The following is a 72089-nucleotide window of genomic DNA, read 5'->3' on the forward strand; positions in this document are numbered from 1 at the left end:
CATGTTTAAATTCTTCTTCAGAAGTTTCTCTTTCTTTTCTGACTTCCTCAGTTCTTCCATCTGTGTTCTCTTGGGCGGGGCTTGTTATTTCTTTAATTAATCTCTTTATATCTTGCCTCACTTGGATCAGGATTACAGCTTTAAATTCATATATGAGGTCATTAAGGTATTTTTTAATTTTGGCTGATGCTGTGTCAAGCAATGGATGGTTACTGTGCTTGTTCTCTTCAGTGTTTACTTCTCCTGGGCTTATTTGCTCATGTTGGGCAGCTGGAGATTTTTTTTTTATCTCTTGTCATGTTTCTGGTTTCTTTCAGACTGGAGTGTCCTGGGGGTCTCTGGTCCTCTCTGAATTACTTAGGGCCTTTCAGAAGTGTGCTGACTTGAGTTTTTGCTGTCCTCCCCAATTTGCTGTTATCTGGGGTAGGCTGGGATGCAGGGGCGGTACAGGCTAGTCTCCAGCCTCTGTGCCAGTCAATCCATAAATTAGGCTGTACTTTCTGGATGTCACTGAGTTGTGACTATTTTGTATCTTCTTATTGGGCCCCAAGCAGAGGCTTGGTTTAGCCCCAGTAGCTCCTGCCAGTTCTCTTTGTACCAGAAGCAGCTGACTAATGTCCCTATGGCACAGGGTTCTGCCCAAATCCCAGCTGTTCTCTTCCAGACCTCTCTGTGACAGGAGTACCAGAACAGCGGATCTGCCCAAATCCAAGATGTCTCCCACTAGTTCTCTGTATGACGCTGAAGCCAGCACATACTCAGGCTCTGCCAATTTCAAGATGTCTTCCACCATACCTCCCTACAGGGGGACTCAGTGATGTCACCAAGCAGTAGGTTCTGCCCAACTCTAAGATGTCTGCCTCCAGACTCTCTGTGTTATTGATGTCCCCGTGGTGGCGGGCACTGCCCAGTTCGAAGATTTTCTCTGGCCAACCCCAGAAGCCGCGGGGTCCCCAGTACTCACCAGGGTTCGGCGCAGGTCCCGGGTCCACCGCACACCATGCTGCCCACCTTTCCCATGCTCCCGGCACAGCGCGGAATGGTCAGAAATCTGCACAGTGTTCCACTTCGGAGCTCCAGAGCCTTTCTCCTCTGGTGCAGCGGGGAAGTCCTGGCTGCTTCTCGGGGTCCCAGGTCTCAGTTTCCAGCAGTCACCAAAAGCCAACACAGCTTTTCCTGTTGGGTCCACAGGTCAGTTTGTTGATTTAAAGGTACAGGATTTGCAGCCTCCCATTATCAGCCTTCACAGTCTCAGCATAACTTTAAATCCTCCAGCTGCACTGTCTTGGTTAATAAGAATTGTTATCTATTTGTCTGGCCCTCCCCATGTTGTCATATTCTAGCTTCTAATATGATTTCTCTGGAGAGACTCTCTGCCTGATCCCCTAGCAAGCCACCATTTTTTTTCACCATGATGTGTCTAAATAATGTCATTGTTTATCAGTATTAACCTTTTTTTAAATATATAAATAAATACTTACAAAATCTACCTGTTCTTTTTTAAAAATAATTTTATTGCCACAGTTGGATCATAATGGTCACATTCACCATAGGGAATTTGTACCTGTACATAATATAACTTATTTCTTCTCCTTTTCCCTATTTCTTTCCCCTCCCTTCAACTCTTCTGCCCCTCTTCATTTATAAAAGCTTTGTTTCCATTTTTCCTTCTATTTTTTCTTTTTCCCTTTATTTCTTTCCTCCTCCCCTTTCTTGGTGTCCTTTCCCATTAAAAGTAATGCACTCTTGTTTAATCTTCATATCTGTATACTATTCCATGAATCTATCTTCCTAGAAATTATATTGTGAAAGATTCGACTTCCAGGAGAACATGGCGGACAGATAACAGCTACTACAGAGGCTCTCTGAAAGGCTAGGCTCAGAAGTCAGGAGTAAGGAGTAAGAAGTAAGGAGACATAAGCAGGTGGAGATATGCTCTGCTGACTCAGGAATGAACTGGGCTGAGAGAAACCAACTTGGAATGCAGTCCTGGTGCTAAAACAGGAACAGAAAAGCCTTAGTGTGGAGGCTGGAGCCCGAGCCATTGGAAGCCGCGATTTGGGTTTCCCGCCATGCGGCAGCTGGCTGCCTCTACATTGGCTCGGCAAGGAGAGAGATGCACGGAAGCTCTGAGAATGGGAATCGGCAAATGGAGTTGAAAACAGGACGGGCAGGGAGGCGTGCACTAACTTGTAGTGAGGTGAGTGAGAGAAACTGACACTCTACCACAGTTTGACTCCAGCGGAGGACACTCTGGGCTCGGGCAGTCCTGCGGGAGCAGGGCGCCGTGGCGACTCCAGCCACACATCCCCCTCTCAGGTGGGATTGGTGAAAAGTGCCTAGCCTATGTGACGCTGCAGGTGGACCCAGTAGGCTAGCCCAACCCAGATCCCAGAGCCTGACGGTGGTCGGGAGGGGCAGGCCCCGCGTAGGCTGCCTGGTCCGTAACTCCCTGGTGCGCTGCGGTGGGCAGGAACACCTAACCGGTGCAATTTGATCGGGCTGTGCCTGACAGGGAGAGAAGCTGGGTCTCCTATATAAGCTTACATATATAAGGAACAGAGAATATGGGAAGAGGCAACAATAAGAAAGACTCCTCGGCCCCCAATTCTGAGAAACAGGCAATAGCGGACACCACACCAATAGATACAAAGCGCCATATAGAGAGCCTCATAGATCAGTTCAGGAATGAAGTTATCAATGACCTGAAACTAAAAGTATGCAGAATAGTTAGGAAATGCTAAGCACCACCCAAGAAAAAACAGATGGTGGAATGGAAGAACAGAAAAAGAGGGGAGAATTGTTTGATGGAGAAAACAGAGAAAGCATAGAATACGTGAAGCAGGTTCAAAGGGACTACCAAGAAACTAAGAAGTCTATCAAAGACTGGCATAACCGCTTGAAAGAAACTAAGGACAGACTATCTGAACTGGAGGGCAGATTTGTAATATGGGAGAATGAAATGAAAAACTTCATAAAAATAACAAAGAAACAAACAGCAATAATACAAAGACAAGAAGATGATAAGAGGATCCATAACTGAAGGATTAAGAACATAAAGGAAGAAGTAGGGACACAAACAAATGAACTACAAAAGCTACTCACAGAAATAATCCAGGAGAATTTTCCTAATTTAGCAAAAGGTAAAGATACTCAGATGTATGAGGCATACAGGACCCCAGCTACCTACAATCCAAACAGAGCAACACCCAGGCATATAATAATCAAAATTCCAGAAATTCAATACAAGAACAGAATATTAAAAGCTGTCAGAGACAAGAAACAGACCACTTACAAGGGAACACCCATCAGAATTACAGCAGATTTCTCTGCACAAACCATCAAATCACGAAGAGCGTGGGGGGAAATAATTCAAGCTTTGAAAGATAATAATCTCCAGCCAAGATTGAGATATCCTGCACAACTATCCCTGGAAATTGATGGAAAAACAAGGTGCTTCCAGGATAAAGAGGAACTGGGGGAATTTGCAACCACCAATTCAACTCTACAGAGAGTATTGCAGGATATTCTAAAAAAAGAAAAATACAAAGAATCCAGAAATAGTGGCGGGGAGGCCACAATGAATGGAGCAGAGAACAAAATGAAGAAGACAAACTGACAGCTACTGACAGAAAAAGAGCTCAACAGAAATGAGACAGAGAAGATTGGATGATAGGAACAGCTATTTTGGAGAAAATGACATCTTAATAGGTAATACTGATTTAGTATCATCTTGTTTTGAAGTCTCATCAAACTTTTGTTCTTCTGTCTCCATTGGTCTAAATAGGTTGTATCTTATTGGATTTTATTATGTATGATAGTATAAGCAAAAACCTTTTAAAGACAAGGAGATTATACAGAAACCATTGTTCATGTTCTGTTAGTCGATTCTAAATACTCTGTGATGCTGTCATTCTCTTAAATGGTTTTACATTGTTTTGATATATTTAATGCTACAGTATACGAAGTTGTACTCAAGGATTTCAAGGAAAGAGACAATATGATAACTACTTTTAGGTCAGGATTATCTGGTGGTGAAGCACTATTCTGCTTAAATGATTATGTTTTGATCTGCACTGTTTCACTGTTATGCCCTCTTTTATCTCAATCTCCACTCCATTATTTACTTTTTTATTTTTATCCTTTTAATTAAAGGAAAAATAAATAAAAATAGCAGGATATATTATAGTAACCCACTTTGACTTTCTATTATCTCGATTTAAAGCCCTGTATTACTCTCACCATCTTGTTTTTGACTGATGTTCCCCTATTCTGTTTTGCTGGATAGTATCAGGTTCAAAAGTTTAGGCATCAGCTGTGAAGATAATGAGATTCATTATAACGCCCATTCTCATTGGCTTTTATCTACTTTTGAAGACCTACAATGTCTCCAATGTTTTGGTTTTGTTGGTTTTGTTCTTTACTGTTTTGTTCAATTTTATTATAACTGATGATATAGGCAATTCTATTAAAGATAACGGGAGGCATTATGGTAACTATTGTTGATCACCTTGTATTATGTTTTTACATTATCTATTATGTCCACCCTTTTGATTTGACCAATTCTGTTCTGTTATGTCACATTTGGTTTTACTCTCTTCCAAAAATGTAATAAGAACTGTGGGAGCAATGAAACCCAAAATGTGTAATAGTCATTGTACAAAAGAGAGGAAAAGAAAGTGCTCTAAACTATATAACTGCATGTATATTTAAGTGTATAAGATAGAAAACGATATCACAGAGTTTTATTGGATCATTGAACAGAACTGTTTGCAGTCTCATTGTTGGAATGTCCACTTTACAAGCTTTAATTTTGTGACTTGAACAATTATTTCTAAGATGACAATATGTAATCCATTAACTAGTGATTTCCTACTGTTTATTTTTTTCTGTAAATCTGTATAACTTGTACCCTTTCTCTCCTTTTTTTTTCTCCTTAAATAAAATTTTAAAAAAAGTAAAAAGAAAGACATGAATAAATTAGTTTTTATGTGGAAAGACATTTGCTGTTTGCATTTTTATAGAGGAAATCCCATATTCTTCATTTTACATATAATAATAACATTTGAAAATATAGTATTTATTCTTGTCATCAAGGTGAATCTTTTCAATACAGTTAATACAAATTTGTGAGAAAAATTATAAATATTTAGCAAGCTTGTTCAGTATATTACAGTTGGAATGGAAGGTGAGTGAAAAGCATTTGGAGGATTTTTTAAGGGTTTTTTTTGTTTGTTTGTTTGTTTGCTTTGTTTTTTTGCTATCAAGATTCAAACTCAGGACCTTGAGTTTGCCAGGTAGGCACTTATGCCATTGGACTATATCCATGGCCTTGCATGATTTTTGTATAGAAAAAGTAAATAATCAAAATTTGTATTAAAATGTAATGGTTCTCAACATGTAATTCAGAACCTTTTTGTGATCCATCCTGTGTTTTGACTGTCTCTGCTTTGTTTTGTCACGTTTGGCTTTATTCTCTTCCAAAAAAAAGTAATAAGAACTGTGGGAGTAATAAAACCCAAAATGTGTAATTGTTATTGTAAAAAAGAGAGGAAAATAAAGTGCTCTAAATGACACAACTGCAAGTGTGTTTAGGTGTGTAAGACAAATGACCATATTCTAAAGTTTTGTTGGATCATTGAACACAACTGTTTGCAGTCTCACTGTTCGAATGTCCACTTTGTATGCTTTAATTTTGTAACTTTAACAACTATTTCTAAGATGACAATATGAAATCTATTAACTAGTGACTTCTTACTGTTTATTTTTTTTTGAAATTCTGTATTACTTGTACCCTTTTACTGTTTTTTTTTCTTTAAATAAATTTTTTTTAAAAAAAGAATGTTTCAAGGAAGCTAGGTCAAAAGTATTTTCATAGCATCATTAAAAAAGTATTCATTCTTTTATCTTTATTTTCTTAATTAGTAAGTGAAGTTTTGAAGATAGCATGGTATGTAATATCACAGCAGATCAATGAAGGAAGAGAATACATAATCTGTTTTGTATGAAGACAAACAGTATTGTAGAATATTGTATATTGACACTCTTCAAGGTTTTTTAGGACTGAGGATTGAACCCAGGAAATACATACACATCCCAGCCTTTTGATTTTTATTTTGAGACAAAGTCTTGCCAAGTTGTATATGCCAGGTTCAAATCCATGACTCTGTGCTTCAGCCTCTCAAAGTACTAGGAGTATAGGCCTGTGATACCAACTCTGGATAGTGCTACTTTTTTTTAACATAAAGCCATTTCCTGACAAGAATTATTTATGACAATATTATTTATGTTGCCATATTCAAAATTCATTTATTGCTGCTATTTTAAATTAATTTTTGAAGGATATATTTTAGATTCAATTTCTAAATGGTAAATATTAATGGCCATGACTGACATAAAGAAAAGCTATGTGTTGTCCTTGATAATTTATAATATTCTAAGAGGTCCTGAAATCAAACACTTGAAAACAAATATTATAGATAAATCATACTCTTGAAAAAATAACTATGTCTTTTTCCAGCTGGTCTAAATTAATCATAGTTTGGATAAAGGCTTCGGGTAATCCTTGACTCGTTACAAGTTTTCTTTGTATTGATCTTATTTTATTTGTATACTATGTGTGAGTTTTAGAAGTCAATAGCAATTTAATTTTGAAAATAACCTCTGCAAAATTGGCAGTGTAACACACAGGCTCTTGACAGTAGTCCACACACATCCCTGGAATTTCTGTATTGCTTTGTTCACATTTTGAGCTTTCATTCTTCAGGTTTTTCACATCGTATTTCACTCACTGCTTATTTCTACATATTTGTTTAGGAGTTGTCTTTATCATTCTGTATATATATTTCAGTTTCATTTGGTTTCTTTCCCTAAGAGTGGGATGTGTTTGTGTGTGTGCACTTTTTGTAATTATTTCTATTTCTATATTTTATTCATCTTTGATTATATTTTATTAAGACTTTATTCAATAAATGCCTGGTGTCTGGTCCCTAATATCATTATGTTTTTACATGTTAGCTGACTATATATGAAAATGAAATCTACATTTTATTTTTATATTTGTTGAATAGACTTTATAAAAATTTCTTTTAAAAATATATGAAATCCATAATATGTCTTTTTTGAAAGGCAAAAAATGCAAAAAATAACTGATATATACAATAACTCATACCTGATACATACAAACATAGTAAACAATGAAAACATAAAAAGCATAGTAAACATTGAAAACATAGTAACATTGAAAACAAACATTTAGATTTTAAAAATGAGCAGAAAATATAAAGGAGCACAGAAGAGTATTGATATTGGTATTATCACTTAATATATACTAAACAACGACCAGAAACAAGTTGATATAAACTTAATACAAACATTTCTGATCATCCAAATGTGTCATAAATAATGCATAAAGTAATTAGAAGTAAAGAAAAAGCACTCAGAATATCCAAAAAGGTGTGTTACAATTTCATAGTTAAAAGAATATTTTAGAAGAATACACTAGTGCCACTCAGTGTCTGTGTGAAGAGTGACTGACCATCCATTATATTCTGTCCAAAACTCTGCATGGAACCATATCGTTTAATAACATTGTGCTGCACTAAAATTTGATTCTTTTTATGATATTGTTATGCATTGTGTAGTGGAGATAAATTTGTGAAATATATATTTAAGTTAAATGTTTTTCACTGACAAGTATATTTTAAATTTGATATGTTCACAAAATTCACCCCTTCAAATTTATAATCAAAATATGAATAAAATCTTCTCTCTTCTAATCTCTAAAGGTAACATAGTTTTAGGATCCATGCAATACATGATTTGACATTTTACTAAAAGAACATGTGTTCTCTTTAAATTTCCCTTGCTGTAGTGTCCAAACTGTGTCATATTTTCTATTATACAAAAGGTGAAGGGAGAATTCCAGTGAACTTTTGAAATAACAGTTTATTATGCCCTCATTCAGAATCCATAGCCTTTCTTCCAGAGAAGCAATGCATTTATAATTCACATGCCACAGGGTTGAATATAAAGTGGAATAGAATGAAGTAACAGTGACTCATGAGTTACACCTTTCCTGAAGATATATGGGGAATATCATAGAAATCTGCGTGGTTGAGTGTCATCTTCCACATTAGGTTCCAGCTCTCGTCTCATGACATGGGACAGCGTTCTTTGGGTTAGCGTGGAAACTCATGAACTATTATTTTGGGAGAAAGAACATTAGGAGATTAATGAATCAACACCAATATGGTGGCGCAACAATGTAATCTGAATTCTAGGAGGGTCACAAATTTGCGACAAATTTGAGTAATTTATTGAGAATTTGTCTCAAAATAAAAGTTTAAAAAAGGTCTGGAGAAGAACATCAGTGTAACTTTTCTGGCTTAAATCTCAAGTTCCATAAGAAAGAAACAAAAAAATGAATAAACAAATAAATCAAGTACAGCAGTGACTATTTGCTAAAGCAAGTGAAAAAGGAATGAGCAACTTGAGAATTAGAAAAAGAAGCTGAGCTCTCACTGTGTAGACTGAATCAAAAGAACCGCTGAAACAGGAAACCTTTACCTTTCATGATGACCATCCCTGGGAGTGACTTTCTAGAGAGGTAATTTATAATGTAGTTTTTTGGAACATGATGTTCTGTTCAGCTATTTCCTCATCACATTGAAATTTATATATTCATTTTTGTGTTTCTTCAATAAGATTCCTGTATTAACTATATTCAGTGATTCCATAATTATTGTCAGGAACTGCATAGCATTCAGATATTGTATTCTGATTTATTCACTTTACATTCCCTGGTAACCTTTTACTAGTGTTTTTAAAACTGTTTTTAATGATTTGTAATGACTGTGCTTTTTTGGATAGCTGCTCTTTCTCCATTAAATTACTTGGGAATATTTTGTGACTTTTCTTTTTTGTCTTTTTCCTTTTTTTATCGGTACCGGGGATCGAACTCATGACTGACTGCTTGCAAGGCAGGCACTTATGCCGCTGAGCTAAATCCCCAGGCCCTATTTTGTGACTTTTAACTATTACCCATTTGCAATTAGAACAGCCAATGATACACTATATAGTTTCACAACTCAATGCAAATATATTAGTTTCATCACAGTTAAATTAAATGCCAATATTTTTATGCTTTAATAGCTGTACAATTATATTTTAATCTTGCATTATTTTCAACGTCCTTAATTATTTCAAAGTGAGACCAAATTGTTAAACAATAGTACAATTTTTTTCTACTGTGAATTGTCTTTGGTTTTTTGGGTGTTTAGGGGATATTTATTTACATCAGTTCTTTACTTTGCATAGGTATTGAGATTTTGGTTTTGTACATATTTTCCAAAACTGGTTTTCTTTACCGTTTATACTTACTAAAACTTGAATAAATTTGTAATAGCTAAATCTTGGAAACAACTTAATATCCACCAAGTGTGTAATGGATAAAAAATGTGTCTTTTTGCAATGGAGCACTACTCAATCATAAAGAAAGATAAACTTTAGACATTTCTGGGTCAAGGGATGCAACATGAGACTGTACTCATTAGTGAAATAAATCAGATTTGCATATGTAAACACTGAATTGTTTCCCTGGTGAGAGAAACACAAAGAGTGAATAAAGTTCAAAATGTGCAAAAGAAATTGTAAAATGGGAAGGAATTCTTCAAAAAGAAAAAGGAACTAAGATGGGGAAAATGGGAAAGGAAGGAAGGGAAAAGGAAAAATAATATGAGACAGTTATAATACTAGTTTCTCTTAGTTCATTGAAAAAAAAGGTTTGTGCTAACATTGTTTAAAAAAATTTTACACCCATATTACAACTTTGACTAACTACTTTAAAGATAACTATATGCAATGTACTAACTATTGTTATTCTCATATTATTGTGTTATGAAATTTTCTTTTACTTTTTTTCCATAAAAAACCAGGATAAATGTTTTGGTGGTAAAGTACATCAGTATTCCCTTTGAGATTGTATAATCAAAAAATTTTTTTACTTAGAATTACTTAGAATAAAAAAAATTTTTACTTAGAATTGAAATTTATAATTGACCCCAGAGCAGGAAATGAATTCATGTAAAAAAAATCTAAATCCTTTTCATGCAACTAGAATTAGAATTCTTTATTACGATGGCTTTGAGGAATTACATAGCAATCTTGAAAAATGTTTTTAAAAAAAGTATTGCATTTTGAATTACCATTTTTGAAAACTGAGTAAAATACTATGCTCTGCCTACCATGGGCTGTTTGAAAGTTGACATTTCTTTATTGTGAGCATCTGTGAACAGCAGATGGGGAATGGAACATGTGAGCTTTGGAGGCCTGAGCAGGAGCACCACTGTTGAGACCCACTGCGCCCTACAGTTAGGTCCATTACAGCTGCCAGAATGAAATTCTCAGACGTTTTAATAAGGGCCAGCTCCTAAGACCACAGTGGTCTCTCCACAGTGGAGATCAGACTGTCAATAGCCAGAGAGCTTTGGATGTTAGCGCCTAGTAATGTGTTTACCAAAGAACTTTTGCAGATAATTTTGCCTGTCTTTAGTTTCAGGTTTATGCTCATGAAATAATAGATTCTCATCAACAGGAAATGACATTTTCTCTCATTCTTAATGTTTTAAACAAGTTGTAAATATATTAAAAAGTAAAGTGGTCATGTGTTCTAAGTCTTCTCATGCATGTCTACTTGTTACTCTAAATAAATATAATTTGTTTGGTCAGATGAAGTTAGAGTTAGAAAGAGGAATAGCAATTGGAATCTAATGTAGTAACCAAAGTGAGAGCTCAACAAAATGCACCAGGAGTAAAAGGCAACACATCTAAATGCTTCTGTAAACAGCATAAAACATTCCTTAGTGTAATTCCATTCTTCCCTCTGAAACTAACATACTTGAATTTACTTCAACATTTTACACATTTTTTATTAAAGTATTTTTAATTTGACATAATAAGAAGACAGAATAAAATGAAATGATTTGACCAATTTATGTTTGATGTTTTAAGTATGTGAAAACCAATTTTCTCTCTGGCAACAAAAGGGGAGTTATGGCACTAGCAGTGAAACTTGTTGCAAGCTTGGAGTAACATTGCTAAGGCTTAGGGTAGAAGAGAAGTTATGCTCCCATTATATCTAACCCTATTCAGCATTCTTCTCTCTGAAATTTGATGAAAATTATCTTAACTTCACTTCTGTGATTCACCTTATGTTCATTATCAATATTTTGAAAGATGCATTCTTTGGCTTGAAAAGAAGATATATTAAGAAGAATATGCGTGAAAATTCCCAAACAGCTAAACACACTTAGTATACAGATGATTAGGCTGTCATTGTTGACAATGAGTTGTTACCACTTTCTGTAGGTTGTTGTGTGTTATTTTAAGTTTTAGTTTATTAATGTTTGTGTGGGGTATCTAATGTTCCCAATCTTTGTGAGAGGTTGATACATGTACATAATACATTTTAATTGTTTTTTGTCACCCTCTTTCTCTTCAGTCTTCTACCCATCACTAAAAAACTTCCTTCTCTATATTTTTGCACATATTTGCAGTAAATGTTTACATCCTGTGTATCTTCAGTTCCAGGATTTTGATGTCTCTTGTTTTCTTCTTCATACCTAGAGTTAGTTTTGCTCCTCTGGTTCCACATAAATTTTAGTATTTTTCTACCATTCTGGGATGAATTCTCTTGGAAATTTGATTGAATTTATGTCAAATCTGTACATCAACTTATGAATATGGCCACACTGATGAGCTTGGTGTGTTCTATTCACAAACAGGGCATGAATTTCCATTATTGATGTCCTTTTCCATGTTCTTTTTCAGAGGACTGCAGTTTTTCTTTTTAATAGAGATCTTGTACTTCCTTAGACTAAATTCTATGGGTGTAAATTTTTTTGGTGCAATTGTGAAGTTTTTCCCTATTTTTTTTAGTGGGCTCGGTGATTTTGTATAAGAACACTACTGATTTTTGTGTGTTGCTTTTGTATCCTGGTAGATTATTTAATTTGGTTATTAATTCTAAGAGTTTTTGCTGCCAGGTGGGTGTTCTAGTAAAAAGTCATGCCCGCAGCAAATAATGAGTTTGACCTTTTCCTTTCCTAAACATCTTTTATTTCTTTTTCTTTTCTAATTGCTTTTCCTAATATTTTGAGTACTATGTTGAACAGGAGTGGTACTTGTCTTCTTTCTGATATTAGAAGGAAAGCCTTCAGTTTTTCCTCACTTTATATTTTGTTGACAGAAGATTTTTTTAAAAATTGCTTTTATCAAGTTGAGGTAAGAACCTTCTGTAACTATTCTCTTCAGTATTTTTATTATGAAAAGATGTCAAGGCTTTTTCTGCATCTCCTGAGATCATGCAAGTTTTGTCCTTTTTTTGTTTATGTCATGTATTACACTTGATAATTTGTTGCATTTTGTTGTCAGTATCTTGTTGAGGATTTTTTTCAATTATATTCATTAAAGGGATTGGTGTACAGTTCTTCTTTTTGGTAGATCTTTGCCTGTGGTTTGATAGAATCCTTACCTGGTTGTCCCTGTTTTGATATTCATAGACTCAGAGCACTGATAGCTTTCAGGATTGACTTTGGAGAATTCCTTTGAATTTCATCAAAAAGCTTAAAGAGTATTAGTGTTAGAAATTTCCTGAAGTTTTGTTACAAGTCAGCAATGAACACATCTTGACCTCTTTTTATTTGGTAAGTATTTAATTATTCCTTCAATTTAATTGGTTGCTATTGTATTATTCATGTTTTTTATCTTTTGGATTCCATTTTGACAACTCATGTATATTGCAATCTATCCATTTTTTTTTTTTTTTTGTCTTTTTCGATTTTATCGGTATCAGGGATCGAACTCACGACTGCCTGCTTGCAAGGCAGGCACTTATGCCACTGAGCTAAATCCCCAGTCCCAATCTACCCATTTTTTAATATCCCCAACTTTTTGGCATAAAGGTCTTCAACTTCATACCCTGCCTTCATATGAACAATGGTAGTTGTTTAAAAACATTTTTTTTTTAAATTTCAGAATGTCCATTGTGATTTCGTAATTTGCATTTCTAATTGCATTGATTTGGATCTTCTCCTTGTTTTGGTTAAATTAAGACATAGTTTATTTTTTAAAAGTACCTTTTTATTTCATTAATTCTTTATATTTTTGGCCTTTATTTCATTGATTTATGCTCTGATCTTTACAATTTCTTTTCTTGTACTAGCTTTGGGTTTGATTTTTCTAGCTTTTTAGGGCCTTTGGGTGCATTGATAGAGTATTCATTTGGAGTTGCTCTATTTTTGTGATATGGACATTCACAATTATAAAGTTTTCTTTTAAGAATGATTTATTGTGTCCTAAAAGTCCTGGTATGTTGTATTGGCATTATTATTTAGTTCTAGAAACTGTCTTGTTTTTTCCTTTATTGTTTTCTGTATCCCAACTTTTAGTTAAGGATATAATATTTAGTTTCCTTGCATTTGTATAATTTCTATATTTTCTATTTTCAATTTTTTTTTTTTTTGTCTTTTTCCTTTTTATCGGTACCGGGGATTAAACTCACGACTACCTGCTTGCAAGCCAGGCGCTTATGCCACTGACCTAAATCCCCAGCCCCGTATTTTCAATTATTTATATGCTCTTTGCACTATGGTCTGAGAATATGCATGGTATAACTCAGTTTCTTATGCCGATTTATTGATGAGTTTGTGTCTGTTTTGGAGAAAGTTTCATGTTTTGCTGAAGTGAATGTGAGTTATGATATTGTGTAGAATTGTCTTAGTTACTTTTCTTTTATTGCTCAAACAAAATATCTGAAATATAAAATTAAGAAAGGAAAGGTTTATTTAGCTCACAGTTTGTAGAGGTTTCATTTCATAATCAGCTGTTTCCAAGGCAGGGTGGCATGGCAGAGGGGCAACAATTCATGGTGGCAGAAGGCAGCAAAAGAAACAAGATCTAAAAGGGGAGAACAATTGTCTTTTTCTCCCTTATATTGCATGCAGGCTACCCACCCTCAGGTGGGTGTAGCACTCACAGCATCTCTGTGCCACCCTCTTGAGCAGGCTCAGGATGCTTATGAAGTGAACACCCTAGCCCCTTGCTGATTTCACTTAGTTATACTTTTGAACTTCTCAAGTTGACACGAAGAACAACATTTTACAGTGAGTGGTTAAGGGCATTTTCCTCTACACTCTAGGATGTAGAACTGTTGAGTTACTTAGTTAAGCTTTTAGACTTCTCAAGTTGAAAAAAAAGCTATTACAACAAAATTCTGTAAAAATCTATTCAGTACAATTGCTTAAAATGTTGTTCAATTCTGGTATTTCTTTGTTAATTTCTTGTCTAGTTGATCTATTTCATTAGTGGTATACTGAGGTTCACTATAATTATATTTGTGTTTTTTGATGTTTTATGTCGAGTAGTGTTTGTTTTATGAAAGTAGTTGTATCACTGTTCAGTGCACGTATGTTAATAATTGTTACTTCTTCTGTTGGATTATTCCCCTAACTTACATGTAGTGCTCTTCTTTGATTCTTTTGGTAAGTTTTGATTTGAAGTTCAGTTTGTTTCAGCGTAAGGCAGCTACACCACATCTGCTTTATTTTTTTTTTTTCCTGTCGTCTGGAATATTGGTTTGCATATTTTGGGTTTTAGTCCATTAGTTTTTTGGGGTTAAATGTTTCCTGTATACAGCATACAATGGAAGTTTGTTTCTTGATCCATTTCACCTATGTTTTTTGATTGGGGAAGTGGGACCATTCACATTGAGTGTTATTACTGATAGATATGGACTTATTCCTGCCATTGTTTTATTTCATTTTTTTGATTCCCTGTCTTTCCCTTCTGCTTAACCTCTCACCCTATTTGGTGTATTTGTTCTATTAGACCATTCATCCTTGTTAGCTTCATGTGACTTTAGAATATCCTTGAGAACTTTTAGAGTGTTGGTTTGGTGGTTATAAATTTGTGGGCACTCTTTATCATGAAATAATTTTATTTCCCTACCAATTTTGAAAGATAGTTTTGCAAGATGTGTTAGCCTGTGTTGAAAATCATTTTCACATCAGTGTTGAAATCTTTTTCTCCAAACTGTGTTGGCCTTTATGGTTTGTGTTGAAGACTCTGCTGTAATTCTAATGAATTTTGCTTTGTAAGTGATTTGTTACTTTTCTCTAACCACTTTTAAGATTCTGATCTTATGTTGGATAACTGGTATTTTGACATATATGCCATGGAGTGCTTCTTTTTTGATTGGGATCATTTGATTGGGATTTATTTGGGATTCTATATGCCTCAATTATCTGTATATTAAATTATTTTATCTTATCTTGGCTGTTTTGGGCCATTATATTAGTAAACAGTGTTTTTATACTACTTCTGCTATATTCCAATTTTTGAACTAATTCCCATTATTCTTAATTATTTTTCTTTGCATCTTCTATAACTATTGGATCCATTTTGCATATTCTTTTGTTTCACAATGTTACTCTTCAGTTGGTCACCAACAGGAGTGCTGCCTTCTAGTTCTAAGACTCTGTCAATCACCTCTGTTCACTTGAGGTGGGATTTTAAAACATATTTGACATTATTCTCCTGGATTGGGCCACAGTATTATTAATTGTTAATTATCCATAGAGATTTTATATATATTGATACCTCTAGAAAACAAATTAATAACAACAGCACTGTCACCACTGACTGCAGTAATAAAATCAGTATCAATGATAGCATTAAATACAAACTGAGTGTTATAACTTGTATCTAGATGTCCCCCTAAAGCCTCATGTGTTCATAGATGGGGTTTTTCAGAGGTAGCTGGATCTAGGGTATGTGAATATGGATTAAGGGTGAGTGAAAACTAAATAGGTTTAGCATAGCTCTGAGTGTAGAAATGCAAGCTCCACCCTAGGTAGAGGTGGCTCGAATCAATATACTCATAGTCTGGCTGAAATACAAAGGGCTTAAAGAGAGGCTGCTGCCTCTCTGCTCCTGTCTGCTCTGCCATGGAAGATTTCCCCTCTGTGATGCCCCTCTGCTGTACCATCCTGCTTTGGTTCACCTGACTATGGACTGAAACCTCTACAAACTGTGAGCCTTTCCTCTTTTAACTAGTGGGTGTCAGGCATTTTGTCTCAGTGACAAGGAAAGTAACTAAGACACTAAACATAGGCATACCCTAGGGACAAATAAAATGCCACTATTGTACGTAGAAATGACATCTGCAATTATAGTATGAACACTAAATATCAATATACTACTAACTTTATTCAAGGTATATATTGACTAAGAGGACCAATTTTGCCTCTACTAAGGATAGCATAATATGAACAGAAATAATATTAACTATTTACCTACCTACTATTTCAGTAAGCTTCAAATTTACTCATAAAAGTGGAGGGGGTTGGAAACAGGATGAAAAGAGCAAAAATTCAAAAAATTAATCAATGGAATATAAAAAGGAGCAGAGAAAATCAAGACACAGGAGTCTTTTGAGGAGTATAATGAAATTACTATTGATGGAGAATAATTATTGGAAAGAACAAAAAAGAAAAATGTAAGCTGCAAAAACAGGAGATAAAAAGAAGATAGGAGGGATGCAAAAACAGGAGGAAAAAGACAATAAGAGAAAAAGCAACTAAGAGGAGAGAGATATATCTTCAAATTCCAAAATGCCCACTGAAGGAAAGATTAAAAGTAATACAAAATAGAAAAAAAAATAAAAAAAACATTGAGTTGGAGGAAAAAAATCCTGTGTTACTGAATAAGTGGTTTCTTTCAACAATTTGTAGTTCTGGGTTCCAAGTAGGAATGATATTCAACATATGGCTCTCAGGTGTCTGGGTCTCTGATGTGCCTTCCTTGGCATTAGAGGACACTGTACAATCTGCCCCACACTGTGGTTACCATTGTAACTAAAACATGCCCTTGCTACCATTGGTAGATTATGATTGTGATCAGCCCTATGTTTCTGCTGGAAAGGTAATAGTTTGAGTGGGATACTGGATTTAAAGTCCACCGTTGTATTGGGCTGCTCCCTTGTTTCCTTCAATGTTATCCTCATATAGAATCAATTTGACCAATTCATCTTTGCCTCTGCTGCCCTGTGGCTTGATCTTTTGGGAGAAGGGCATCATCTCTCCTCTGGCTCACATCAGCTCTCTCTTGTGGCAGTGGAGCAAAGGTCCAGGGCACATGGACACACAGCACCAGGGCACACAGGGACTTGGTCATGGGTCACCTCTCTCACATGGGAGTCCTGCACGTTGTTTTCTCTCTGTTGATTTTTACTTTGCTCTGTAGAAACTTTTAGTGTAAAATAATCCCATTTGCTTATTTTTGCCTTTGCTGTATTTGTTTTTGGGTACATATTCAAAAACTTCTTGCCTAATTCCAGTGTCATAAAGTAATTTTCTCATTGTTTCTTCTAGTAGCTATATGATTTCTGGTCTTACATTGAAGTCTTCAATTCAGTTTGACTTGAATTTTGTAACTGGTTAAAAACAAATCTCTAGTTTTCATTGCTCAAAAATCATTGGTTTCTGACGTATGTATTTCTGGACTGTGCTTTCTACTCCACTGATCAATGTTCTGGTGTTTGCACCATTTCCATAATGTTTGTGTTATGTACTTTTAGTATGCTTTGAAGTAAAAACTTTTGATACCTCTAGTTTTGCTCTCCTTTCTCCATTTTGCTTTAAGTATTCATGTTCCTTTGTGTTCTTATGTATATTTTTGGTATTAGAATTTTGATAAGAATTGCATTGCATCTGGAGATTGCTTTGAGTAAATATAGATATTCTTCAATTGAGAAACACAGATTATATTTACTTTTGCCAACTTCAGTTTTTTCCATTAATGCTTTATAGATTTCAGGGGGTAGGCCTTTTACTCTCTTGATAACATTTATTTTTCATATTTTATCATGTTGTGAGATAATAGGGGGCTGTTTTCATAATTTCTTTATCGCATCGCTCATTAGTGAAAAGGAATGAGATTATTTTTGTACACTAAATTTTTATCTCTATTGATTTTTTTTAGTTTTTATAAATTTTTGGTAAGATAGGTTTTCTACATATAAGATCGTGTTATCTAAAAATAGAGAAAATATTACTTCTTTTTTTCTGAGTTTGAGCTATTTATTTATTTTGCATGATAACTCTGGCTAGAACTTCCAGTACTATCTTGAAGAGAAAAATGTTAGATATGGTTGTATTTTTTTTGTTCCTGATCTTAGAGAAAAGTTTTTTTTGAATATGTGGCCAGATTTTCTATAATTATGTTATGATATATTCTTCCTGTACACAAATGTGTTGACTATTTCTTTTTCCATGTATGCTGTTGTTATGGTTTGTGCCTGACTCTCCCCAAAGCCTCATCCTGTCATAGGAGGTGAATCTGTGAAGTTGACCAAGTCTAGCATTTGTGATTGGTTCATTTGTCTACCATTGGGATTGGAGGTGAGTGTCCCACCTGCTCCAGGATGGGTAGTCAACAGACAATATAAGGGAGGGAAAGAGGTTTGCTCCTCTCTTTTGCCCTTTTGCTCTTGTCATTTGCCACTGCCATGCACACTTGCCCCTCTGCCATCTGCCACTCTGTCTTGAAGCCAGATGAGTAAGGACTGAAACCTCCACAAACTGTAAGGTAAAAAACTTTTCTTTCCTTCATTTTAGGCATGACATATTTTGTCCCACCAATGAGAAAAAAGTAACCACTATAACTGTTTTGCCAAAATTGGTTTCTTGCATTTGTTGAGATTATCCTATTTTTCTTTTTCTTTTATTAATGCATTGTAAACTATTGAGTAATTTGCATATTTTGAATGACATTCTATTTTAAGGATAAGTTACACTGAATCATAGTTGTTGAACTTGAATCACCAGTATTTTGTTGAGGATGTTTCTACACATATATTCTTCAGGAAAGGTTCCTCATAATTTTCTTATACAGTTCTTTTATATTAAGGTAATGTTGGTCATGAATTGAGTTTGAAAGATTCTTTTCCCTTCAGTTTTTGGAAAAACAGAAAAGAATTAACATTAATCATTATTTAAATGTTTGATATAACTTGTCTATGTAACAACCTGTCTTTTTACTTTTGGGGAAGTTTTTGACTTATAATTAATACTCCTTGCTCATTAGTCCCTATTGATCTGTTTAGATTTTCTATTCCCACATGATTTTACCTCAGTTAGTTGAATATCCCTAGATATTTTCCATTTCCCCCAAATTATTCAATGTTTCTAAAACAACCATTTGTGGCAGTCTCTTGTTATGTTTGCATTTTCAGAACATAATTTATTGGTATTATCTCTTTTGATTGCACATTTAGTTGTCTGATTAGTTTTTAGTTTTCTTGGTTAGTTTAATTTTTGATTGATCTTTTTTCTTGGTTACTTTAGCTGAATATTTATCAGTTTTGTACCTTTCAAATATGAGTGCCTAGTTTTTCTGATATTTTCTACTGGTTTTTTATTTTATTTCACTAAATCCCACCTTTTTATTATTTCCATCTTTCTACTAATTTGGGAGTTATTATGTTTTTTTGTCTTTTCTATGGAGGACTGTGAACAAGTTAGGCTATGAATCAAGTTCGTATCTTTTAAATAGGACATTTGCACTATAAACTTCCCTTTTACAACTACTTTTGCTGCAGACTGTATTAACATGCTGTATTTCTATTTTTTACTTTTTTCAATTTTTGAATTTCTCTTTTCCTTATTTGATCTAATGTGATTTTCTTCTATGTCATTTAACCTCCACATACTTGTGAAATCTCTTTTTCACTAATGTTACTAATTTCTTGTTTAATATCATCATGGTTACAAATGTGTATGTTATGATTTCAATATTCTTATGTATGTTAAAACTGATTTTCTGCACAGTGCAAAATCTATTCTGAAGAATGTGCTGTGGACACTTGAAGACACTGTTTGTTCTGCTGTTGTTGAATAAAATGTTTTTCCATATGTCTGCTATGTTTATGTTTTGTAAAGTATGGTTCAACTCCAGTAATTCCTTATTAATTTTCTGTATAGTTGATCTACTAGTCAATGAAATTAAAATATAAAAATTTTTCAATATTATTGTATTTCTATTTTTCTTTTCATTCTGTTTTGTACATTTAGATATTCAAGCACGGAATACATATATTTATTATTATTGCAAATTATTAGTGAATTGAGTCCTTAGTATTAAATAATGACCTTCCTTTTCCTTTTTGTAACTTATTTATTCAAAATCTATATTGTCTGATACTCATAGCAATTAAAGACAAAAGGCAAAAGTTTTATTTAGTTTATGATTTTGGTACAATACTGGGTGGCTCTGTTGTTTTGGGCCTCTGGTAAAAGAGCTTGAAAACAATAAAGTGGAATTTTCATTTGAATAAACTTCTTAAGTCTTGACTTAGGAAGCAGAGATACACAAAGAAACTGCATGGCCCCGCAGTCCTTTTTCAGAATGCCACCAATAGCTTAAAGATTACCTCTAATGTCCAACATCCTAAAGAGCTAAAGGTCCATAGCACCTTACAAAAGTGCCATCCTTGGAACTAATCTTTAATACATAAAATTTGGGGGATGCTGTGTATATTCTATCCACAGACTGTAACTATATCTACTACTCTCTCATTTAACTACTATTTTCATAGATGTATTTTGGCTGCTTCATTTTCACCCTCTGTGTATCCATAAATGTAAAGCAGTCTTTTATAAGGAGCCTTTAGTTGGGTCCTCATCCTCGTCCTCTTCCTCCTCCTCCTCCTCCTCCTCCTCCTCCTCCTCCTCCTCCTCCTCTTCCTCCTCCGTCTTCTTCTCCTACTTCTTCAAATTCATTCATCTACTCTATGATCCTTTCTTTGAAAATTTAAGTGCATTTTTATTTAACATATTTATTGACAGGCAAGGATATCATACTATCATTTTATTGATTATGTTTTAACTGTTTTGCAGGTATTTTGTTTTTTCCTCTCTGGCTGTCTTCATTTGCTATTTCATAATTTTCTCTAGTTATGTATCTTGATTCTTTTGCTTTTTCTCTATATGTGATTGATCTTTCTCTGGGGATTATATTGTAATTTTTATAAACTAATATTTACAGGAGTCTATTATATGTTGATAAGTATTACTTATTACATGCTATCTATCTTTCATTTTTGTGTCACAATTTAAATCCTTTCATTGAAAATAATTGTAAAACAAAATTGTAGCTAAAATTGCATGTATTTGTCATGTATAACATGAGTTAAGTACATATGTAATCTGTAATGGTTAAATCTAGCTGTTTAGCATGTGCATTACTTGATATAGTTATCATTTTGGGGTGAAAATATTTAACATAGTTCAAGATACAGTGTATAACCATTAATTACAGTTACCACTTTGTGCAGTTTTTTGAGCACATACTTTCTCACTGTAATATAATATCTTTAACATTGTCTCCCAGATCTTGTTTTTTCATTCCTACAGTTCAACCAACATAACTACCATTCCACTTTGAGATTATGTTAGTTAGACTCTCCATATGAATGAGATCATGAAGCACATATTTGTATGTCTCTGCACTAGATTTACTTGATGAAATATAATATTCTTGAAGCTTATCCATCTTGTCACATGTAACAAGATTCACCCCCTTACATCTCTGTAAAATATTCCATTTTGCATATGTACCACATTTTCTTTGTCCGTTGAACACATACATTGATTCCATGTCTTGGCTTTCATAGGTGGTCAACAACAAATATGAGTGTGCAGAAACCATTTCAGCATGTTTATTTCTCTTTTCTTTAAATTTAGACCAAGTAGCAGCTGATCATATAACAGTTCTAGTTTTAATTTTTGAGGAATAGCCATAGTTTTTTTCTTAATGGATCTGTTGAATTATACCTTCATTAACAGTAAGGGATGATGAGTTGTTCTTTCTATCCTGCCCTATAACTCACCTTTCTTCTTTTTGATGTGTCATTTCAAAAGGAGTGAAGACAGTGATACACGAGGCAGTAACTATTATTGTTCTCATTATTTGGTTATGAAAATTTATTTTATTGTTTTTTAAATTTTATTTAAAGAGAAGAAAAGCAAAACAGAAAGAAGGGTACAAATAATACAGATTTTCAAAGAAAGAGTAAGTAATCACTGGTTGATAAATTACATATTGTCCTCTTAGAAACAGTTGTTCAAGTTAAAAAATTAAGGCATACAAAGTGAACATTCAAACAGTGAGACTGCAAACAGTTTTTTTTCAGTGATCCAACAAAAACTTAGTAATATGATTATCTATCTTACATACTTAAACATACATGCAGTTATATCCTTTACAGCACTTTCTTTTCCTCTTTTTTTTACAATAGCAATTACACATTTGGGGTTCTATTACTCCTACATTTCTTATTACTTTTTACACTAAAGACACAATGTGATATTTACAAATATGATTCTTTTTTTCACTTATGAGGATAGTCTCAAGTTGCCTCCATTTACCTATGAAGGTTTCAGATCATCCTTTTTATAGCTGAGTAATATGCCATTGTATAAAAATACCACATTTTTTTCATCCACTGTGCAGTTGATGAGCATCTTGGTTGTTTCCAAGATTTAGCTATTATAAATTGTGCTGCTAAATATGGGTGCACATGTATCCCTGCAACAAGACCTTTTCCATTTTCTGGGAAGATACCAAGGGGGGAATGGCTGGATTGAATGGACCTTCCATTCCTAGTCTTCTGAGAAATCTCCATACGGATTTCCATAGTGGCTGCACCAGTCTACATTCTCAAAAACCGTGGAGCAGTGTTCCTTTTTCCCCACAGCCTCACCAACATTTGTTATCAGTTGATTTCTTGATGACAGCTATTCTTTCCGGAGTGAGATGAAATCTCAAAGCTGTTTTAATTTGCATTTTTCAATTGGCCAGTGATGATGAACTTTTCTTCATGTATTTATTTGGCATTTGTATATCTTCATCTTCATCTGAGAACTGTGTGTTCATGTCAGACACCCATTTTTGGAGAGGGTGTTTGAATTTGGGGGGCTTGATTTTTTTAAATTTTTTATATGTTCTGGATATAAGTCCTTTTTCTGAGAGGTTGCTGGCTAAAATGCTTTTCCATCCTGTGGGTTTTCTTTCCACTTTGTTGGTGATTTCTTTTGAAGTGCAAAATCTTTTCAATAACATGAGATCCCAGTTGTTGATTTTTTGAAGTGTTTCCCATGCAGTTTGCATTTTGTTCATGAATTCTCTGCCTACCCCTATATCTCCAAGACTTCTACCTAGCTTGTCTTACAGCAGATTTAGTGTTTCTGTTATAAAATTTAGATATTTGATCTATTTAGACTTTAATTTTGTGCGTGGTGATAGTCATGGGTCTAGATTCAGTCTTTGGCATATGGAGAACCAGTTTTTTCAATACCATTTATTAAAGAAGCTATCCTTCTTCCAGTGAACATGTTTAACTCCTTTGTCAAATATCAGGTGGCTGAGGGTCATTGTAGTTTTATTTGCATCTTCTAATCTGTTCAATTGATCCTCAGATCTATTTCTTTGCCAATACCATGCTGATTTTATCACTGTGATTTGTAGTATAGAAATTCCTCCTGCCTTGCCTTTGTTGCCCAGAATTGCCTTTGCTCTTCTAGGTTTCTTCTCTTTCCAAATGTATTGTAGGAGTGTTTTTTCTAGATCTGTGAGCTATGTTAATGGTGTTTTGATTGGGATTGCATTAAATCTGTATAACAGTTTTTAGAGTATGGCTATTTTCACAATGTTAGTTCCTCCTAGCCAAGAGTAAGGAATATCCTTCCATTTGGTAACATCCCCTTCAATCTCCTTTTTTTAGTGTAGAATAATGTTCAGCATATAGATCTTTTACATTCTTAGTGAGGTTGATTGCTAAATATTTCATTTTTTAGATGTTTTTGTAAAAGGCGATATTTGCATAATTTCTCTCTCAGTGAGATTTTGTTTGTGTACAGGAATACTATTGATTTTGGAGCATTGAATTTGTATCCAGCTACACTGCTCAATTTGTTTATTACCTCTGGTAGTTTTTTAATAGAGTGTTTTGGATCTTCTATATAGAGTATCATGTCATCTGCAAATAGTAATAATTTAAGTTCTTCCTTTCCTATCTTTATTCTTTTTATTTCTTTCTCTTGTCTGATTGTCCTGGCTAGTATTTCTACAATTCTATTGAATAAGAGTGGTGAGAGTGGACACTGTTGTTTTGTTCCTGATTTTAGAGTGAAAGCTTTCGGTTATGGTCCATTTAGTATAATGTTGGCTGTTGGTTTGTCATAGATGGCCTTTATGAGATTGAAATAGATAATGTATATTCCGAGTTTCTGAAGGGTTTTTATCATAAATAAATGTTGGGTTTTATCAAAAGCTTTTTCTACACCTATTGAGATGACTGTGTGGTTTTGTTTTTGCTCTATTGATGCAGTATATTACATTTTTTGATTTGTGTGTGTTAAACTATCCCTGCATTCCTGGAATGAATCCCACATGGTGGGATGTATAAACTTCTTGATGATTTGTTACATTCTATTTGCCGGTATTTTATTGAGAATCTTTGCATCAATGTTCATTAGTGAGATTGGCCTATAGCTCTTCTTTTGTCCCGGTCTTTCTCTGGTATCAGAGTAATACTTGCATCCAGGAATGATTTATGGAGGATTGCTTCCTTTTCAATTTCATTGACGAGTTTACAAATTATTGATATCAAATCTTCTCTAAATTTCTTATAGAATTCAGCCACAAATCCATCAGGACCTGTGGTTTTTTTGTTGGTAAGTTTTTAATACATTTTCAATTTCAGTAGCTGATATTGAGTTATTCAAAATTGTTATATCTTCTTGGTTGAGCTTCGGTAGTTCATATGTTTCTAGAAATCTGCCCATATCCTTTGTTTTCCACCCTATGTGAGTTGAGATTTTCAAAGTAGGTATTTCTGATCCCCCAGAGAAGCTCAGCCCTAAAAGATAAGTTCCTCTCAAGATGGCCCTTGGTTATAGTACTTTAAGAAATGGCAAACACTGCAGGGGTTGCTTCTCTAATGCCTGTCTGCTGTGCAGAAGGGTCACTTCAAAACTAAATTCCAGGGGCTGGGGATTTAGCTCAGCAGCATAAGCGCCTGCCTTGCAAGCAGGCAGTCGTGAGTTCGATCCCTGGTACTGATAAAAAAGACAAAAAGAAAAAAAAAAAAAACTAAATTCCGGTTAGGGATTTACAACTTGCCATAACTACAGCTTTCTCCTGCAGATATTGTTGTGTGAACTGTGGATGATTTTTAAGGCTGCTCGTTTTTTGTTTTTTGTTTTTTTTTTCCATACTCACCTTGTGGATCTCCTTCCTTTAAGGCAGCCAGGGTTGGGGTTATGCACTATACTTTGTATTTCTGTATATATGACATCACTGATTCTCTGCACTTTTTAACTTTTCTGCCAACTCTGTCTTAATTTCTGAAATGCTCCCATTTTCTCTCCTCAGAATGTAGTTTCTCCCTTCTGATTTTTCTCAGTGCAGACCATTTTATAGTTCTTCAATTTGTAGAGAGGATACAATATTTTATTCTAGGTATGAGCTACTTTCTGTATGAGAAAGAAGTATTCTATTGTTTTAGTAGTCATCTTTGCTACCTCGATCAATTAAATAAATAATAATAAGGCTGTATTAACTCAAGTAAGTTTAATTCATATTTTTGAGTCTGATTTACTCATTCAAAATTTAGAAATAATAATAAAAGTACATATATATGTGTGTATATATATATATATATATACTCATATAGGACATAATGGAATACAGTTGGATATCTAGTTTATCTGAATTCATTTTAGGTCACTAATTAAACTTCATCTTATATTAAGATAAAAACTGTATCAATGTCCTCTTTTTGTTTTCAAGCTTTTATTGTTCTTAAAACTAAATTTAACTCAGTTACTGATTCAGGAAAAAGATAATAAATATTATTTAGATTCGAAATTTTTAGAAGCATTTTTTAATTCAAAAGGACTTTTCAGCAGGATGAAGGCCTTTATAAAAAATTTAGATATTGATCTAAATAATTTGAAAGCTTAGGAAAGTTGGTTGAACAATTCTCTGACAATGAAATATAGTTAATTGTGCAAAACTTAAACACTTCAATTGAAATCCATGTAGTATTTTATGAATCTCTTAATAGCATTTTTCATCTCTTTATTTCTCAAAGTGTAAATAACTGGATTCAGGAGAGGTGTAATAACAGAATAAAACACAGCAAGAAACTTGTCAACCCATGTGATACTCAGTGGCTACACATAAATAAAGATTCAGGGCCCAAAGAAGAGCACCACCACTGTGATGTGGCAGTGCAGGTAGACAGTGCCTTGGATGAACCAGTTTTAGAGCTCTGGAGAACAGTGACAAAAATATATGTGTATGATATCAACAATAGAATAAAGCAGGTTACAGCTACAAATCTGCAGTCAATGTTGAGTAAAATTTTTAATTTATATGAGTCCGTGCAGGCCAGCTTAATTACCAGTGGTCTATCACAAAAGAAGCCATCTACTGCCCCGGGACCACAGAAAGGCAGTCTCACAATAACAATAATTTGCATGACTTATGGCATGCACAAAACCCACTATCCATGCAGTGACAACCAACCGAATGCATCTTCACAGGCTTATGATAGTGGAATAGTAGAGTGGTTTGAAATTGGCCACGTAGAGGTCATAGGCCATTACCACCAGAAGAACCATCTCAAGACCTGCAATGAAATGGGAAAAAAAGATCTGGGCCATGCAACCTCCAAAAGATACAATCTTTTTCTGCTTGAGAAAATCTGTGATCATCTTCAGAGTAGTGTTAGAGGAAAGCAATATATCAACAAAAGACAGGTTGGTCAACAAAAAGTACATGAGGGAGTGCAGGTGGATATTAGTGATGACTGAGATCATGATTAGAATATTTCCAGGTACAATCACCAGATGAAGCATGAAAAATATCAAGCAGAATAGGACCTGCATATTCCATGAGCATGTAATTTCCAGCAGCACAAATTCTGACACAGTAGACTGATTCCCTCCATCTATTTTATTCAGTTTGTCCTCTGGATTGACCTAGAAAGAGGAAAAAATTTTTAACTAGTAGCATTAGAAAGTGTTTAGTTTTTAGAATTTGATATTCTCATTGAAATTTAACATCTACGTATGATAAATGCAACTTTGAAAAGAAATATTAACTGATTATATATTGTTTTATGCTCCAAAGAGAAAGTAAATGTTACATCTGTTTTTAAGAAGCAAAATCTTAGATGAGACTTTCAAGAAACAGAAAATAAGTAGGGTTTTTTTGATGCAGAAGTAATCAAGAGATTAGTCTTATGAGAAGGAGTGAAAAATGTAAGATAGCAAGATGAAAAACTAAACAGTGATTGTAATGTCACCTGAAATCTAGCTCCCATCCACAAATTCAGTAAAAAGAATCTGAGTTTGGCTCAACTAACCATCATTACACTATCTAAAAATATCAAGTCAGATAATTAGGAAGGGGAATGTGAACTAACTGAAATTCAGTACAAGTAATGTGATATAATTTTGTAATTTGTATTAAAATCATTCAAATCTAATGATCTCTTTCAATAAGATATCATAAAACTAAATTTTTAACCTAATCCCCTAACATAAGTATCAGAAGAATCTTTAGGAAAGAAGTCATGTTAAAAGCCATATAATAAATTTCCTGGCATGATAATTTGGTTTTAAAACAGGAATGTAATTTTTCACTAATTAAAATCTAGGATATTAGAGAAATAGTAATCAAACTCACTAGAAAAAGTAATAAACATGTACAAATTAAAAAGTGCAGATAAATAAACTACATTTGAAGGTAACTTAAATTTATATCGACTTCAGTTTTGAATAAAACACCATGTAACTTATTTATAATAGAAAATATTTCCATTCAATTATATAACTACACACTGGTATATATCTAAACTTTGAGACATTGCTATCTCCTGACAGACAAGAATATGAACTTTTTTTTCTTATCTGTTTACCTAATTATTATCAGTCTAAAAGGAGAAGAAATTATATTCATGTATAAGTAAAGCACACCTTTAAATGTTTATGTTGAGTAAGAATAAGGTGAAACTTTCAGTGATCACAGTTTTTAGATGTTACAATGACCTTGTTTTTAATTATCTGAATGTAAATTCAAAATTCTGAGGGTGAATGGTAAAAAAATAAATGCCTATTTATTTTCTCTTTTTACATTCCTCTTAGCAGTATTTCAGATTTTTTATGTTACACTCTCTTGTATAATTTTAAATTGCCATGGTGATGCCAAGGGCACCAGGTGAACAATGACAGCTCTTACCATCATATGCACTGCTTTCTATTTTCTTTATACAAGAACTCAGAATCATAAATTAAAAGTGGCATAGAAAAAAATTCTTCTGAAGAAATGAGTTAGCACGTTTGTTTTGGAAAAGAATCATTTATAGTTTTATGACTGACTTTATAATGTTCCATAAGGAAAGATATTTGCTTAATTTCTAAGGAAAGTATCTTGAAATTACCCTCTTTAAACTCATGATCCCTGAGAAATATGGTATTCTGAGTTGTTTCTTAAAAATCTTTTTCTTGTTAATAGAAACTCTACATGAGACAAAGAAAAAAGCTAATAGCAGAACAGGAGTCTGACTTTATTAGAGGGAGAAATTTTCTTAAAGATGAACGTGTACATTTCTAAGGAAAGATTCATTTGAAAAAACCCTGCCTTTTTATTAGTTTTAATGTTGCTAATATTTGATATTAGTGGACTAATGGTAGTATTCTCTTGATCAGTATTTTCAAGAATTAGTGGAATAACCACAGACTAATTGGGCAAGCATCATTTGAAATCTTACTCTAATACCGCCTTTCTAATCTTTAGTTAAACCTATCTCTATTCTCTTCATCAATAAAAAGGAAGTCATTATTCTAACATATATTCTCCGAAGAGAAGCTACAACACACAAAACACTGAAGCTGTTTCAATCCTCAGTGAATGTTAATACAAAACATTTCACAATTCTATTAAAGAAGTTGATCATTAAGCAGTACAACTTCGAAAGTTTATTGACAACCTTTTCTTTGCACAGTAGAATACTTAGCAAAATGCGTATGATAAACTTTCTCTAAAATACCTGCTACTTACATTGTCCCTAAATTAATGTATGCTCCCAGAAAGGAAATGATACTTTTACCCTTTCCCTTACCTTTCCTAGGGACATTAATGATAGCTTAAGAAGTCCCACAATGGATATAAGAGATTCTATTATAGCACTTTTGGAATTCTTATCAGTAATGGAAGGAAAATGCTCATAGTAGTGGTAACAAAATTTAGGGAAAAGAGACGAAGTTTATTATTCTTTTAGGAATATGAGAAAAAATTACACTATTTTGGATGTTTGCATATGAGGTACTTCAAAAATATTTTTCTACAATTTTATCTTTAAAATCCTGTGAGATACATTGCATAGAAAGAAAACTGGATCATAGAAGTTAGCACTGTAGACTGTCTGATGTAAACATTCATGTATTGCACTGTAAGAAAACTCCGAAGATCCTCCAGCTAGTGTGTGATGCCTTCATTTTCCTTAAGTTTAACTTTTTTTCCTTTTCTTTTTTTTTTTTTTTTAGTAAGGTCATTTTGCTGTCAGTAAGCTTTATAACTTCCTTCTCCTTGTCGGAAGCTTTCATCCATGCTGGACTTAAAAGCATCACTGAGGAAGCAGAACTTGAAAATGGGTTCACTGTTAGTAAGGTTACAGAAATTCCAGTAATAAAATGGAGAAAATGGGTGAATTGGTTTCTGAAAATGTTGGAAGTTAAACAAATAATTTTTCTCTCCAATTATAGTGAGTATGCATGAAAGAGAATCATAGAGATATTTTTTTTTTATCGGTACCGGAGATCGAACTCACGACCGCCTGCTTGCAAGGCAGGTGCTTATGCCGCTGAGCTAAATCCCCAGCCCTATAGAGGTATTTTTAAGAATTCTTTCATAAAAAAGAAAAAGATGATAGAGAAGGCCAAGTGTGGTGGTGCATGCCTGTAATTCCAGCACCTGGGAGCCTGAGGCAGGAGCATTGCTGTGAGTTTAAAGTGTGGCCTACAAAGTGAGTTCAAGGTCAACCTGAATTGTATAGTGAAACCCTGTCTTGAAAAGTGAAAAAGAAAGAAAAGAAAAAGGAAAATAATAGTAAGATGACTTACTAGACACATTTGTTTCTGTTAAATCCGATTCTCTTTTAGTCTTCTCTTCTGATGTATGCTTGAGATGCCATCTGTGTTTGGAGGAGACAGTATCTGTAGAAGTGCTTTCCTTCCGTCTGACATATATTTGCTCTCTGAAGCAATCCTTTGGGTTTAATTTTCTTGTACTGTTGAACAAAATGGAACACAAAAAGTACATGGAAATAATTTTCCTTGGACTTCTCTCAAGAACATCTTTATTTTTAACCATTTTCTAAATCAGAACAGGAAAGATGAAAATTTCATTTAAGTCAGTACACATTAAAGATTAGTAATTTAAAAATAACTCCTCATCTGATGATAAGTACTGAGAAAGCACATTTTGTAATATTGATCTCTAAGTTGATTTTGACCTACAAATCACATTCACTTCATATTTTAGTTCCTGCAAGATAAAGTATACCTTGTTTAATGTGATAGATGCTTGCTACAGAAAACCCCTGAAGTGGATGGAGTACCCAAAGACATGTCCTAGTTGTGCAAAAAGATTTCAGCTGACTGACTTTTTCGATATTATCTGTCATTAAGTGAGGCGATCCACTGGATATGAAATTATTAAGGTATGTTTATTTTTAAGGGTCATTGATATAAGTTTAAAATACATTTACCATGTTGGAAAAGCTCAAATATCTAAACATTATGGCTGGGGATATAGCTCAGTGGTAGTACCTGCCTGGCAAGCACGAGGACATGAATTTGATCTCCAGTACCAAAAAAAAGAAAAAAAAAAACAGAAATATTGAACTTATCAGAAGTCAAAATAAGTAAAGCATTTGAAGGTATAAGCATAGAAAAGGGTTTTTTTTTAAGAGGAAACTTAATTGCACAGGAAATAATAACAGGAATTGCTAAATGTGATAACATCAAACCGTAAGGTCTCTGAATGGCAAAGAGATCAATTAGTAGAATGAAACAACAACCTACAGGGTGGAAATAAATATTTTCAAGCTATTTCTGAGACAGAGGACTAATATCTAGAATATATAAAGAACTAAAATAAAAAAAGGCTACATAACATAAAAGATTCAATCAAGAAATGGTCAAATGAAACAGACACTTCTCAGAACAAATGGCCAACAAATATATGAAAAAAAATCCAACATTTATGGTCACTAGAGAAATGCAAATTAAAACAGCTGTAAGATCCCATGTTACAGCAGAAAGAATCATAATTTCCAAAAAGTTCCAAAAGAATAACAAATGCCAAAAGTGCAGCTGTGGTGCAAAGGATCGCTTACATTGTTGGTAAAAATGCAAGTGAGAAGGTACTATCAGTATGGAAATTTCTCAAAGAAGTAAAATTAGAAATCTCATAAGACTTAGCTATTTCTCTTCTAGGTATCTTCTTCCAAAAGCTAACAACTTCATACTATAGTAATACATGCATACAAATATTTATAGCAGCACAATTCTTAATAGCTAAATCCTAGACGCAGCCTGTATACCCATCAACAGATGATTACATAAAGAAGGTATGTATTATCTATACATAATGGAATACTACTCAGCTATAAAAATGGATAAATTTGAAACATTTCAAGAAAAATGAATGCATCTGGTAAATATTATACTAAAGAAAATAGACCACTCACAAAAGCTTAAAGTAAGTTTCTCTTATTTACGTAAGGCAAAGTGCAAACAAAAAACTGATAAAGGATGAAAGAAAAAAGAATATATCACTTATAAATGGGAAGAAATCCAGGCAACTAAGGGTAAGGGAAGAAAGAAAGAGAAAGGAGAGATTAGTATTATTAAGGTAAGTCATGTACAGGAATTTCATAACCTAAAAGAATAAAAAAAACTGTATCATAAACATCACTAAGAATAATAATAGGAATGAAAATGGGAGAAAAGAAATTTATGTGTGGAAGAGGTGAGGCTGACAGGCAGGGAAAAGGATTAAAAAAGAAACAAGCTGATTATATATATATATATATATATATATATATATATATATATATATCCATTCTCCACAATAAATGTATGCATCATGTACTACAAACATATACCAATAGAAGAAATAAAAAGTTACTCTCATTCCACTTCCTTTTCAGTATTCAATGGTATTTTGAACTCAGTGCTCCTAAAAGACAGGTAGTGAAACTTATTTTTGTTATAATCTCTAGGTCTCTAATGATATGATGTTGAACACTGTTTTGTATATTTTCCATCTGTGTATATTGACACATGAGGTTTTTGTTTATGTATCTGAACCCTTTTAATATCTTGTTGCTCATTTTTATCAAATGTGAATGTGAATTATAGATGATGTGTTTTATCAAATATGTCTTTTGCCATTGTTTTCTTCAATGTCTTATTATTTTGACAGTCTCACAAAGTAGATTTTGTCTACTTTGCACATTATATTTTTCTAAATTGTGACTTTGTACTTCTGCCTAAAAAGTAATTTCCATACCAACGTCGTCTCAACTCTCTCATATGTTTTCCTGTGGAATCTGATAGTTCTTAAATTTACATTTAATCCTGTGTCTTATTCTAAGTTAATTTTAAGTCGTGGTATAGAATCTACATATAAATTCATCATTTTGCATGTGGACATTCAGTTGGAAGAACCATCTTTTCCTCTTTTGTATTGCTATTGTTCTTTTGTCAAGGACTGGTGACCAATATTTGTGCAGTGTAATTGTGTGGCCTATTTGTTCCATTGATGTATTTGTCTATTGTTTCAGCAATACCATGTCTTCACTATTGCCCAATTCGTGATAACTACAGTATGTCTTAAAATCAGAAAGTGTCCGTACTTTGTATTTTTTTATTTTTTTAATAATTTGTGTCTTTATATTAAAAGTGAATTTCTTGTAGCTATCTTATATTTGGGTTTTTATCCAATAAGATTATTGTTCAATTGTCTTGTTGTTTTATAATGCCTTTGTCTGACTTTGGGATCAGGGTAGAATTGTCCTCATAGAATTGTAAGGCAAATATTTCTGACTTTAGTATTTTCAGAAAAATTTATAAAGAACAAGTATTCTTCTTTCTTTAAACATCTGGTAGCTATTATGAGTGAAGCCATTAGGACTTCGAAGTCTCCTTTTGCATGATTTCAAAATTACAAACTCAAAAGACTTACTCATTATGTGTCTTTTCATAAGTTATCTTTCTTCTTGTGTTTATCTAGCATTTCTCATTTTATATTCATTTTATAAATACTTCACATATAGTTTCCCAAATAGTCCTTCTAATAGTTTCATTTTTAAGATTGCCCCTGATGTTACCACACAATCTTCATTACATTCACAATGGCTCCTTGGGCTTATGTTTTACATGGTGTTTTCCAAATAAAGTCAGCTTCATCTGGCAGCACCACTGTGGTTCCAAAACTTCCTGAATGCCAGGGTCACCTGTGCAAATCTTCCCAACATGATATCAAAGCCAAATTGGGAGAATATGAAGCATCAGTCATCAATATCTTATGTTGGTTCTGCCTACCTATCTGTGTAGCAGAGACAGAACTGAGAAATTATAATGAGTGGGTAAGGGGAGATGCTTACTCTTATGTGTTAAGGTGCCAGTGCAATAAAGAGCTCTGACAACAAATACTTGGGAGTAAAACACCTCATTAATAAGGCACAGGTTCTCACTTTCATTCAAATCCACTAGATTTTTCAGGAATAGATGTTTCTCCATCTGTCATATGACCTCTAGCATTTTCCAGAAGTTTAAAGGCTTCTGTTTAGTGCATATCACTTTGAAAGTGTTGTTCAGTTTTATTGCAGTTATCTCTTGATCACGACTTCATTCTCTTAGAATATGCGCACAGGAGTAGATCACGTGGCAGTGCTGTTTTCAATTTTGGGGAGAACATCTATATAGTTTTCATAATGAGCATGAAACTTATGAGGGATGATGAAATACTTGCTGAATGCTTCAGTTAAAAAATATATCCCCTGAACAATCTTCCTAAACATACTCAGTCTCTCTTTTCACACACTTACTCCTTCTTTTTTGACATTTTATGAACCATTTCTGAAAGTCTTTTTTGTGTGTTTCAAAATCTGTTTTCATATTTTATAAGCTGTGATTAAAAACAAATGTGGTGAATGTGCTACAAGTACCAGACATGAAAACAGTGTATTCTGATAAACCTTGTTAACTGAATCTGACACCATGCATTATCTGCCTCTTCTCCAAAGCCAAAATTTCTCATGAAAGGAAAATATTTTTGATTGGTTCAGGATATTAAGGAAGGAATGATGATGAAATTAAAGGCATTCCACCAATGGTGTTCAAGGACTCTCCTTTCTTCCATGCTCTCACTAACATTTATTACTGTGTGCTTTATTTATGGACAAAATAATGTAATTATTATTAAATTAATAATGATAAAATAGATGCAATTTCAACAAAATTTCTACATATACAATAAATATATAAAATACATTGTTTTTATATAATAGGAATGATCTACTAATATCTAATGCAATAGAAATTTTTCATTGTAAAATTGTAATAAAATTTTACAATGAGGCCCAATGATAAATAGTTATCAGTTTGCTAAATTTTATAGAAAAAGCGTAATCAGGCATTAAATAACTAAAATTGTAGTTATTTTTCAAAATTAATTTATAAATTCTATCCAATTTTAGTTAATCTCCTAAATTTGTTTTTGTGGAATTTGGCACCTAATCTTAAATTATTCAGAAGTTTATTAAGAAGAACCATTGTCATTTAAACATGAAGTATTGTGAATGCATTGTTGAACCAGGTTAAACAGAAACTAAGTATAGTGTAGTACTGTCTTAGCAGCAAGATGAAATGCTCAGTGGAATAAGGAGAGACCAGATACAAACCAGGAATACAAGGATGCATGCAAAATGACATATTGATGCATGCAAAAATGACATATTGGTGGAGTTTCAAGCAAGAAGGCGGGCACACACTATCCCCTGAGCCCAGCCTATTTGGGACCCTAGCACTGTCAGGGTGCAGAGTAAGGGCTGGGTGGGTCTGGGGCACCTGCATCCGCCTCCACATGTGTCTGGAGGACTGTGGATTTCTAAGCAAGCATGTGAGCATCACCAGTTCCAGAGGCCCCACAGCCTGACGCAAGAGCCCAGCACATTCTCCCCCAAGCCAAGCCTGTTCGGGGCCCTCGAGCCTTCCTGGTGCAGTGAAGTAGATAGGCAGGTCAAAAGCACTTACACCAGCCTCCTCATTCTGGCTGGGCTTTGAGAACTGAGGAGTTCTAAGCACGCAGGGGGTGCACACTGTCCCTGGAGCCCAGCCTATCTGGAGCTGCAGAGTTCTAAGCAGGCAGAAGAGCACCACTGGTTCCAGATGCCCAGAGGCCCGGAGGAACTGGGTGCCAGAGTCCCAGGAGCTGTGAACATAGAAGTGGATTTCAAACAGACCCTGAGGAAGCTTTCAAATAACACTTGAAACACAGAAATATAGGAAAATGACAAAACAAAAGACCAAACTACAACCTCAAACCCCCAGCCCATCTCAAGAAACCCTAGGAATGATGTATATAGAAGAAAATATATGACATACACCTCAAATATTGGACATACTAGCTACTGAAATAACCAAGCAACTCTGGGAAGCTTTAAAGCAATTCAATCTTGAAATAATCTCCCAGATAAAGGAAGAAATGGAAGACATTCTGAATATAACTAAAGAAAACACAGTTAAAAAATTGGAGGAACTAAACAAAAAGATAGAATCCCTAGATGAGCAATATAAGAAATAATAGACAAAGCAGATGCACAGAGATATACAGGAAATCAAAAATTCCACTGAAAGCTTAAAAACTGCCTCAATGAAAGTGAAGATAGAATTTCGGACCTGGAAGACAGGATTGCAGCTAGTGAACAGGAAAGGAAAGATCTTTTAAAAATAACAAGGAATCAGGAAATAACAATTCAACAACTGCAAGATGATGCAAAGAAAAACAGTGTAAGATTGATAGGGAGTAACGAAAAAGAAGGGGACAACGTAAAGGATGTCTGACCGGAGCCGCGGGAGACAGGAGACCAAACTCGAGCAGGATCAGCTCTCAAAGTTTATTGCGTACAGCAAACCGGACCTAACAAGGTCCGCCACCCTCAAGGTTGGTTCCTCTTCTGCCCGTTGGGGGCAGGAACAACCTCTTATAAGGGGAAGCAGTATCCAATCACAGAGAAGCGTGTCTAACAAGCTGATAGGCTAGCGTCACGGGTAACTGGGCAGACATGACAATTTGGCGGGCTTGTTCAGGCCGGGAAGAACCCGGAAGCAGGAAATGGGTGCCATCATAGGCGGCTTCCCACATCTCCCCCTTTTTTATTTATTAAAATAGGATGGTCTGTGGGTCCCTCCAAGGTGTCTATGACCTTGTTGCTGTTAGACACCTAGGAGTGGGCCTACCTTGCAGGCCGAGGCATGAGAGAATGTAGAGGTCTATACCCTGCTGTGCATCACCCTGTTTTGTGCATATCCTTGCACCAGGACCATGCTCAAGGTGAGTGGTTCATTTTTTCGCAGGGCCAGGCTTTTGTGAACCGAACCTGGATGCATATAGACATTCATTCCTGCCTTCCCCCCAACCTTTGGGGCGGATGGCACTGCAGTACCCTTGGTCTCGCATCTCAATGCCAATAATTTGACTCCGGGAGGGACCCCTGGCCTTATAGGCCATGTATATCTGAGTGGAGCCTGTCTTAGGTTGACCGGGAGGGCTTTTCCTGTCTTACCCGTCATTGGCTTGCCCACTCAGCTCTTATAGCTGATGTTCTGCAATGTGAAGGAGATATGCGGCGGCCTGCTGGCCTGATGGGCCACCTGCTGCCATTTGCATGGCCTCCATAGCTGTGATCTTAACCTGCTGCTGAGTTTGTATGAGGCGATCTAACAAGCATTTAATAACCACAAGCCCTACTAGGATAGCGATGGCAATTAGGATCCAAAAAGAGGTAATCGTGGGACAGAAGGAAGAGAAATGGAGGGTCGACTGGAGTTAAGCGGGTGGGTCATAATCAAGGACTGTTTGATTGATGGTGTAAACCCTGGGTGAGGCGGGCGAGGCCGCCGAAAAAGGTGCCAATGTGGGCGGGTGGTGCCAAGGACCCCAAAGATATTGTGGTGATTCTGTGGAATCTGAGCATATCACAGGGGTGATTAATAGGAATCCACAGAATAGAAAAAACTCTAAACCAGACATTTTAGTTTGTAGATGGTCTCGGGCGCTGAGCGTCGGTCCCAGAAGGGTCGAGTTGACTTGTGTCCGCGGGCTTATCCTCCTGTGCTTTATCAGGAACTGGTGGGGAGTTTACTGCTCGCGTCAATCTTTCCGGGACCCACAGCGGCTCGCGACCTGGTTCCTGTGGGAAGACACAAACCGCACCTCGGGTCCAGCTAACCACTGGATCCGGGCCCATCCATTGTCCTGTAAGGACATCTTTCCATCTCACCAGCCCTTTGTCGGCCGGGGACGGGTTATTGTGCTCCATGGCAGGGGAATGATTATTGTGATTAAGGTTTAAAAAATTTATGGTAAAGAGTGCCAATGATATTCTTCCTTTGGGCGTTAGGCCATGGCCTATTCCCTCCTTTTGTTTTTGTAAGACACCCTTGAGTGTCCGATGGGATCGCTCAATGATGCCTTGTCCTTGGGGGTTGTAAGGAATGCCATGTTTAAGAGTGACCTCCATTTGTTGACAAAATGTCATAAAAATTTTGCTGGTATAGGCAGGACCATTGTCTGTTTTTAGTATATTGGGCTTTCCCCAAGCAGCCCAGGCTGCCAGGCAATGATTAATAGCGTGGGTGGCCCTTTCTCCGGGTTCTGCCGAGGCAAACATAACCTAGGAGGCGGTATCTACCGAAACATGAACATATTTAAGTTTTCCGAATTCTGGGATGTGTGTAACATCCATTTGCCAAATATGATTTGGGCGAAGTCCTCTTGGGTTAATGCCAATAGATTGTTGGGGTGAAGAGATCACACAAGCTGGGCAATACCGTACAATCTCTCGTGCTTGTGCTCTCGTGATGTTGAAGCGCGCCATGAGGGGGCGGGCATTAAATGGAACTGAGAGTGGAATTTTTGGGCTGCTTCCAGAGGGTTGGGAAAGGTGAAGACCCATATTGGGCGCGTGGCCGAGTCTGCCAAGGCATTGCCCTCCACCAAGGGCCCAGGTAAATTAGTATGGGCTCTGATATGTGAGATGAACACTTTTGAGGTTGTATTCCATAGCTGATGTTGAATACCTAGGAATATGGAGGCTACCGTTGAAGAGGGTTTAATGGGACCCGCCGTCTCCAGAACTTGGAGAGCATTTACCACATACGGAAGGAACGTCCTCCTCCTCCCCCAGAAGGGGGCGCAGGAGGTAATCCAGGAAGTAGCTCTCCCTCTAACCAGGGCGGTGCCATAGGTTGTGGGCGCCCTCTGGCGGCCACGGGTGGAGGTGGCAGCCCAGGGAGCAACTCCTCTTCCGGCCACGGCGGTGCAGTAGGGCCTGGCGCCCTGAAGGGGGCGACCATGGGTCGCGAGCTTCGGAGCCCTTGTGTTTCTCTGGAGGCCCAAAGTCAGGTGTGACTTCGGGCTCCTCCGAGCACTCGGATCGAGCTTTGTCAAGAGCCTGTCGGGCTGAGCAAAGCCCGGGGGTTTGTTCGTCCGTCAGACAAGCCCTAATCAGTTCCCACAGGGGTAAAACCATGGGATCCAAGCGTCCCTCTTCTCGGGCGCATCTAAGATCCCCTCCTAACTTCTCCCATGACGGGAGGGTTAGAGAGCCCGTGGGCCAAAACCAGGGGGCAATTTCATTAACACTATCCAGAAATCTCGAAAGGGTGACCCGGTTTATGTAGATGCCTCGGGTCCGCAGCAGGACTCTTAGGGAGTCAGCGAGGGATTTGCGAGCAGCGTTGCCCACAATGGCGAAGCGAAAGCGAAACAAATGCAAAGAAAAAAAAAAGACCGGCGTCCACCCGTGTGGCGCTCAAAATCTGTTAGGTGCGTCCACCCAACCCAGGCGATCTAGTACTCACCTGTCCCGGGAACCGCTGTATCTCACGTAGCTGATCAGGGTGAAGAGAAGAGGCGCTCGGGCCTTCCGTTGTTATTGGGCCAGGTCCTCCGTCGTTCCGCAGGCAACAGCAATCGCACCTCCCGGCCGAAGAGGCACGTCGCTGAGTCTTTTACCTTTTTCCCCGTACGGGCCACCAGATAACCGGAGCCGCGGGAGACAGGAGACCAAACTCGAGCAGGATCAGCTCTCAAAGTTTATTGCGTACAGCAAACCGGACCTAACAAGGTCCGCCACCCTCAACGTTGGTTCCTCTTCCGCCCATTGGGGGCAGGAACAACCTCTTATAAGGGGAAGCAGTATCCAATCACAGAGAAGCGCGTCTAACAAGCTGATAGGCTAGCGTCACGGGTAACTGGGCAGACATGACAATTTGGCGGGCTTGTTCAGGCCGGGAAGAACCCGGAAGCAGGAAATGGGCGCCATCATAGGCGGCTTCCCACAGATGTCAAGAGGATATTTAGAGAAGTAATAGCTGAAAATTTCCCAAACATGAGATCAAAAACCGACATCAGGTTCAGCGAAGCCTATAGAACTCCAAATAGCCATAACCAAAATAAAACTACACCCAGACATATAATAATCACCATCCCAGTCCAACACAAGAATAGATTATTAAAAACTGTCAGAGAGAAAAGACAGATCACTTATAAAGGAAAACCCATCAGAATCACAGCAGACTTCTCAACACAAACAATAAAGTCAAGAAGAGCATGGAGTTAAGTGACCCTAAAGCAAAATGATTTCCAACCTAGACTGATGTACCCTGCAAAACTATCATTCAAAATCAATGGGGAAATACAATACTTCCATGACAAAGAACAGCTGAAGAACTTCATGAAGACCAAGCCAACCCTACAAAAAATATTGAGATACAGTTTAGATATACAAAGGAAAAGCCACTAAGCAAAGCAGATAAATTTTTTTTGTCTTTTTCCTTTTTATCAGTACCAGGGATCAAACTCACGACTGCCTGCTTGCAAGACAGGTTCTTATGCCACTGAGCTAAATCCCCAGCCCCCAAAGCAGATAACTAAACAGAACAGAAAGATAAAGATGCAATGGCAGAAAGATAATATGTCAACAATAAACCAGCATATAACAGTTATAACTATTAAGGTAAATGGTCTCAATGCACCAATCAAAAGAAACAGACTGGCAGAATGGATCAAGAAACAAAATCCAACCATATGCTGTTTACAGGAAATCCATCTAAGCCAGAAGGATACTCACAGACTGAAAGTCAAAGGATGGAAAACAATACTTCATGCAACAGGAATCCAAAAAAAAAAAAGCAGGAGTAGCCATTCTGTTTGCAGAAAACATGAACTTTAAACCAACAATGATCAGAAAGGACAAAGAAGGTCACTACATACTTAAAATGGCCATTCTCTCAAAACTATTATACAGATTCAATGCAATCCCAATAAAATACCATCAACATACCTTATAGATCTAGAGAAATCACTCCTAAAATTCATCTGGAACCAGAAGAGACCTAGAAGAGCAAAGGCAATTCTATGCAGCAAAGACAAAGCAGGAGGCATCATAATCCCTGACTTGAAGTTATACTACAAAGCAACAGTAGTAAAATCAACATGGTACTGGAATCAAAACAGAGCTGAATATCAATGGAATAGATTAAAAGATACAACCACAACTACAAACACACTCAACCACCTTATCTTTGATAAAGGAGCCAAGCAGGTTCACCGGAAGAAGGACAGTCTCTTTAATAAATGGTGTTGGAAAAACTGGCTCTCCATTTGCCAAAAACTAAAACTAGACCCATGCCTATCACCATGTACTAAAATAAAATCTAAATGGATCAAAGATCTGAATACTAAAACAGAAACACTAAATCTATTAGAAGACAAATTGGGTAGAAACCTTGAAGACATAGGGATAGGTAGAGAATTCATGAACAGGACTCAAACCGCACAGGAAATACTTCCCAGAATCAATAAATGGGACCACCTCTTATTAAAAAGTTTCTGCATGTCAAAAGAAATCTCCAGCATAGTGAAAAAAGCCCCCACAAATGGGAAAAGATCTTAGTGAACTCCCCCTCAGACAAGGGACTTTTGTCTAAAACATATAAAGAATTTTAAAAACTCAGACTCCAAAAATTCAAAGATCCAGTCCAAAAATGGGCATCTGAGATGAATGCACACTTCTCATATGAAGAAATACAAATGGCAAATATATGAAAAAATGTTCATTATTATTGGGCATTAGAGAAATGCAAATTAAAACCATACTCATAAGTGAAAAAAATCAAACTCGCATCTGTGAACACTGAATAGTTTCCCTAGTGTAGGAAATGATTCAAATATATAAAAGTATGTGGTAAGCATGATTCCCCACTATGTGGCCTTGAAGCCTTATAAAGTTCTCACTCATTAATTGGAATGGCTTTATTTTGGGCTATTTGATATTATGGCCTGTGATGCAATGAACAGCTATTTTGAAGAAAACAAGACATCATAATAGCTAGTACTGATTTAATACCATCTTGTTTTGAAGCCACACCAAACTACGGCTCTTCTGTCTCCATTGATTTTATCATGTAGTATCTTCCTGGATTTTATCGTATGTGGTAGTATAAACAAAAATTTTTATAGGCAAAGAGACAATATAGGAACCATTGTTCATTTTTCTGTTAGCCGGTTCTAAATACTCTACAATGCTTTCATCCACTTGAATGGTGTTACACTGTCTTGATATGTTCGATGCTATAGCATATGAAGTTATATTCAAATATTTCAAGGAAAAAGACACTATGGTAACTACTATTAAGTCGGGTTATTTGGTGATGAAGCACTAGGTTGCTGAAAGTGTCATGCTTTGACCTGTATTGTTATGTTGTTATGCCCCATTTTATCTCAACGTCTCCCTTATTCATTAAAAAATTATTTAATTTTTTAAAGTTCTTTTTTAAACTAAGGGGAATAAATCAAAAAAACTAGCAGGATATATTATAGTAACTTTTTTGATTTCCTATTAACTTGAAGTCCTATAATACCCCCGTTGTCTTGTTTTGACTGATTAGACTCCATTCTGCTCTGTATGAAAGTATCAAGTATCAGAGTATAGGCAACTACTTTGAAGGCAATAAGATTCACTATGATGCCCATTCTTGTTTGACTATTATCCTCTTTTGAGGTTCTGTAACATTTACAATGTTTAGGTTTTATTGGTCTTGTTCTCTACTGTTTTGTTCAACTTTATAATACCTAATGAGATAGACAATTCTTCTTAAGGAAGCAAGAGGCATTATGGTAACCATTGTTGATAACCTTGTACTCTGTTTTTACATCATGTGCTATGTCTATCCTTGGTTTTGACTGACAGCTTTGTTTTATCATGCTTGATTTTATTCTCTTACAAAATAAGTAATAAGATCTAAGGGAGCAATAAAACCCAAAATGTGTAAATTTTGTTGTAATAAAGAGAGGGGAAAAAAGTGCCCTAAAGGATACAACAGCAAGGGTATTTAGGTGTGTTAAATAGAAGACCATATTAATATTTTTATTGGATTTCTGAACACAACTATTTGCAGTCTCATTGTTTGAATGTTCACTTTGTATGCTTTGATTCTGTGACCTGAAACACCGTTTCTAAGATGATAGCATGTAATCTATTAACTGGTGATAGCTTACTGTTTTGTTTTGTTTTGTTTTGTTTTGTTTTGTTTTGTAGTTCTGAATTACTTGTAACCTTACGTTGTTTTGTTTTGTTCTGCTTTTTTTCTCTTTCTCCTTTTAAATTAAAAAAAAAACCACTCTGAGATTCCATCTCACTCCTGAAAGAATGGCCAGGATCAAGAAAACCAACAACAACAAATTTGAAGAAGCTGTGGAGAAAAAGTAACTCTCCTACACTGTTGGAAGGAGTGTAGACTGGTGCAGCCTTTGTGGAGGTCAGTCTGGAGATTTCTCAAAAAGCTGGGAATGGAAGTCCCATTTGTTCCAGCTATTCCACTTTTAGGCATGTTCCCAGAACTGAAAGCATCATACCACAGTGATATATGTGCATCTATGTTTATAGCAGCACAATTTGTAATCGCCAGATCTTGGAAAAAACCAAGTGTCCATTAACTGAGGAATGGATAAACAAGTTGTGGTATTTCTACACAATGAAGTACTACTCAGCTATAAAGAAGGATCAAATTGAGATATTTATCAATAAATGGGCACAGCTTGAAACCATACTCATAAGTGAAATAAATCAAACTCACATCTGTGAATACCAAATAGTTTCCCTAATGTAAGAAATGATTCAAATATATAGAAGTATGCGGTAATCATGATTCCTCATTATGTGGCCTTGAAGCCTTATAAAATTTTCACTTATTAATTGGAAAGGCTTTATTCTGGGCTGCTTGATATTATTGCCTGTGATGAAATGAACAGCTATTTTGAAGAAAACAAGTCATCATAGTAGCTAGTGCTGATTTAATATCATCTTGTTTTGAAGCCCCACCAAACTATGGCTCTTCTGTCTCTATTGGTTTTATCATGTTGTATCTTGCTGGATTATATTATATGTGATAGTATAAACAAAAATTGTTATAGGCAAAGAGATAAAATATAAACCATTGTTCATTTTCTGTTAGCTAGTTCTAAATACCCTACAATGCTTTCATCCACTTGAATGGTTTTACACTGTCTTGATATGTTTGATGCTATAGTATATGAAGTTATCTTCAAATATTTCAAGGAAAAAGACACTATGGTAACTACTATTAAGTCGGGTTATTTGGTGGTGAAGCACTAGGTTGCTGAAACTGTCGTGCTCTGACCTTCATTGTTATGTTGTTATGTTATCTTTTATCTCAATCTCTCCCTTATTCATTAAAAAAAATATTGTTATTTTTTATGATTTTTCAATTAAGGGGAAAAATAAAAAATAACAGGATATATCATAGTAACTTTTTTGATTTCCTATTAACTTGATTTGAAGTCCGGTAATACTCCCACTGTCTTGTTTTGACTGATTAAACTCTGTTCCATTCTGTATGATAGTATCAAGTTTGAGGGTATTGGCAACTATTTTGAAGGCAATAAGATTCACTATGATGCCCATTCTGGTTTGACTATCATCCTCTTTTGAGGTTCTGTAAGATTTACAATGTTTAGGTTTTATTGGTCTTGTTCTCTACTGTTTTGTTCAGCTTTATAATACCTAATGAGATAGACAATTCTTTTTAAGGAAGCAAGAGGCATTATGGTAACCATTGTTGATAACCTTGTACTCTGTTTTTACATCATGTGCTATGTCTATTCTTGGTTTTGACTGACAGCTTAGTTTTGTCATATTTCACTTTATTGTCTTCCCAAAAAAAGTAATAAGAACTATGGGAGTAATAAAACCAAAAATGTGTAAATTTTGTTGTAAAAAAGAGGAAGAAAAAGTGTTCTAAAGAATACAACTGCAAGTGTGTTTAGGGGTATTAAATAGATGACCATATTAATGTTTTTGGTTGGATCATTGAACACAACTGTTTACAGTCTCACTGTTTGAATGTCCACTTTGTATGCTTTGATCCTGTGATTTGAGCAACTATCTCTAAAATGATAATGTATAATCTATTAAGTGGGGATTTCTTACTGTTCTTTTTTTTTTTTTTGAAGTTCTGTATTACTTGTACCCTTACACTGTTCTGTTTTGTTTTTGTTTTTTTTTTCTCTTTTTCCTTTTAAATTAAAAAAATGACATGTTAATCCACAAGGAAATTCCATTTAATAAATGGTACTTGGGTTACTGTTTATAACCAACTGGAAATAATGTCAAGTGATTGTCTTTAGTTCTGCTCTCCTGGCTGCCTTGATGTCTTCAGTTGATTCAAAACCTTTACCTTTATAAAAAATATGAGGAAGAGCAAGAAGTCATACACACAATACAATATCCAGAGAATATGGTGTAGGAAGGTGTATTGTAACGTATTTCAAACCTACCTATTCCATTGGATGGCTTTGGCAACAACATTCACCTTATTTGTGAAGACACTCACTAGAGAGTGGTTCCAGAACTGATAGAGAAAGTGACAAAAATGACAGGGAAAGTGTGTGTGAAGCAAATGCTATTTTCTAAGGTGGATTAATGGCAAAGTTCCTTTTATTGCAATGCATTTTTAAAAATTTAAATAACCTATATTTTGATCACTGCTTATATGTATGTATGCTCAAATGAATCATTTATAACAGTAAATAATTGGAAATATTGTGACTGTCTTGCAGAGGAAAATATTTATCTATTTTTTGTCATATTCATTAAATGGAAGATGTAATCCTTAAAAGGGAGGAAACAGGATGACAGTGACTAAACACATAATTCTTTGAAACATAGAATTGAGTGAAAATAAATTTTATAAGACCAGCATTTATATCATTTTAACAATAATGTGTATGCCTAGTGTAACGCTTCTATTAACTTTTCATTGCTGAGATAAAAATATCTGACATACACAATCTAAAGGACAGAAGTTTCATTTTAACTAACAGTTTCAGAAATCTCAGTCCCTCATCAGTTGGCATAAGATGAAACATCGTGGCAGAAGACTGTAGAGCAGGAAATCTGTTCACTTCCTGGCAAGCTGGAGGCAGAGCACAGGTGAAGAGCCAGACAGCAATGTGTGAGGGCAAGATACAGCGCAGGGCAAGGCTCCCATGACCCAGTCAGAAGTGTGGTTTGCTAATCTCCCAGGCATTTCTTAAGACAATCAAGTTGAAAATTAAGAATAGCCATCAAATTGAGTAATAATTTGGAAAGAAAATAAAATAATATGTTTCTAGAACTGAAAATAGTGGTTATCCTTCCCAAGAAAAAAGTAGTTGTATGTAAAGAGTTGCTTGGGCTCTTTAATCATCTCTAATATTTCAAGTGAGCCGAAAGAGAATCTAAATCAAATGCATCAAGATTTTAAAAATTTAGTAAAACTACATTCACCAATACATCTAACCCTAAAATTAGAATTATTTCTAAGGTATATATACACATAAGCACAACGGTTTCCAGAGGTCCTGTTCCTATGTTCCTCATTCAATTTTTAAAATAAGAATTTAGTCTAAAATATTCCCTGCACATGTGGTTAGGAATAAATATTTAAGGAAGCTTGTCATTCTAGTTACCGTAATATGCATATTTTTTCACAGATATTGATGGAGAAGCTTCTCTTTCTCTCTCAATCTCTCTCTCTCAATCTCTCTCTCTCTCTCAATATCTCTCTCTCTCTCTCTCTCTCTCTCTCTCTCTCTCTCTCTCTCTCTCTCTTTCCTTTCTGCTACCGGGGATCAAACTCACAACCTTGTGTTTGCCAAGCAGGAGAGTTTGTGCCACTGAACTAAATCCCGAGCAAAATGGAGAAACTTTGGCTAGAACTTACTCTTTGGATAAAAGCAGATGCTTTGAATTTGATTTCAAACTGGTTGTAGAACATCAACATGAACAGTAGATTTAGATTTATAATTTAGTACACTTGGTGGTTTTATTAGTGTATTTTAACAGCCTGGATATTCCCTATTTTGTTGAGTATGAATGCTAGAAATACATTGAAGCTTGATCATTTGTTGTTTATTTATGAGGATCAACGTAAGAGAAATTCTATTGTTTTTTTGAAAGATATATGAGTGAGATATGAATCCAAACATTAAGAAAATAAGGCAAAATGTGCTACTTGAAAGTTATTTGCTGGGAGGAATGTTTTTTTAAAAGAAAAACAATGTAGGAGCGAGCTGTCTCAGCTGCAGACCCAAATGGCGGCATCACAGGGCCCTGGGGATGGACGGAGCCCTGGCCGCCAGTGCGGTGGCCTCAGCTGAGGCCCAGTCTGGTGACCACTGTGTTCCCCCACGTCGCTGCTTCCCAGGGGGCGGTGTGCTGGGGAAAGGGACAGCCAGCAGTGGCAGGAAACCAGGAACCCAAGCCCTCCTTGTATGGGGTGTGGTACGTGCTCCCTGAGAAAATTCACCCAAATGAAAAGAAAGTGACTGCTGCCTGGTGAAGCTGCTGAGTGAGGCCAGCACATCCTGAATTACATTGGGGAAGACTGCTGTCACCCTGGGGTCTGCGGGAGATTTCTCTGCATAGACTTTAAGACTGCCTTTCTGAAAGGGGGATTGGATCTGGATTGGATAACGGTGAAACTCAGTTTAAGAATAAGGTTATAGGAGAAAATGACATTGCTCTACTGTGTTGATCAGATTTATGGAATGTTTGATGAGAAAACAAAACAAAGGAAAACTCTCTTTCGACAATGGAAGAAATACCCTGACAAACTCATCATTCACTGCAAAGATCTCTGAATGTTCCACTTCTGTCTGCAGTACACAAAAGAAGAGGAAATCAAAAGGATTGTTATAATAGTGTGATAATTCATCATACCCCGGCTCCTAAACTACTTAAAAGATTATTTCTGTTTTCCTATGCAACTACTGCACCAAAGGACACAGCCACTGATCCCAAGGGACCACACAGTAATGTCTGACACACTTAAAGACTGGTGTAGGGAATTGGAGGGTAAGGACCAAAGGCAAAGTGAAGTACAAAGCAGTGAGTGTCCATGAAGGCTACAGAATTTGTGAGAGGTTGCCAGCATTTTTCCTTATCTGCACCCCTCTTCTGGAGGAGGATGTGCTGTGTTTTTGGGGTCATGGATACCAGTATGGTGTTGGGCCTGCAACGTGAAAGTGTCCTTTTGAAAAATGTCAGCCATGCCCAAGGAATAGGATGATGGTATTTTGCAGATGCAGAAGAGCTTCTTGGATGGAATTTACAAGACCGTTCACAGGCCACCTTAGAAATTGTTAGAACCGAAGACTTGTCAAGCAACCTCCTATACCCACAAGAAATCCAGACTGCATACTCTAAATTTAAACAACTGTTTCTGATAGATAACAGTACTGAATTTTGGGCCACAGATATAAAATGATTTTCTCTCTTGGAAAGTAGCAGCTCGCTTAACATAATCAGACATTGTCTGAAAAAAACATTAGAGAGAGATTATAGAATGCATGGAAGCACAAAATATGAGCATACTTTTAAAGGAGAATGCCTCTACCTTCTTGCTGCCTCTTTTCTTCTCTGGTGCAGGTGATGACAGAACCCCACCATCAAACTGAACTGGTTTTCAGAGCCTTGTCCAATAGGAATGAGTCATGGGTGGCCACTGTTTCTTGGATCTCTGCAACTATCTCCACCAGAGTGACAGAGAGGAGGTTCCTGTGTGCCAGCTTTTCTAAGATTGTGTCTAGAAAAGCAGCTGGTGCACCAGAATCCCCCAGCATTTGAGTTCACAGAGACTTTCTTGACCATTTTATCAGATAGCCTGTATATACCTATTTTTAGAATCTTCTTCTTCAACTTATCTCATCAAAAAGATACTAACATGGGTAGAGAAAGCCTGGATACACAATGCAAGCCCCTGAATCTGCTCACCATGTAGGATTGGTCTGCACAGTTTGTACCCAAAGCACAAACTCTGCTCAAAAACCATCTCTGTAGAAAAGGCCAAAACTGGACAAAGGCCAGCAGAAAGGAATGTGTTTCAAACATCAACGACAACTTTCTTTGCCACTCACCCAATCTAAGTCATCTCCCAAAAGAAGATTTTTCATGGAAAAACCACATCATTTAATTTAAAAACTTCTGGACAAGGGAATTAGCAAACTTAGTAACTCTTGGGATGAGCTGCAAGACAACTTCCAGGAGCTCTGTGACAATTGGTACCGCAGGCACACTGACTGCCATGGCTGGTTGTTGCCTCAGGTAGAGGGGCCAGAAATCAAAGTTTGGGTACAGTGCTACTTGTGTTGGATTCCAGGAGCCCAAATTGTAGGTGCTGACAGAGTGGCCACTGTGAACAAACTCTTTGAAATGATGGAGGAAGTCCAGATTTTACAAGAGAAAACCAACAAGCAGCACCACAGCCCTGCACCCTGCCAGGGCAAGGTGCCCTGCCTGTTGAAGAACTCTGTCCATCTGTCTTCACTGTTTCCTTTTGCTTTGCTCCAGAGACACTTGTCCAAGCCTGTCTTGCCCACCAGCTGCTGGAAAACTTTGGGAGATGAGGAAGATCTGGCCAAAGGAGAGGATGAGTTTGTGGACTAGGGGACATGTGACTTGTGTGTTCAGTGACTGTGGTGAGGTCTATGGGAGGTTGGGACCACTAATCCTGGACTAGTGTCTTGCTAATACTAAGAGGGGCCTAGCTCAGCCTCTGTTGGAGAAAAATCTAGGCCTTGAAGAAAAGAACTGGCTCTCATTTTTTTCATGGTTCTGAACGACTATGCAATTAAAACCATACCTCAAATATGGATTTCCTACTTGACCCAGCATAGGATTGTGGCTGTTTTCTGATGCCTAAGTACTAGAGAGAACCACCAGGGTCAGTTTATTACTACAAAGAGCTTCAGCTCGATATTCTTAGGCTCACTTTGTTCTTTTGGTTCTTTCTTTCTTTCTTTTTTTTTTTTTTTTTTGGTACCAGGAACCAAACTCACAACCTCACTCTTGCCAGGCAAGTGCTGTGTGCTGAGCTGGATCCTTGACCCCTTCTGGTTCTTTCTGTGCCAAGGTAATTTCTCTCACCACTGGGAGTAGTAAACTGATAGCCCTTTTCAATTAGGAGCAAAGTCAGCGTTAGGAGGTATTTGTGTGCATTCAAAGATTGAGATAGAGTTTACTTAAACTACAGCATTTTCCTTTCTTGTGTTCCTTGTGGAAAAGCTAGAAATTTCCATTGTTGCCCCACACCTTAACACTCAGCCCCTGCTTCCTGCTCCTGGACTGTGTCTGGTGTCACACTTCCAGTGCTGGGCCAACTGCCCCCCACTCCTCCCTGGGGTGACGGCTGTGGGTCTTTCCTCAGTGCTGCCCTCTTTGCTGCCTGCCTTGGAGCACACAGTCCTAGAGTCTTGCTGCTGAACTTGCAGATAAAACTGGGGAATCTCTAGGTTTGCCCAGAGGAGCTTCCTGGCCTCTGTAGTTTGCCAGTGTTTAAACACCTTGACCCTTGAGCATGCTGGTCCAATGTGGTTCTTCAGCTGCTTCCCAGCTGCCTGCTTGCCTCGCCTGCTCTGGTCCTGCACAGTCTGCTGGTCTCGGCGTCTTGTGACTGCAGCTTGCATTCCAGGAAAGCAGAAAGCAGTTCACGGGCAATGCTAGAAGTGATGATTCTTAAAGGACACCTCAGTGATTTAAGGAGCCATAGAAAAAAGTTCACAATGCCTGGTCTTCTCCTTGGATCTGTTGTCTAAAGTCCTATAGATTTTTTTAATGTAGGAAAATATACTTTGTAAAGACTAGTTTTTTTTTTCATTCACAGTGGAACTCTTGTCAAATCCTACAAAAGAAAGGGAAAAAACCCTAACATTAGAATCTTTCAGCTTGAATGTCCGCCTTCTATATAGTCTTGCTCTTCACAATATATCCCAGTTTGAATGTTAGATGTTTAGAAATACCTGCTCTGGAGGGCAATAGGAGAATTTGTAACCTTTGACAAAGGAGTTTCCAGTTTGCAGTGAATCACCTTTGTACATACAAACATTTTGCTCATCTCCATTCCACCATAGTGTGCAAGCCAGGATAACCAGTTAAGATAGCAGGTTGAGGGGAAGGTGGGATTTGTGCATTTGGGGGCCACACACCTCAGTCTTCGTTGCCTTAAGAGTCTTAGGAGTGAGGTCAACATTCAACTTGCATAGGGAATTTAATATATGAGAGGGAGTTCCTAGCTCCTTTCACATATGTTCTGGGCCTTTTTGAGCTAGCACTAATTTCTACTTCCTTCTCTGCCCCATTTCCTCCCATGCAAACTATGAGCTCAATACTTTGCTACCTTGTTATAACATGAATATTTGCGGTAACCTCTTCAGTCTTAATATTTTTCATTGCCAAATGCCTGGTGTGATGCTTTACACTCCATAAAATATGGTTTAAAAGCACAAGGTCATGGCCCTTATCATAGCAGCTGAATGTTCCTTGAAATATTTTTCTATGACTTTTTAAAGAAATTACTATAGCAAAACAAGAAAGTTTATAACATGTGAGGTCATGACAATTTTTGTTTTTATATTTGAAATCAGATTTCTATAAATTGTACTTCTGTACATTTTAATGATTAATACAAGCGACATTGACATTACTGTATTTCTTTTTATCCAGAATAACACAAAATAAGAGAAATTTATTATAAAATTATTTACTTCTGGTTTTCAGGTATAGGTTGTGTCTGTGTGTATTGTTCTTTTTATCATGAGTTCAGGAATTGAATGTTGCCAATGAACAATATGAATCAATTGGCTATTAGCCAAACCAGTAAGCTTAAATTGAGAGGAATACATTATACCTCACCATGGTGGTATTCATTCACTTTTCTCTATCTATTTATAAAATATTCAGATATGTGCAGCTGAGCTTAATTCTCTACCCAACACAGTAAATTATGCTATGGTGCTTTCTCTTATCAGCAACACTGTATTCTCACCCTCCCTTTCACTAGAAAGAATAGTCTGATAATTTCACTTACTCATAATTATTTAAACAGGCTATAGTCTTCCATCCTTCTAATGGGCTACTGACCAAATTAAAGCTATATCATCCTCCTAGGAAGGTTGTGGATAATATATATACTTCTTCTGATCTGGTTTTTGTTTCTTTTGTTTGTTGTCTATTTGTTTTTTAATACTGTTCTGATCCATACTTTGTTTCCAAGCAAAAGTCTTGACCTGTACTCTCCACTCCTGTTTATTTTCCTGAACCTATTGTTGCTGGACTCCTGAGTTCTTTCTTTTTATCCCTTTGTTCTTTATGTAGATCGACTCTCTTTTTTTATCCTTGTGTTCTCTATGTAGATAGACTCTGTACACCCATAGAACCTTTTAAAACTATGTGGTTTTTTTTCTTGATTCCTAAATTTCTTGAACTAAGGTTTTTTTGGATTAAATATCACATTTGTCCCAAATATTAAGGTAGCTAAGGAAGAACTTAGATTCCCCCTATTTTAACTTATATTTTCTTTTGTCTTCTATAAACTATATCTGAACCCTGGGATTAATCTTGTAAATAGTACTTAACACAAAATGGCTTTTTGGCTTCTTGTAATAACTGGATACATTTGCCCAGATTCTAATTAATAAGTTTATCTTTTTTATTTTTGTCCTCATTATCAAAATATGGTTACCATTTGGTTATGTTTTACATAAAATTCTTATCTTTTATTAAAATACATAATTATGATTTGCTGTTAGCACTGCAGTTTAAGCCTACCAAATTCGATTGAAGAGTAGCCTCTCCAAAGCAGGTAGAAACGGAGAGGTTCTGACCATATTCTACTTATCTTTCATGCTCCCAGTAAAATATTATTTGTAAAGTAACCAATCATTGGAAAGAAATACAGGAAACACATATATTACATGTGGACTGATGATAAAGCCCCAGGGGAAATTATTAAAATAGACACTTTGATTTTCCCTTGAGTTCATAGCAAGGATTTGTTCTCTCATTATTTAAGTGAATCATAACTTTATCAAGTGGCTATCATACAGATTTTCTCTAACAAGTATTGTCTATGGAAAACATTAACTCAAGTATTTGGTTGGCATAGGCTGAAAACATTCAAAAAATGAATTGTCATAAGTTACAGATGAAGAAATAGAAATTTTTCTATTCATAAATAGAAAGATTTATGATTAATTTGATACTTGTTTTATTCAAATAAATTTTAAAAATACTGTTTATGCTTAATATGGCCTACAAAACATGTACAATTGAAAAATTTTTAACATAGAAAAATCTTTTATCATGTAAAGTAATTAAGGGGGACATTTTCATGTTTCTTAGTGACATTTATTTATTTATCTTTTGGAGACAGAATTTTGCTGTGTAGTTCAGGCTGGCTTTGAACTCACTTTGTAGGCCAGGCTGGCTTTAAACTCTTAGTGATCCTCCTGCCTCACCCTCCTGAGTACTGGGACTATAGGTGTGAGCCATCATGCCTGGCCTTCATGATTTTTATTGATTGACAGTGATCAGTGTTGAAAAATATTAGCAAATGACCATTCTGAAGATTTATCTTACTTTTTCATCCAAGCTTGTGCCAGAGGAGTAGTGCCATACCCATATAGCTTTCTGAGTCTGCTAGGTGCTCTTCCTCCCCTCTCATGCAAGATTTTATTCATCTTCTAGTGTCTAACTAAAATCCTTAGATATCATAACCCACAGAAACAATGAGATCCTCGGCATTCAAAACTTTCTGGGGATGCACAGAGAGCTGCCTATAAATCCACATTGCCTGAGAGAATTATATCCCAACTGATGGAGTGATCACACAAACCCTTATACCCCCATACCCACTGAGATATTTGTAGTGATCAGTGACATTGGTTACAGCTGAAGGAACTATACAACAGTGACACTACTGTTCACAATTGAAACCAAACCCAACATAGTCAACCCAACTGCCATACAGCACACAACCAAATATGTCTTTTACTCTGAAAACCACACTATAAAATTAGTAAAAACCATCAATTTACCAGTTATACAAATATCAATGTAGATATGCAAAAAATATGAAAAAGAAATATAACATGTCCATATGAACAAAGAAAAATAATGAAGTCCCTTGAATAATTACAAATAGTGATTTTAAGAAAAATTCATGAAATATGAAAGAACATGGAAAGATGTTTAAAAAATAATGATATGACTAAGAACCAAATATTTAAAAAAAAAAGCACCAAACAAATCCAGGTGCTGAAGAACCCAACAGATAACATTTTAAAGAAGATTGGGAAGAAGAGTTTAAGAAAGCTTAAAAGGTTTATTGGGTACCATTAGGTAAACAAACATTTCCACTGTAGAGATTCTAAAAAGGAGAAGGGAACAAAGTAATTGAAAATATATTTAATGAAACAGCTAAAATCTTCTGAAATATTGGGAAAGACACAGACATCCAAGGCAAGGGAGTTAACAGACTGCAATTCGATTCAATAAAAACATCATTATCATATTATTAAGCTACAATTAAAAGACGGAGAAAGTTCTAGAAACAGTGGGAGAAAGTGATATTATATTAGGTAATTTCCATGATACTAATAGCAGATTCTCAATAGAATCCTTACAAGCTATGAGTTAAGTAAAACTTTGAAAGAAAAAAACCTTGTCAAGCACAAATACTACATGTAGAAAAACTATCTTCTGATATCAAAAAATAAATAAAAATTTTCCTTACATAAGCAAAACTAAAGAAAAATCACAACCATATCAACCTTACAACAAAGCACAAAGCCTTACTTTTGCCTACAAGAAACTCATTTGGCGGGACTTCCGGGAGAACATGGCAGACAGATAGCAGATACTACGGAGGCTCTCTGAAAGGCTTGGTTCAGAAGTCAGGAATGGTGCAGACTAAGGAGACATAAGCCGGTAGAGATATGCTCTGCTGACTCAGGAACGAACTGGGCTGAGAGAAACCAACTTGGAATGCAGTCCTGGTGCTAAAACAGGAACAGAAAAGTCTTGGTGTGGAGGCTGGACCCCGCGCCATTGAAAGCCGTGATTTGGGTTTCCTGCCGCGCAGCAGCTGGCTGCCTCTACAACGGCTCGGCAAGGAGAGAAACGCACAGAAGCTCTGAGAACGGGAGTCTGTGAATGGAGTCAAAAACCGGAGGCGCAGGGAGGTGTGCGCTGACTTGTGGTGAGGTGAGTGAGAGAAACTGACACTCTACCACAGTTTGACTCCAGTGGAGGACTTTCTGGGCTTGGGCAGTCCTGCAGGAGCAGGGCGCAGTGGCGACTCCAGCCACACATTCCCCGCTCGGACAGGATTGGTGAAAAGTGCCTGGCCTGCGTGACACTGCTGGCGGACTCGGTAGGCTGGCCCAACCCAGATCCCAGAGCCTGACAGTGGCCCAGAGGGGCGACTCCCGCGTAGGCTGCCTAGTCTGCAACTCCCTGGTGCGCTGCGGTGGGCGGGAACACCTAGCCAGCGCAATTCAATCAGGTTCTGGCTGACGGGGAGGGAAGCTGGGCCTCCTATGTAAGCTTGCATATATAAGGAACAGAGAATATGGGAAAAGTCAGCAACAAGAATTGCTCCTCGGCCCCCAATTCTGAGAAACAGGCAATAGTGGACACCGCACCAATAGACATTAAGCGCCATATAGAGAGCCTCATAGACCAATTCAGGAATGAAGTTATCAATGACCTGAAGCTAGAAGTATGCAGAATAGTTAGAGAAATGCTAAGCACCACCCAGGGAAAAAACTGATGGTGGAATGGAAGAACAGAAAAAGAGGGGAGAATTGTTTGATGGAGAAAACAGAGAAAGCATAGAGTACGTGAAGCAGGTTCAAAGGGATTACCAAGAAACTAAGAAGTCTATCCAAGACTGGCATAACAGCTTGAAAGAAACTAAGGACAGACTATCTGAACTGGAGGGCAGACTTGTAATATGGGAGAATGAAATGAAAAACTTCTTAAAAATAACAAAGAAACAAACAGCAATAATACAAAGACAAGAAGATGATAAGAGGAGCCATAACCTAAGGATTAAGAACATAAAAGAAGAAGTAGGGACACAAACAAGTGAACTACAAAAGCTACTCACAGAAATAATCCAGGAGAATTTTCCTAATTTAGCAAAAGGTAAAGATACTCACATGTATGAGGCATACAGGACCCCAGCTACCTACAACCAAAACAGAGCGACACCCAGGCATATAATAATAAAAATTCCAGAAATTCAATACAAGAACAGAATATTAAAAGCTGTCAGAGACAAGAAACAGACCACCTACAAGGGAACACCCATCAGAATTACAGCAGATTCCTCTGCACAAACCATCAAATCACGAAGAGCATGGGGGGAAATAATTCAAGCTATGAAAGATAATAATCTCCAGCCAAGATTGAGATATCCTGCACAACTGTCCCTGGAAATTGATGGAAAAACAAGGTGCTTCCAGGATAAAGAGGAACTGGGGGAATTTGCAACCACCAATTCAACTCTACAGAGAGTATTGCAGGATATTCTAAAAAAAGAAAAATACAAAGAATCCAGAAATAGTGGCAGGTAGGCCACAATGAATGGAGCAGAGAACAAAATGAAGAAGACAAACTGACAGCTACTGACAGAAAAAGAGCTCAACAGAAATGAGACAGAGAAGATTGGATGATAGGAACAGCTATTTTGGAGAAAATGACATCTTAATATGTAATACTGATTTAGTATCATCTTGTTTTGAAGTCTCATCAAGCTTTTGTTCTTCTGTCTCCATTGGTCTAAATAGGTTGTATCTTATTGGATTTTATTATGTACCATAGTATAAGCAAAAACCTTTTAAAGACAAGGAGATTATACAGAAACCATTGTTCATTTTCTGTTAGTCGATTCTAAATACCCTGTAATGCTGTCATTCTCTTAAATGGTTTTACACTGTTTTGATATATTTAATGCTACAGTATGCGAAGTTGTACTCAAGGATTTCAAGGAAAGAGACAATATGGTAACTACTTTTATGTCAGGATTATCTGGTGGTGAAACACTATTCTGCTTAAATGGTTATGTTTTGATCTGCGCTGTTTTGCTGTTATGCCCTCTTTTATCTCAATCTCCACTCCATTATTTAGTTTTTTATTTTTATCCTTTTAATTAAGGGAAAAATAAATAAAAATAGCAGGATATATTATAGTAACCCACTTTGACTTTCCATTTTCTCGATTTAAAGCCCTGTATTACTCTCACCATCTTGTTTTTGACTGATGTTCCCCTATTCTGGTTTGCTGGATAGTATCAGGTTCGAAAGTTTAGGCATCAGCTGTGAAGATAATGAGATTCATTATAACGCCCACTCTCGTTGACTTTTATCTAATTTTGAAGACCTACAATGTCTCCAATGTTTTGGTTTTGTCGGTTTTGTTCTTTACTGTTTTGTTCAATTGTATTATAACTAATGATATAGGCAATTCTATTAGAGATAGCGGGAGGCATTATGGTAACCATTGTTGATCACCTTGTATTATGTTATTTACATTATCTATTATGTCCACCCTTTTGACTTGACCGATTCTGGTCTGTTATGTCACACTTGGTTTTACTTTCTTCCAAAAAAGCAATAAGAACTGTGGGAGCAATGAAACCCAAAATGTGTAATAGTCATTATACAAAAGAGAGGAAATGAAAGTGCTCTAAACTATATAACTACATGTATATTTAAGTGTATAAGATAGAAAATGATATCACAGAGTTTTATTGGATCATTGAACAGAACTATTTGCAGTATCATTGTTGGAATGTCCACTCTACAAGCTTTAATTTTGTGACTTGAACAATTATTTCTAAGATGGCAATATGTAATCCATTAACCTAGTGATTTCCTACTGTTCATTTTTTTCTTCTGTAAATCTGTATAACTTGTACCCTTTCACTGTTTTTTTTCTTTTCTCCTTAAATAAAATTTAAAAAAAAAAAAAGAAACTCATTTGGCCAGTAAACGTACAAGTGGATTAAAGTGGAAGGAAATGGAAATGAATTCCATGCAAATAGAAAGTCAGTGTTGGTGGGAGTAACTGTATTTGTAGCAAAGAAAATTTACTTTAATTAAAAATCTATAAAAGGTGAATATTACCATATTATGAAAAAGAATCAATTTAGCAAGAGAAAATAGCCATTGTAAATATGTATATACCAAATACTGGTGCAGTGAATTTATGGAGCAAACATTATTTGATCTAAAAGTACAGATGGATTCCACCACAATGATAATATGAGAATTTTTTAATGATGGAATCATCTAGTAGATCAATAAAGAAGACATTGGGGTTTAATCTATACTATAGACAATTAGACCTAATAAATGTTTGCAGAATATCTTATCTAATAGCTGTAGAATACACACTTTTCTAGAAAATTTTCTAAGAATGACCAATGTATGAGGCCACAAAAAAGTCTTCATAAGTTGAAAAATATTTTGGTCACATGAAATATGGTATAACTACTAGAAATCAATAAAAAGAAATTTATAAATAGTACTAGTACATGAAATTAAGTAACATATTCTTAAATAACAAATTAGCCAATGAAGAAATCAAAAGAGAGTTGAAATTTGCTTAAAATTAGATGTGAGGCATATCAAAATCTGTTTGGACAGTTCAAACAGAGTAGTAAGAAAAAAATGGCTGTGAGCACATAGATCAAAAGAAATGTTTCAAGTACATGTTTTAGTGAGGAACTCAGACAAATAGAAAAGCAAGAAAAACCAGCTTACCATAAATGGTTTGATTTACAGAACCTAAAGATGAGAAAGATGCAAAAATATGAAATATAGACCAAAAAAATAAGATTTTCCAATAAAGTAGCTGTTTTTTAATAAGTCAATAAACTTTAGTTAGACTAATCAAATAATATATCAAAAGGATATGATACATCTACTGTCAAATGAATACAGACTATTTTGAAGTTATTTGTCAACAGATAACAAATTTGAAAATATTAAAGAGGTATAAATTTCCACATACATATAACTTAGTAATATTGAACTGTGGATACAGAAAATATGAGAAACTGATAATGAATAGCAAAACTGAATCAGTCATAAAGAGGTTACTAATGATGAAAAGCCTAGGCCTAGGTGGTTTCACTACTGAATTTCACAAAATTTTAAATAAAAACTAACACCAATTGTTGTCAAACTATTCTAAAAACATAAAAAGGCTAAAAAACTTTTGTGAATTCATTCTATGAGATGAAAGTCACTCTGATACCAAATCTAATAAAATATAAAAACAAAAAGAAAACTATAGGCCATTATTGTTGATGAATATAGATGTACAACTTCTCAAAAAATCAATCAAATTGTACATTGTGATGCTATGAAATTTATCCAGGGAATCCATGGATGATACAGCATGCAGAATTCAATGAATATGCATCTATAAATAGAATAATGTACAAAAACTTTGCAATTATCTCAGTAGATGTATAAAAAAGATGTGATAAAATTCAAAGTCCCTTCATGATAAAACTCTCAAGAAAAATCAGATATAGAAGGAAAATTTCTCAACACAATAAAGACTGTCATGCTTTATGTTGGTGGCCCCCAGGCCTCATGTGTTTGCATTATGCATTAGTGATTGTTCATTTCTAGCAGTTGGATTTGATGGTATCAGTGCTACACCCATGTAGGGGTGGAACCAGCATACAATGTAATGGCAGGAAGAAGGTATATCTCTCTCTTGCCAGTTTCTGCCTTGCTGTTTGCAGCCACCATGAACTGTAGTCATGTCATGCCAGCCTGCCTTGGAGCCAACTGAGTATGGACTGAAACCTCCAAAAACTATAAGAAATAAACCTTTCCTTTCCCAACTTTGGGCATCAGGTATTTTCTCTCAGTGACCAGTAAAAAGTAACTAAGACAGAATTTGGTACCCAGGAGTGGGGTCATTTGCTGTGACTATACCTGACCAAGTTTTTTGAGAGGCTTTGGAAATGACTTGTGGGCAGGTTTGGAAAGGTTCAGCCATGTCACCTGGATGCATAGAGCTGGAGCAGCTTAGGTTGTTCTGTAGAGGAGATTCTGGTCAGAGATCCGGAAACCAGAAGGCTGATAGAAAGCCTCATGGTAAAGACCAGGCTTAGAAGGATTCTGCTGGGAAGGACTACATTGCTTGTTAGATTCTCCACAATGTGTGTTATGGCTTGGCAGAAAGTTTGCATTTTGCTCATGCCCAGAGACTTTGCCTGAGACTGAGACTAAGGGCAATGGACTGATTAATATGGAAAAGGAAATTTGAAGGCAGTGGAATGTTGAGGCTGTAGCATAGCTATTGTTGGGAGCATTTAGCCAGCTTTATATTGCAAATCAAAAACAAAGAGCCTAGCAGGATTATTTAAAGTTGTGAACTTGGCCAGAAGAAAAACTGTAGGAAAGCTGTGGATTGCAAAGACAGAGTTGAGACTTTGATTGCTGAGGAGAAACAGAAAGATAAAAAAGATGGCTCAGGGGCATCCCAGGAGCAGCAGGTCTCTACTCTTTGCAGCCTCAAAACTGCAAAAGTGAAAGAATTTACTCAGAGGAGAAACCTGCAGAGCACTATGCTCCAGAATGGCGATAGAGGCCACATGAGATTCCAGAATGGCAGCAACATAGAGAAGCTTTTCTTCACAATCAGGTTTACAGAGCCCAACAATCTAGGCAATCAACCCCTACATTCAAGAGAGAAAAGGTCTGGGTACTGCTCCAGCTGGCAGCAACCTTGGTGGCATCCACATAGTGTTGATTTTAGGTGCAAGGAAATGCACAAATTCTGAGGGTAAGATGGCTTCCACCTTGATTGCAAAGGGTCTGGGAGGCCAAGCAGTATGCTCCTGAGAGGACGATTTGTGAAGATGTAAGGGTGCAGCCAAATGTGCAGTGGAGACCCAAGAAGTTTGGAAAAGAAAGGAATGTGGATCAACCAAAGAAAGCTGTAAAAGGAGAGCAAGGAGAGTTTAAGAGAAAAGTTGGAGGAGCTGAAATCCCTGGAAGTGCCTTGGGGGTGGAATCACCCAAACCTTTTGGAGCTTGTAACCAGATTGCTTCAAATGCTGAGCAGGGAACTCTAGGACTTAATGTTCGCCCTGCTGGATATTGGACTTGCTTTGTTTCCAATGCTTTATATTCCCCTGTTTGTAACTTTTGGAATGGTAATGTTTATCTTGTGCCTTTACATTTCAGAAATGTTTACCCTTATTTCATTTCATTTGTACAGGGGGTTACAGTTAAGAGTTTGCCATAGATCTTGAAGGAGACTTGGTACTTGGACTTTTCAGCAATGCTGAAGCTGTTAAGACTTTGGCAACTCTTGGAGATGGAATAAATGTGTTTTGTACAAAAGATGTACATGAGTCCTGGGGTCCAGAGGTGGAATGTTATGGTTTATGTTGGTGTCCCCCAGACCTCATGCATTTGCATTATGCATCTGTGATTGGTTCATTGTCTAGCAGTTGGATTGATGGTGTCAGTGCTACACCCATGTAGGGGTGGAACCAGCATACAATGTAATGGCAGGAAGAAGGTATATCTCTCTCTTGCCAGTTTCTGCCTTGCTGTTTGCAGCCACCATGAACTGTAGCCATGTCATGCCAGCCTGCCTTGAAGCCAACTGAGTGAAAGGTTTGGCCCAGACAGGACACTGTAGCCAGGAAAGCCACAACCGGAAGCAGGAAGCCCCATCTTGCCCTGCCCCTAGGAAGTTACCTGTGACGCCATCTTCCCGCCCCTGGGAATTTACATATGGCGCCAAACCTAGGACCAATGGGCTACCTGTGTATACCTAATGCCCGCCTTAGGTTCCACCCCAAACCGAGGCTATTTACAGGCCCCCACGCCGCGTGTCCGCCGGAGAGATCGCCGGACGCCAGCGGTGGGGGTGCCGGTCATCTCTCTCCGTGTTCTCAGAATAAAGGCCGCTTTTTATTTTATATTTCTCATCTTTTGTTAATATTTTTCATCTTTTGGAAATAACTCTATCACTGAGTATGGACTGAAACTTCCAAAAACTATAAGAAATAAACCTTTCCTTTTCCAACTTTTGGCATCAACTATTTTGTCTCAGCGATGAGTAAAAAGTAACCAAAAGGAAGACTATAAAGGCAAACCAATGGCCAACATCATACTGACCTGGGGAAACACTGAAACATTCTTACCTAATATTGGCAACTAATTGCATCATTCTTATTCAGTATACTGCTAGTCTCAACCAAAGCAAAACAGAAAGAAATTAAAAGGCATTCAAGTTAGAAAGGATTCAAAGTTAACAGTTTGTAAATTATATAATTTTGCATTGAAGAAAACCTATAGATTACACAAAAAATTTGTTAGAATTGATAAATTCTATAGTGTTACAAATACAAATCAATAAGAAAATTAGTTGAATTTTATAACAAAAACCAAATTTCTGAGAGATAGTAATGTCATTCAAGATAGCCATACTCATGCACAAAAATATCTAAGAAAAAGTTATTTAAAATGATATGTACAATGAATACATTAATCTAATGAAAACATTCAAGAGGAAACACAAAAAAATCAAGAATTCAAAGAATCAGTATTGCAAAAAGTTTTATTAAAGTTATTTAAAGATGCTGTGCTATAGTCTTCATATAACAACAGAATTATTCACAGAAATAGGAAAAAATATTCATATATTTAGCCACAAAGACCCTGAATAGGTATATAAAATTTGAACAAAAAGAAAAGCTAGTACTTCACAATACCTGTCTTCAAAATATGTTACCGAGCTATGACAACTGAAATAGCATGATACTAGTATAAAACTCATATATAGACCAGTGGAGCAGAATGAAGAAACCAGAAATAAATTCAATTGCTGTTACAAAAGGTTGCCAAGCAAAATGTTAGCAAACAGATGATCTCAATAAATGACACTGGAAAAACCGTGTATCTTATATAAGAGAAGAAAACCAAATTCTTATCTGTCACAATAGACAAAAACCAAATCAAAATAAGTAAAATAACCAAATATAAGCCCTAAAATTAAAACACTACTAGAAAAATATTTGGTGTCAGTTTTGTAAGATAAGATGTTGGTAGTAATTTTTTTGTGTATAAAATTCCAAAAGCATGTGATGGAAAGGTAAAACTAGGCAAATGAGATTGCGCCAAACTAAACTGTTCTGTACAGCAAGTTGAACAAAGTGAAGCAATGATTTACAGAATGAAAGAAAATATTTTCAAATTATTCAGCAATGAAAACCATCTTCAAGAGTGTGTGGGAAACAAACACAAAGCAAAACAAAACAACCAACAGATCAAGGGATGAGAAATCTTCTAAACAGACATTTCACAATATATATTAAGGCAAAAAAATGCAAAAATAATTCACCACTATTAGACACTGGGGAGATTTGTAGCAACCTACAATTCACATAGAATTATGTAGCCCCAAATTCCAAGAAAGCCAAGACTGGCAAATCTCTGCCTGAATCTAAAAAGAGTATTGGTGGTTTGAAACTGATTTGCAGCTTTTTCTCTGTCTCTGCCTCATCCATTGACTTGTGGGGTTAAAATTAGGCCATGACATGTTCTAAACATTATTCACTACAAACATACTAATAAAATAATAATATAAAAACATCCAAGAAGAAAAGTCACAATAAAAATACTTTAGAACAATATTTTAGAATTTATTTCTGGGTGTCAATTTCACAGTCTTGTCTTACAACCCTTTTAGTGATATGCAAACATATGTTGCCTTACAATATGACAAGTTGAAAGAAAAAAGAAAAAGGTAAAAAAAAAAAAAAAAAAAAAGAGTGTTTCAGTTACTTGCAAAACAACCAATGACTGATTTACCATTTGGCTACCACTGATGGATTCTGGGTTAAACTAGGAAAATAACTAGACCTTTAAGTGTCCATAATGATATTTTACTACACATAATTTTGTATGCAGAAGCTTGAGGTTGGACTTTGCTATAAATCTAATAGAAAACATTAGATCGTTTCCCTTTTAACAGCCTTCAACGGCCTCCTTTTCAAGTTGAAAATGTCAAACTTCTTACCATTGCCTACGATATATTGTGATATTTTTAACACAGTAATATCTGCATCGATTTCTGCTGCTTTTCTACTCCTCGAGTACACTGTAGTTACACTATTCATCCTTATGATCTTCAAATGTACCACAGTCAAAAAATATTTTGGTCCCAGTCATTCTTTCTCCTTACAACATGTATACACAGATGATGCAATTTTTTCATATTGTTTTTGTAGCAGCTAAACATTTATTAAAATATGACTTTTCTTTACAAGCAAGGTACATACCACCTCACCAAATACACTGTGTTTGAGTGGAGAACACTATTTCTGATTTTTTTCTTATTCAATAGTTTAACCTGTTTTATCCATTTAATTTAAATCCAGCAGACCTAGAATTTTATGTCTTATCCATATGACTAGCATAATTTTAGAAAACTTGATGTGTCTATTATAATAGATGATTAATAACTAATTCATGCATGAATGAAATGCATGAATAATTTAATCAACTAAAAATGGACTAACTTTTTCTATTTTGTTCATTCTTTTATTTCATTTAGCAAGCCACATATTGATTTAACAATTTCCTCATGGAATATTTCACTTCTTGATTGCGAAGTGTATAAATCACAGGGTTCATCAAAGGGAAGATGACTGTGTGAAAGAGAGCAACCACTTTGTCAGCTGGAAAAGCCTGGAAGGGTCGAGTGTAGATAAAAATGGCAGGACCAAACATGAGGAACACAATGATAATGTGTGTGGTGCATGTGGAGACAGCCTTCCTTTTCCCCTCAGAGGACTGCCCGCGAACACGACAGAGTATGACAGCATAGGAGCACAAAAGTCCCAGGAAGCACAGAACTGTCAGCAGGCCACTGTTGGAGACCATCAGGAGCTCCACCACAAAGGTATCCGTGCAGGCCAACTTGATGACCTGAGGCACATCACAAAAAAAGTTGTCCAGCTGGTTTGGGCCACAGAAAGGCAAGTGTAGGATAAGGGCCACTTGTACAATGGAATGTGCAAAGCTCCCAAGCCACAGGGCCAAGAGTAATGCATAGCAGCTTCTAGTATTCATGATGGTTGAGTAGTGCAAAGGGCGACAGATGGCAGTGTAGCGATCAAAGGCCATCACAACAAGGAGGAACATCTCTCCTGCTCCTAGAAAGTGCAAGAAAAAGAGCTGAGTGATGCAGCATCTGTAGGAAACTACCTTCTTCTCTAAAAAGAAGTCCACCAGCATCCTGGGAGCCACAATGAAGGCATAGGATGAATCTAGGAAGGCCAAATTGCCTAAGAAGAAGTAGAGTGGGGCACTGAGTCCAGGATCTGATCTTATGGTGAAAATGATGAGAAAATTTCCTGGGAGGATTATGACGTAGAAAATTAAGACTAACACAAAGACCAAGAGTTGAACATCCTGAGACTGGGTCAGCCCAAGTAGGACAAATTCTGTCACCACTGTGGTATTCTCTGTCTCCATCATTTAGTCTGCAGCAGAAATAAAACATTAAAAAGAAGAAAATGCCATTCTTTATAAATATCTTTTCTTCTGTGTCACACTTCCCTACAAATGAAGTAAATATTGGGAACAATCAATGTTTGCCATTTAAAATTGCTAATATCCTGTATCCTGATTAAAACCTATTCTTCTTTGAAGTCCTAAAACACTGTTGTTCAAATCACACATTTATTACGTTATAAACATGTGCTTATGTGAGAATTGAACAGTTTACTTGGAATTTAATTTTAAAAAGTCCTGATTAAAAGAAAACTTAGCCATCACCAAAATTTTCTTTTCTTTCTTGCTATTGTTGCCTATGGTTCTTGTTCTTAGTGCTGATCCATTGTTTCTAATTGTTAGATTACTTGCTGGTTTTGGTCACTAGTCATTCACCTCACTAAGAACTTCTTTATAAATTTGTTTGTTGATTATCTCCTCAGGCCTGTAGGATCTCTGGTTTTCCTTTGTTATCTTTCTGTTTTCTAAATTTTTGTATTAATAGTTCTTATTACATTGCTATTTTACTGTGCATATCTGCATTTTACTCCCAGCTGGCCACCAGGATCTCAAACAAGATTTGTACTCTTCAGCCAACTCAGAAACATTCTAGTCCAGGCTGAGTTACCACATTACATCTACTCTGTATCCTGTTGGTAAATTCCAATTAATATTAACCTAGTCGTATTTTCTTATCACATACCCATAATCTACTTCTTTCCCAAATCTCAAAATTTCTTCCAAATGATGGTTTTTTCACAAATATTTTTGCATAATACAAAGTTTATCAGAATATAATATATATTACAAAATACTTTTAGTATTTTGATTATTAAAATTAAAGCACTGGAGAACTGGTGATACAGGCCATATAGTCTAATATACTGAGAGATGAAAAACAAAAATAACTACAGTTAAGTTTCACATTTGAAATCAATTTGCTTCTGTGTACTCCTTAGCAAGTGATAGAGAAAATAAAGGCTATGAATTCCTCTGTTTAATTGTTTAGTAATTAATTATGTTTCAGTGATTGGTTTTATTTTAATTAGGTAATAAAATAGACATTGATGTTCTAAATATTTCCTCTAAATATTTAAATTCATGTTTGAAAATTCTAGAATTAAGTCTTAGTTTGCATACTACTTTCCAAACCACAATATATTAATTTTAAGAATAGGAGCACAGAATACATTTAAAAAAGTAGACTTTCTGCCTATATAAATTATTTGTGAAATATTTTGTTTGTAATTTTTTCTAATTCTTAGTGTAACTGAAAATACTTTATAAATAAATGCTCATTTTGAGAATATGAATATTTTGCTGTTAGACTGAATGACTTAAAAGTGGAATATTGCTAAATGAAAAAATTCATGTAATATATATATATATATTCATGTAATATATATATTATATATATATAACATATGTGAATATTACTCTTGATTTCCAATTACACTTAATATTTATTTTTCAAAATGCTATGGATACAGTGGAACATATTCACTAGAAAAAAAAAAACCCAGTACCTCATACATGCTGCAACATGAATGAACTTCAAATATATTATGCTGTATGAAAGAAGCAAATACAGAGAGACAGAAAATACAATAGTGATTGCCTAGCACTAAGGCTGAAATGGAGATTGACAATTGTTAGCCTGATGAAAATGTTTTAGAATTATGTCATGTTGATTCTTTTACAGCTCTGTAAATACACACAAACAAACTGAAATGTATACTTGTAAATTTTATGATGTGCTAATTATATCTACATTTTTTCAACTTTTCTGTTAAATGTCAGAGAGAAGTGTTTTTAAGGACAGTAAATTCCTAACTGAAATTTGATAGAAATTATTTGTGACAACTTCATACAGAGGATTTGGGAAAACAAAAAGGAGGAAAATAAAAATGACAAATCAGACTTTTAACATTTCTAAAAATGTCCTCTAGGGAATTTAAAGAATTCATTGCATTTTACATTACGTTTGCAGGGAAATATCTGAACATTTGCTTTATGTGATTAATAACTAACATGTTTAGTAACATATGTAACTAACAACCAAATGTTACATAGCAAGTACTCAAAACACACGTCCCTATTTGCACATAAAAACATCTATTCACACTGGGCTTGGTACACATGTAATGACTAAAAACAAATTGAAATCAGAAAAGAATGATCTTGGTGCCTTTCAGATTAACTTAACTCTTCCTTCACTTTTACACACTTACACACTTGCTGACCTCAGCATTTCTGTCTCACTCGGCCTACAAAATCTTCTCAGAAGGTAAGTCTGAAGCTCTCTCTTCCCTTCTTACATTTTGTGCATCCTAGAAGCTCATCTGTAGTTATTTAACACTTCCTTAGCCACACAGTCCCCAGACCCAGTCGCAATTTCTCTCACTGTATGTTATTTTCCACAGTCCATCTCTATTACCTGTTACCTCACCATTAGAATTACATTCCATTTAATGTCTTTCTGCTGTCTTCTATTCTCATTCCTATATACCTCTGTCCCAGTGATTCTCAAATTGTGTTTCTTACAAGAATTACAGGTATTTATCAGATGAACATTCCTCTTTATGAAATGAGTTCCTGTAAAAAGAAAAAGCCTTAATAGATCTCACAGAGCCAATTGTTTTGTTCCAGTGAGGTAAGATAAAGCTATATTTTTAGAGTTGGCTAAGATAAAGACCTAATCCTTTTCACTGTCTCTAAATTTTGTCATTTCATCTGAAATAAAACTTACCTGGCCATGGAGGTGCATGGGCAGAGAAGAGAAGGAGCTCAGATACTTCCTCTGATTCCTTTCTATGAGCTGAGACACACAAGCATCCACAGGTGACACTGCATACGCAGATTCCAGGAAACTTTTGATCAGTTTCTGGTGCTGGAGATTTGAGGACACTGTCACCATTTTAGCAGTTCCCTTCCTCATTATCCACCAATTTCCTTTAGCTTCTCCCTTATCTCTCATCTCTTTCCACTCTCTTTCTACTAATCCTATCTCTATACATTTGTCGTTTGTGTTCCTTTATATTTAATTTTATTTTCATATTTCTTCTTTTATTTTTCATTTAATTTATTCCTCTAATCCTTTATTTTATGCCATCTTTGTTCTTACTATTATCCTATACCTTTCCCTCATTTTCCATATTCTTTTAGCCTTTGGTATTTTTTAATTGTTCTCTATTTATTTCAGACTTTGTTATACTCAGTTCCCAACCACTCATTTGATTCTTAAACAAAGAATTACTTTACCATTCAAAGAAGAGTGAGCACATGAGATTTTTCTTCATAGGTGCATTCCATAAATTGTGCAACTGAAAATGCTTACCTTATTCATTACATTTGGAATTTTCCTGTTAAATATTATCTTCTTTGAATTTTACTGAGTTATTAAGTTCTTTATATTATCTATGTATTTGGCCTGTTTCTAAAGCATGTTGAAAGAAACAATGTGACTTCAAGCTCTGTAGTACAGTTACCTTTTCTCTAAAAGAGTATTGTGAAATTATTATATCTGTACTTTAGCATCATATAATCTCAAGTGAGTCAGTCTTTTAAAATTTGTTCTGTTTAATTTGTGAAAGAGAAGTGACACATCAAGTCTATATTACACAAAGCACAAAGAATTTCAAAATTAAATTATATGATTAGTAAGCAATTTGTGTTACTTAAACTGACTTAAGAAAAAATCAGTTATTAGGTAAATTATTATACATGAATGGCATTTATGTCAATAGTTATTGTGTCATTTTCCTAGTAAAAATTCCAATCTCAAAGACTTATGCAAAGATATTCTTGTCTAATTCATCAGGGCTCAAAATTGAAGTCAACCATATTTTAGACTAAATACGAGTCATATATTGAATAAGTCAACCATATTTTAGACTAAATACGAGTCATATATTATGTGTCAGTATTATGTGCAAGAAAAGAAACATACATCTGTTGAATGTGGGTATCATATAATTCGAAAATAGCTTAAGGTCATAAATCTGTCTTTAAACTCAGGTAACACTTTCAAACCTACTGTGTTTCTTGATATCATCAGTTATATTTACCTTTACTTAGGTTGGGTGTAAAACCCAGTCTTTGTTTTATATCAGATAGTGAATCTCCTGAAAATTTTAAATAATAGTGGAATTTAAAAACCTTTTAGCCTCTCTAAAACAATAATAGGTGCCATCGATGGCAGAGAGATTCTTGAAGGACAATACTACTTTAGAGAAAAAGTACAAATCAGTTTAGAGCTCACCTTTATTCTGTTTCTGCAACATTATTCTGACCTTTTGAGTTTCAAAGCAATAGATGTCCTAGACAATTATACTTTATGTATTTTTCATTCTATTTAAGTATGAAGGATGACAAAACAATTCATTTTAGTAGATGTTGAACGCCAATCTCAAATGAAGGCTAACCAACCTTTTTTATCTGATGAAAGAGAGATAAATTGATCATTTCAGTTTTCCTGAAATATTCATTCAAGTTGGAACATCATGCATTTTGGAATCAGTTCTTCAAATTTGTGACAAAGTAGAAAATGTATGTTTGGTTTTATAATTTTTTAGGCTTGTAGAGTATATCCATGGGAATTAATTGAATGCCAGCCAGAAACAAAGAAAAGGACAAGAGCATTTAAAGTTGTAAATAACCAAAATATATACCAATTAAGGCCCAATCAAATTAAATTAAATCATGTTAGGTTTTTAAATTTGACTTTCTCTCATTTATAATGAAAATAGAATGACACATAAGTATAACAAGGCGTAATGAAATCAGCCTGTGGAGGTTATTTTAGATGTATCATAAATGACTTAAAAGTGATGAGAAGCTACTGATGTTTGGAAAGAAGTTTAACAGCAGAACTAATTAAATAAAAAGTGTTTTCTATCTGCCTACTCCTGGTGCCTAATAGACTGATATAAAGAGCATGTGTTATACTTAAAAAGATTTTTGGAAAAATTGTCCTAAGAAATAGGCTTTCATTATATCTTATAGGCTAATTCCTTTAGTAGCGTATCATTTCAAATACAATAAGAAATATTCTAATGTAAACTTTTAAAGATTACCATCTAATGAGGAACATTTGGCTACTTACAATTTTTGCCTATTTCAATATATTCTACAATAATTACACCTAGTTGTGTACATGTGAATATGAAGGATAATATTATGAAATGTAAATGGAATTTTAGTCTCATTGTGTGGGTCAGTACGTACATGATCTTTTTCAGGGAATTTAAAAAGTTATAATTTATGTACAAGCTGAGCATGGTGGCACACACTTGTAATCCCAGCACTTAGGAGGCTGAAGCAGGAAGATAAACACGAGTTCAAAGCCAACCTTCATGACATAATGAGACCTTGTGTCCAAAAAACGATAATAATTTATGTTCAATAACATAAATAAACTATAAATATACAGTTAAATGACTTTATGCATACAACAGTTGAGCACAACAGAAGTCCATTATATATAATATTTCCATCATATTAAAGCCTGCCTAGAAAACCCCGGATCATCTTTTCTTTACACAATAGTCATACAGAATAGCTTTCATTTTGACATGCTCGTACATGAAAAAGATATACTTTCATAGTTTCTCCTTTACCCACGTTCCAATTTCTGTACCCTCCCAATGCATCTTCCTCTTCTCTAATACTTCTTTTCTACTTTCATGTCATATCTATTTTTAATTAAATTTTCCCCTAAATTCCTCTCATGAAGAAAACATGTGAAATTTGACTTTTCAATCTGATTTATTTCACTTACTATAATAATCTCCAGTTCCATCCATTCTACCTGAAATGACATGACTTCATTCTTTCAGATGGCTTCATTCTTCCATATGGCTATTCTGTTGTGTACATGTACCACATTTTTATTATCTATGCACCTGTATATGAACATTTAGGCAGAATCCATATTCTGACTGTTGTGAATTACGTTGCTGTAAACACAGGTATTCACATATGTCTGTAGTACTCCACCTTTGATTCTTTCAGAAATATTCTGAGAACTTTTATAGTTGCCTCAAATGATAGTCCTGCTTCCATATTTTTGAGGAAACCCATGATGATTTCCATCGTGACTGAAGTCGTTCTCATTCTCAAAGTATAGAATGCCTTTTCATCCTCCTACCAGGCAACATTTATTGTTTTGGGTATCCTTGATCATTGATAGTCTGAATGAGGTAGAATGTATTTTAGGTTTGCACATTGCTGGTGGCTAAAAATGTTATAAGTTTTCATATAAACATTATTATTTGTGAGAAATATTTATTCAATTCCTTTGCCAATTTACTATATTAATGTCAGAAGAGTTGCAAGCACAAATTTTCTCCCATTGTGCATTCTATTTCTTCACTTTGTTAATTCTTTCTTTCTTGTGTAGATTTTTAAGTTGATATTTTCACATTTGTTAATGCTTGCTATCACTTCCAGTCCTGTTGGAGCCCTATGCAGGGAGTGCTTATTAGATCGATCATTTCCCATGTTTTCTTCTATCAATGTATAAGTTTCTGATCTTATATCTAATTCTCTGACACGCTTTGAATTGATATTTATTCAGGGAAATCACTCTAAATGTGGATATCCAATTTTCCTAGCATCATTTGTTAAAGAGGCTGTCTTTTCTTTAACATACAATTATGATACCTTAGTCAATAATCAAATTATATTTTAATAGGTTTGTCTCTGTGTGCTCTATTACACTATAG

The 72089-nt window shown here is 35.7% G+C and overlaps 1 protein-coding gene and 3 pseudogenes across 1 annotated transcript; 1 reads left to right on the forward strand and 3 right to left on the reverse strand.

The window, feature by feature from the left end:
- Positions 1–1020, reverse strand: part of LOC100720172 (olfactory receptor 4F21-like) — a 15789-nt pseudogene extending 14769 nt beyond the window's left edge.
- A 25124-nt stretch (positions 1021–26144) lies between these two features.
- On the reverse strand, positions 26145–28582 carry LOC100719899 (olfactory receptor 4K14-like; annotated as a pseudogene).
- Positions 28583–33547: 4965 nt separating this feature from the next.
- Positions 33548–49429, forward strand: LOC100719624 (myotubularin-related protein 12-like; annotated as a pseudogene).
- Positions 49430–64419: 14990 nt separating this feature from the next.
- Positions 64420–65346, reverse strand: LOC100719347 (olfactory receptor 4N5). Its single transcript, XM_005006319.1, has one exon. The coding sequence runs from the start codon at positions 65344–65346 to the stop codon at positions 64420–64422; it is 927 nt and encodes a 308-aa protein (XP_005006376.1).
- Positions 65347–72089: the final 6743 nt, after the last annotated feature.

The sequence above is a fragment of the Cavia porcellus genome, unplaced genomic scaffold (assembly GCF_034190915.1).
Source record: "Cavia porcellus strain 051 isolate PalLab524CR breed Dunkin Hartley unplaced genomic scaffold, mCavPor4.1 scaffold_6, whole genome shotgun sequence".
NCBI lineage: Eukaryota > Metazoa > Chordata > Mammalia > Rodentia > Caviidae > Cavia > Cavia porcellus.

Excerpts from the sequence above, each read along its gene's own strand:
- LOC100719347 (XM_005006319.1), bottom strand. The coding sequence starts at position 65,346 with ATGGAGACAGAGAATACCACAGTGGTGACAGAATTTGTCCTACTTGGG.